General features: G+C 42.1%; 2 protein-coding genes across 2 annotated transcripts in view; both read left to right on the forward strand.

Moving 5' to 3' along the window:
• The first annotated feature begins 28,336 nt into the window (after window positions 1-28,336).
• Window positions 28,337-50,219, forward strand: COLEC10 (collectin subfamily member 10). Its single transcript, XM_074145267.1, has 6 exons — window positions 28,337-28,710; window positions 40,200-40,271; window positions 41,788-41,859; window positions 43,847-43,900; window positions 45,181-45,276; window positions 46,714-50,219. The coding sequence occupies exons 1-6, from the start codon at window positions 28,563-28,565 to the stop codon at window positions 47,103-47,105; spliced, it is 834 nt and encodes a 277-aa protein (XP_074001368.1). The 5' UTR covers window positions 28,337-28,562; the 3' UTR covers window positions 47,106-50,219.
• A 14,501-nt stretch (window positions 50,220-64,720) lies between these two features.
• The window catches only part of MAL2 (mal, T cell differentiation protein 2), a 9,661-nt gene continuing 2,292 nt past the window's right edge, over window positions 64,721-72,089 (forward strand). Inside the window, exons 1-3 of the mRNA XM_074145720.1 lie at window positions 64,721-64,855; window positions 67,036-67,206; window positions 71,700-71,858. Coding sequence (XP_074001821.1) covers window positions 64,721-64,855; window positions 67,036-67,206; window positions 71,700-71,858 — 465 coding nt within the window. The remainder of the gene's footprint in view (window positions 64,856-67,035; window positions 67,207-71,699; window positions 71,859-72,089) is intronic.

The raw sequence follows: 72,089 nt of genomic DNA on the forward strand, positions 1-72,089 counted from the left end.
CGCTGTGCCAAAACACTGTCTTATCCACCCCTCCTCTCCTGGGTGAACTCACTGTCCCCAAATCATTTAATCTTCCCACTTGGCTGTAGGATAGCAGCTGCCTCTTCCAATGAAACTAAAGCCACTGGCAACCAAACCTTCATTCCTGGGAGAAACACCAAGAACAGGCCATCGGTCTGTTTCTTGAGATTTTAAGGCTGTTTCTATGAAACAGTCAGAGACAGGAGATGGAAGGAAATGTGTTCTTCAGTCACAGGAAATTCAGGGGGCAGGCTTGAGGAGAGGGGAAGTAAATCAGGGAGGGAAACAATAAAACATAAAATCATGAAATGAAATGAAATGAAATGAAATGAAATGAATAAAATAAAATAAAATAAAATAAAATAAAATAAAATAAAATAAAATTTAAAAAAATCAGATGTTCAACACCAGAATCTGAGTGGTATTTATGAGTGTAAAGGAAAATACTAGTGTCCGTGTGGTCTCAATATTTTGTGAGCGCAATAAAGCTAAAATGAATTCAGTCCGATCTCTAAAATTCTGCCACAGCATGTTATTGCTAATTCTTAAAGATTAAAGCAGCCTCTGGCTCTCCCTCAGTGGCCCAGTATGTATTGCAGGCTGCCAGAAAATAAACAAGGAGTATTAATTGCCCTCTGTGGTGGTGTTTCTTCCAAGAATGGCTGGCACTATTGCTGTAGCCGTTGCAAGTTCTCGCCAATAGCCACAACTAAGAAGTGGACGGGTAATTGTGACCCCTTTTTTTCTGGTTTCCTACATTTACCACAGTTCTATCACACCACAGTGAATTTGGTATTAAAAATATTAAGACATAATTAACACATAAAATATTAACACATAAAATGTTTCTCTTCAGACATTCATTACCTACAAGAAAAGTATTGAACAAGGTATCCCACGGTTAAACTTCATCAGTAACTTCAGGGATTTAAATTCATGAAACAGTGGAATTCACACTGGAATCGCAACAGTCTTCTCCTTTCCTGCACAAAGTTTTGACTGATGACAGGGTTTTCCAGTAAAGAAACTTAATGGACCTTCAATCTTCCCAGTTGATGACTCTCTTAATTCTGAATCAACAGAGCTGCATTCCATGGAACTGGAGAGATAAATAAATACAAATGATGCATTCCACTGCATTTTAAGAGGGTGGTTTTTTCCTTTTTGTCAGTTTGGTTTGTTGTTTTTTTGTTGGTTTGTTGTTTGTTGTTGGTTTTTTTTTTTTTTCTTTAATTCAGTGCAGATATCAGCTCAGACACAAGTTCTCAACTTTCCCAGCATTCTCTGTAATAGATACCTTACAGGAAAACCCTAAGTGTGGTCTTGGATTCAGACTTTTTTATGCTTGTACTCTTTCCAATACTCAGGGGAAACAGCACATTTCCAGAGCTCCTTCAATATTTATATTTTAGAGGTAATAACTGCTGTGTGAGAACATTGCACACACCCAGCCTTTTCACTTTGAGGCTATTCGTGTAAGTTACAGTAAAGACAACATGTTTTGCAAACTGTGTTGTTTCCAGGCACAACAGTTGTAATTGTTCACACTTTGGTTGGTACTTTACATATGTTTTCTCTGATCTTTAGATAAAGTGTGGAGAGGATGCATCAGGTGGTGTGGAATATCGACATAATTTTCTGATGACAGAAGAAGGAAGGCTTGCGAATGAGATCTGACAGTTCTGAGAAGTTACGTGGGTAGAAGGGAGAATACAGATCAGGGTATTGAATTTCCATTGCATTTTAACTAAAATGTAAGGAAGAAAAAAGAAACTGCTGAGACATGTACGCTGTTAGTCATTGCCAACTACAGCGCATGCAAAAATATAAAAACATTGCTATGCATCAGATGATTAAAAAAAAAGGTGCAGCATTTCTCCAATATAACCAATAAAGTTGAGTAAATAACTTAGTGTGCAGTATCCTCAACAAGATAGTGTTCAGTAGGTTCTGTGAGAATGAACAGCACTACATTATTATATTCCACCTAGGAGATATCTGTATATTCTGGAAAAATGTTAATCAGGCCCTGTCCCTGGGAGTTTCAGCCTAACGATATTTAATAGCTGCCTGAGGGGGACAACGGGGGACGACAGACACTGCAGATCTGATCAGCTCGTTTCCTGGTCCTCAGGCTCTGGTTTTGGCTGTGCTAGTTTATTTCTTGTCATTATCACTGCAGCTAGGATTTGAGCCAAGGGAATTTCTGGAATTTAGTGTTCATGGGTTACCTACACAGCCTCTTTGCTTTTCAGTAGTATGTCCTTTTCCTGATTCATGGCTTGAGATCAGTGGTCTAAGTGGAGAGAGGAAAAAAAGGAGGGTGTCATTCCACTCCCAGCAGGAGCTGCTGCCTCGTACAAACACAGCAAGGCAATGTCTCCCAGCTCGGACTGTGTTCCTCTCACAGCTGAGCCTGTTCTGGCTTTGGAGAAGACAATGGAGATCCAGCCCACTGGCCATCACCGCCAGGACCCCAGAGGCACTGCTTTGCTCAGCCATACCCTGCTCCTGTGCAGATCAGCCCACCCAGCTGAGGCCAAGCAGGTGGTCACAGTGAAGCCTGAAAGCCTTTGATGGCCTTGACATTCCTTCAGACAGCGGCAGCGTGCCGTGCTCCTATGGACCTGGAGCACTGCTTGGGAAGATTATTCACTGCAGGAGGGGCATAAGGATAATTGCAGCAGCAACTTCTTTAAGTAGTTATTGATAAGGAGGGCAGCCATGGATTTCTTTGCAGCTGGAGTCTTCTCCAATAGGAGAAACGAATGTCCTAAGCCAGAGATAATGGTTTCTGGTGCCTACTAGTTCAATTCTCAAACGCCCTCGAGATTTTAAAGAGAGTTGCCTAAATGTTCTGCTGTGAACAGTCAGGTTCTCATACAGATATTCACCCTTTCCCTTTTCCCGCTATTTTCAGTGGGTAAACCTTTGCTTAGAAGAGCAGGCAACCAGAAGGTATGTTACAAGTCCTCTCTTGTCTACATTGTTTGTCATAATGTAGTCAATAGATATTGGTAGTTCCTCAGATGCCCCAAGGCTCTTCTTCTGTTACAAGAATTGTTAGTTTTTCCCCTTTTCCCTCCCAGTGATACAATGGTTAGATTATGGGACCAGGACTGAAAAGTTTGTTGCTGCCATATTGTCTCTATATGACCTTGGGGAATGTAAGGAAGAGTTGAGTCACCAAATAACTCTGGTTTTATTATTGGGGAAAAAAACCCAAAGACAAATCCAAACCTTCCTTCTCCCAGCTTTAATGAAATTAGGCAAAGGAGGACTTTATTCAGGTTCTTATCAGGTCAAGAAAGACTTTCGGTTGGCCTGGTTTGGGAATGGAGCTAAAGGGATTAAAGTAGAATGCTGCTGTGGGGAATTTTAAAAGGTTAAAATTTTAATATATTTATTTTAAAATCATAAAGGTATACACAGGCTCACATACACAGTGTCTAGCAAGAAATTTTTATGGTTTAAAAAGTAAAACCTTTGAACTAAACCCAAATGTCTTGCAGCAAAAGTGAGAAGAATTTTTGTGTTCAGCAAAGGAAATACCTTGTGCGTTTTTCCTTAGTGGAAGCAGCACAAAGAACAAATCGTACTGAACTGAAGCTTTGTGGTGTCTCAGCTCTGTTTAAAACACTTTGGAGAGTCCAACTTTACACTGTCTGGTAAAAAATCTATTTTTTCAGTCATTTAGCTGACACAGTGTGATCTCCTTTGAAGGATGCAGAGCAGTCAGAGCAGTCAAAGAGCAATTGCCTTTAAGACAAGAACAGGCTTGATTCTTTCTTGAAAGGCCTCATCCCTAGTTTATCAAAATACAGAACATTTCTTATTCACTTGGATGAACTCTGAGCCTCAGAAGTCCTGTAAAGTTTTGTGTTTTAGTACCAAAACAAGGTGAATGGGTACAACAATTCACAGAAACTTCCTTTGCAAGAAAAAAGACTCCTAAAATGCAATTAAATGCATGGTTTGAATCCAAGTGATGCAGGAAAGCTGCATTTAATCCATATATGCACCTGTGGCTGGATGAGCACCTCCAGTTAATACTTCTGCTCACAAGAACCACTGCCTTGGCTGAGCTCAGCATTCAGAAGCCATTCTCCTGCCTAGGGCTCTTTGGGATTCATACAAAATGAAACTGCAGCATAAACTGCTTCATTCATTGGGTGTGCTCACACCAAGACCTGCAGCCACAGCCATCTTCATTTAAAGATAGTGGGAAGAGGTGAGCTACACAGTAACCCCAAGGTTATGGTACTTGCCTACGCAGGAGAGTTGGCTTGTGGACCTTCTAGGATGATAGAGCCCAAGTCCACAGCTCTTGCTTCACAGGAGAGAGCCTAACCATCAAGCCATAGGATACCATGAGTAAGGAGTACACTATCACTTCCCATTTGAAATGGGGACACTCTGCAACCTGAATTTGAGATGCATGAGTCTAGAGAGACAGCAATGAGGAGACCTGCTAACTCAGCAGTGAGGGAGCTCTGCTTCTGAAGCAGGGCTTAGCTTTCAGGTGTTCAGTATCAAAACACTCAAACTTTTTTTGTCTTTTGACCTTTTTACCTCATGAAAGAGAGTGAATCTTCCAGTGGTGCTGCTTCTTTCTAACAGAGACCAAAGCGTGCTCTGAGTGGAACTGGGTTGAAATGAAGAGCCATTGCAAAGCTTTAAATGAAACATAGGCTCATAAAATTATCCTTTACCCCATAAAAGTTTCCTTTCCACCTGCCCCCAGAAAAAGTCTTACATTTCCCTCTACTTTTGTTAGGGGTACTTACAGAAGTCTTAGCGACAGCTGCAGACCACCCATGTGATTTTCCTGCACTAGGTAATTTAAAACTAGACCCATATCTAAGTCATCATGAAGTGTCTAAGAATATAAACATATAAAATTCATGGATGCATTGTTCACTTACCATACAACATAGCCAAGCGTTCCTTCCTGTTATTGCTATCTTATTATTGGGAAAATGCCCAATTCTGCTCATTCTTACAACTCAGCAGGTTCTTTTAAGCCAAAAGAGTGCTTCAATGAGAGATGATCTGGCAAATTCACTTTTAAGTTTTTGTTAACTAATTTTATGTGACCTTGGCAACAAAATACCTGTTAAATAATTTCATATGACTTTGATGATCAACACAAAATCAAGATTTGCAGACAGTGAGCTGGTAGAAATTGCTGGACCTCAAGTTGAAACAAAGATGCTCATTCTTCCAGGGGGAAAAAAAGGGATACTACTTTGCCATCCTTCTGGTTTTGCAATAAACTTTTCCATTTGTGCTGTGCTGTTTGCGTCTTCTGCACTGGTGATGAGTTAAATTCAACAGACAACAACAACAACATCCTGAACATTTCAAGCAATATTTTATTTTGGTTTAAGTCTATTGAAGTAGATTGTATTAAAGGTGAATGAATGGAAACGAGCATAATACGCTGAAGAATTAACTCCTTTGAGAGCAGGGAAGAAACCGAAATTGCCATTAGAAGTACTTTAGTAGCAGGCTGGAAGGAGCGTTACAGAGACACATAGAACAACTGGAGGGCTCATTAGAGCCTGACTGCAGTGAGCCAAGCAGATATGCTGGGTTGGGTATTTCCAGCTCCATCTCCTGAACTTTAGGTATTCAGGGTACCAGAAGAGTGACTTTTCTGAAGTTGTGTCTATTTTGCTAAAGGATCAGCAAACTGAGCCAAATTAGCCAATCTTAGTAGGAAGAAAAGTCCACAAGAAAATCCCCACTACTTCCGCTCAGCCAACAGACCCCTTGATATGAACTGCCTTCACAAAGAAGTGACACCACTTCTACTATACAGCTTCAACCAGAACAATTATGATTACTTAATTGGACTTTGCATCAGTAGTTTCTCATTGTGTCTATGTTCGCAGCCACCCACATATTGCTACTTCCGACAGTACGGACAGAGTTCTTTCTAGTCTTGGGGCTGCTTCAAAGACTGGAGTAGTGAGGAATGGATCCCTACTGTCTAGAAAGAATTTGGCTTGGGATCTTAGCAACGAGAAATATCATAAACCCCCAATACAGGTTTGGGTGATCTATAAGTAAAAAATTTGCATTTTGGCATCTAGTTTATTCACTTTCCTGATCATTCAGGAAAGGGTATAAATTAGAATCACTAACTCATTCCTCAGTTCATCTTAACAGAAGCTGTTGTTTCTCAGCTTATGTATAAAGTAAGTTTTCAGGCTAGAAGTGCTATGTCCTGTTTCAGTTTCACCCTGTTACATTTCTCAGGGCTAAGCTAGGGACTCCAGGGAGTCCAGCAATAGCTCTTCTTCAGCGGTGAGAACAAGAGAAGCCTTGGCACCGAACCATCCATCAAAACAATTCAGTGATGACAAACAAAAAGGAATCCATTATCTGCTTTCCTGTATGTATTACAGACCTTGGACCTCCCTGGTTTTCAAGATCAGAGAGACTAAAATATGTGGCAGGATATGAGGCCAAAAGCACTACTCAAATTCTCCATGTAGCACTGAAGTAGGGCTGAGGCAGTACCGAATTTTACGCCAGCTTCCTGGGCAGGTGTGCTTTTCACCCTGGCTAAAGGACATAACATTTGCTTAACTCCTGACAATTGTGGAATGCATTGCTAACCTCACCACAGCCTGCCACAAACGCGAACGGCAACCTACGGCAGCATGACAAACCTTCCTCCCTGTCTAGCTTCGAGCCTTCTTCTCCTTCCAGCCACACGCAGCCTGGCAATCATTCAGTCCCTTACTGTCCCTCACCTGCTTTTTGTGAAAACAATATAATTTCCATTACTGGCATCCAAAACCCAATGTTATAAATATAAAAATCAGACGGTTATTCCCTCTTTCTTTATGGGATTTTCCAAGATTGTCTTGGATATATTTAGTATTCATGTGTAATGAGTCAGAATGTCCACCTGTGGTCTCCATAAACCGATTTTGTAAATAGCATTGACTGATGTGACTCAAAAAAAAAAAAAAAAAAAGAAAAGAAAAAAAAAAAGGCCAGTTTCTGTTTTCCAGTTTTAGTCTGAATTCAAACACTGTTTGCAGTTCCAAGAACTCTGTGGGTTTCATGCTCTGGGTCAGTGGGTGGGGAATACTGGAAAAGGCACACTCCATCCTGTCCCCTCGTTCCGGTGGGCTGTAGGTCTGCAGAAAGATGACTTTATTTTATAGCACAGCAAACCACCTTTTCATTTATAAACTGTTTAATATGCAACCTGTAGCTGAGGCCCTGGCACACATACTTTCCTGTGTCCATTCCTCACTTGGAGGTTGCTATTGAAAAACATTGAATTTTGATCCAGCACAAATGAATGCACAAAATGAGCCGTGGTCTGGTTTTTATAGGAGCCAAAAAGTATGGAAGGATGTAAGTCTCACCAATTTTTCAGTAACACTTTGAAGAATATGGGAGAACAACTTGACTTCAGAGTTATGTTATCTAAGCTCAATTTAGCCTCATGCTAATGGAGGTGGCCACACTGTGAAGTGACACCTGAACTGCTTAGTTTGAACTGGAGTCACCTGTGTGTGGTGTGAAGCCCTTTGGGGCTCTGCTACCTGTCTTCAGTCTTCGGACAGCTGAACTGTGGGGCTGAAATGCTCCTGTGTGAATTGAGAGGGAACTTCCAGGCCTTTTTGGTGCAAAGGAGAAGTTTTGGGCAAACAGTAAAAGCCTAGCAGCAAAGAAGAGGAGGCAGCTTGTGTCCTGTTAATAACTGAAGAGTTGCGTTAGCTGAAGCTTAGATTAACCCCTCTGGCAGATCAATATCTCAAGTTAAAAGCACCATCATGCATAATGTAGGAATATAATATAGATTTGGGTTTAAAGTCAATTATAAAAGGATAACTGAAATCAGCTCTGCAATGCAAGCAAGCCCCATCTCCAGAGAAAATATACCTGAAATGGGAGTTCAGGTTCCATTTTAAAATTTGGCATCTCTTAAGACATTCTTAAGGCTTTTCTTAAATTCTTGCCTTAAGACCTGGTTTCGTCTGAATCCTTTGTTATCTTTAGGTATGTTATACCTACAAAATGAGCAACTAGACAGCTGTCCTATAGTTGCCAAAGGACAGCATAAAACCAGTTCAGATTAAGGTATTAAAAGGACACATATAAGTGCACAGGTACATGCAATAGAAGATTGTAAATGTTCAAAAATAACCAAGAAAATAAAGTAAGATGATATGTTTGCTGAGTGCTTAAATAGCCTGTTGACTTTAGTGGAAGTTTTGGCAAAAGCTAAAGGCAGGCTGGCCCCTTACTAAACAGAAGTGAATGAAATAATTGCTGATTATGGCAATATCACTGTATTTCTTTTAGGTTTTACATGAAGTGTGTTGTGTTTGGGGCTTAGGAAGAGAGCCCTAACTCACAGCACATATATCAAAAGGTCCATTAAGACTTACAGAGCTTTTGAACCCGCTCTGAGTTGCAACCTTAATAATGCTGCTTTGTTTTCCGTCACCAACATTTAATGAAATTTACAGTTAGCATGTTTTCATAATAAAAGTCAGGAAATGTGATACCTTGGAGGATTTTTACATTAATGCTTCAGAAACACTTGAATCTGGAGCTCAAAGCAAACTTCAAGGCTTGCAAAACCACTTAGGTTGGAATGTATAATACAATAAAAGGCAATAGTCTGCATGACTCCTTGCCAACTGAAACCACCAAGCACCACACAGATCGATTAGGACATGATGCTGCCAGGTGCCAACGTGTCTTGTGAGTCACTATGTACTCTCAGCAATTTGAAATCAACAGAACCAAGTCAAAAGACACTCAGTACTTACCGAGATCAGGTTTCTAACAAATCAGTTAAGAAGTGTTTTGTGCTATATGCTTTGAATAGAAGAACCTCAAAACACCCACTCTCAGACATAAAAATTAATAAAATTACCAAGGAACCAGCATTTCTCATATCGTAATGAATGCAAAAGCAAGCAGCTGAGCTAGCAGATAACGAGGCATGTTAATTTGGAATTACAGCAGCATTTGATAGCAAGGCGATGGATAAAGTCCTATCAGCTTTTCCACTATAAACCACCATAAAAATCTACTGAAAGCAGATATTTGGTGTATGGTTTCTGACCCTTAGAGTTATTCTAAAATTTGTATTCTAAAGTAGTTTCCACTGAAAAGAAATCAGATCAGTTATTATTATGGCATTCTAAATAAAAATTCAACTGAAGTTTAGGAGAATTAAGTTTATTTGTGCTTTTATTAGCTAGCAAACTTTGGTGCTTAACATTAATTGCAATGCTTATTATTCCATAATTGTAAGAGTGAGCCTCCTTATTTTAAAAATAACCTGCAAAGGAGTAGTTATTCTTTAGTACTCATTCTTTATGAGTATGTGCTAAGTACTTCTGATGTAGATACATGTGGCTGACAATTTGCTGGTCATGCTAAAATATGCACTAGAAATAAAATATAATAACTATTCAAGCCAAGTATGTCTTCTATATGGGAATGGTGTCTTCTGCCAATTGTACTTTGTGCTTTTTGGTGCCTGTGATGCTATGTAAAGATTATTTTTATTTACTGGCGTAGCACAAATTTCCAGTGCTTCTTAGGCTAGCAGTATTCTTATTTGGATATGAACCCCAGTAGGTTGGGCACTTTCCAAACAGGAAAGACAGTCCAACTTTTGTTTCAGCAGTGTCACAAGCTAAAAAGGTACAACACAGAAGCAGCAGCTCAGAAATCACTGAAGTCTTGCCAGGTTCCTCTTGGGCATCATGCAAAGACCATCACCCCTAGAAACACAGCAGCTGTTATAACAGTGCCAGCAACACGACACAGAGCAAGGGAAATGAAGTAGAGAAGAAAGAACCAAAGGCAATTAAAGCAACCAGAACTTTAGAGTAATTACTCAGCTTGTAATATAGCCAAAAGCCAGGATAGACGCTGCTATTCTTGTGACCAGTGTCATCCAATATTTTATGGCATGGAGTGGTCAGGAGTCAGAGCCTCAGGGCTGGGATTTACCTGCAGGAGGGCACCCCAGCAGGGCATGAGTGACTCAGGGTGAAGAATGCCATCTTCTGAATCACAATGCCACTTCCTGTGGCACTTTGTTTTTCCTTCCAGGATTCCCCTGGCTGCCTGATACTAGACAGATTCTAAGATTTTTAGAAAGCTGAATATCTCTAAGGTCTCGGACCAAGTTTGTGCCCTGTTCAATACACTCAGCATTGCTGGCTTTGCCTCCAGGTTGAAGCTGAACCATTTAATTTCCTCTAGTCCCTACAAAGGTAGGAATGGTAGGTCTAATTTTAAAACATGCCCTTGTTTTTGTTAAGTGTTGCCTAGCCTTCCGGATCCATAGTCTTTTAAGGAGCAGTCAGTATTTCCATTACAAACTCTTCTTTCAGGGATTTATCACAGAATCACAGAATCACAGAATCACCTAGGTTGGAAGGGACCTTTTAAGATCATCTAGTCCAACCGATGAAAAAAAAAAAAAAAAAAAAAAAACCACCACAAAAAAAACAAAAAACACACAACACCCACAAACAAACCACACACACCACCACACCACCCAACACTAATCCATATTCCCAAGCACCATGTCAACTCCTCTCTTGAATACCTCCAGGGATGGTGCCTCAACCACCTCCCTGGGCAGCCCATTCCAATGCCTGACAACCCTTTCAGTAAAGAAATATTTCCTAATATCTAACCTGAACTTCCCCTGGCGTAACTTGAGGCCATTGCCTCTTGTCCTATCATCTGTAACTTGGGAGAAGAGACCGACCCCCGCCTCTCTACAGCCTCCTTTCAGGTAGTTGTAGAGAGCGATAAGGTCTCCCCTCAGTCTCCTCTTCCCCAGACTGAACAACCCCAGCTCCCTCAGCCTCTCCTCGTAAGACTTGTGCTCCAGACCCCTCACCAGCTTCGTTGCCCTTCTCTGGACCTGCTCCAGCACCTCAATGTCTTTCCTGTGGTAGGGGGCCCAAAGCTGGACGCAGTACTCGAGGTGGGGTAAAAACATATTCTTGTGGCAGAAATATACTCTCTGCACAAATTCGCTGCTGAAGGAAGGTGAGTTTAAGTGTCAAAAATTGTTATACCAGAGCAGAACACAAGGAAAAGACTTGATTGATTCTGAGAAGAATGTCAAATGCTTGGTTTTAAGCACCTGAGGAATTTCATGGAGTTCCAGAGTTTTCTTTACATTTTTAATAAGCAAGCACAGGGACCAGAGTAATTAATAGTTGTTAAAAACAATTAATAAACAAAATAAATAAACAGACACCATACATATGCCTAGCAGTCATGCAAGAGCCACAGCTGCCCACAGAAGAAAGGATGAAGATCGCAATCCTAATACAGAAAACAGTGCCATCTCAGTTGTGTAATGAATTTCAGGTGTGCTTTGTACCCTCAGCTCTTGTTCAATTTAACTGTAAGAAACTCAAGCGATTAAGAAAGAGGATTGTTTCTTACCCTCTGAAGGAGATAGGTTTGATAATGCTGTCTCATGCATCTTCCTTCTACCTGCTCCCAATATCAATATCTTACATAGATACAATAGGAAAAATTAATATACATCACAGTTATTGGAAGAAGATTAATGTGTCACAGAGAGAAACTGAATTATGTTTCTGTAGATAACCAATTCTTCTGCTGAGGCTAGAACTCTCATCCAGCATTTCAGCAGTAGAAATTGTTCCTTCTCTCATTAGCACGCTCACAAAACGGTATCTCTTTTGTCGAAAGTATTTCCCTACACAAATCTAACAGAACCACATCTGTGTGATCCTGTGATGCAGGTAGAGGCAGACTTAAAGCCTGAAACATAGAGCTGATACATACAGCTACTTACACAAATTTTACTGTGTATATAGTATGTTAAAGGAAGAGCTGAAACTCTTACTTATTAAGAGGATGGTTGAAATCCTAATTATAATTATATGTCTGATGGATACAGTAGAATATTGATTTTCTCTACTATAGCTACAAAGTTGTATAAGACATACTACAAAAATTTAGGCATAACAAATGCACATCATAACTTAAAGATAAAACTAAGAGATGGGATACAGAACAGATAGTGAAAAAATATTTCCTGAATTTTAACATTAGAACTTGCAAGAAGTAGAGATCAAGAGCAATTGGTAGAAAAGCAAAGGGAAGCCAATGAAGGAAGAAAGATCCATAGACATCTTAAACCTATTTGTAAAGTTTATGCCTCTCTTAAACCTATTTGTAGAGTTTATGCCTCTTAACTAAATTCTCTACTGCAGCTACTACAAACCGACATCCTATATTCAAAGAAACTGCCATTTCCAACAGATCTAGTGAGCTGTAGGCCAGAGGCATATGCCTGCGGAAATCAAAGAAAAAGGTTTTTGACAAGCAAGCGTACCAGCATTTTACCATCTCCTCTCCTATTGAATTGAGCTGTACATACTGATAAACAGTAGCAGTCATATCTAAAACAAAAATCCCACTTTCAACAGGATCCATTAAAACACATTTTGCCAATTATTTTCTTTCTTTTAATGTGCGGTCCATTTTGTCTATGGAAATATCTGAATAAGAATACCCCGAGCATATTAAAACACTACAGCACACTTTAATTACCCATTCAGGTGGGTTTAATATTTACTTCCTGAGTGAAATGAGGAAGTGACTGCAGACAGAGCTGCTCCTCTCAGCCCTCCTCAGAACACTGCATCTACCAGATCTCATGCTTCAATCTCATTCCTTGAGTTATTTTTAAAAATGCCCAGTTTTACTGTAAAATCACTATATAGTGTGGTAAAACTGTTACATAATACTGCATGCTGAAACTTACCTTTCTTTTCTTTTTTCTTCCCAAGAGAGATGATCCATTTCTTCATATACTGGAATGGCAGCCTCCTGGGGAAAGGAGAGTTCTCTCCAACTCAGCTCCTGACCAAACTGCTCTTCAAGTTCAATTTTAGCAGGCTCTGATCAAGCTTGCAGAGACCTTACTAAAACAATCTTTTTCATATGTTTGGCCTGCAAGGTTTGAATTACCATAAAAGTTAGTTGTAGTAGTTACTGGCAAATAATTTTTAATAAACTAAGACACATAGTATTTAAAATTAAAAAAATAATAAAAAATAAAAGAGAATAATATGCTGCAAATAACAGAGGTAGCTCCCCCAGTGAAACTGTTGGGGATGGGATATGAAGAAGCTGGCTGGGCACCCAGACTATGATGCTGTGTTTTTGTGTTTTAACTATATCAGGATTGACTCATATTTCTTGTTTAACTTACAAGATTGAGAGGCTGAAGAGTATGAAATTTAAAACAAATTTATCTAAACCAGCTCTTGTTTCCTATTGGACTCCTAGTTCATTGGACAATCTACTAGAGGTGTTGAGGGAAGTGAGTCACCTGAGAAATTTTTATAGGAGCTCTCCAAGACAGAAAGAGACGCCTTAATAACTAATCAATTTTTTCAGCTAATCTTCTTTTTAGCTAAGGGAAAACTGAAAGTAAGAGCAAAACAGATAATAAAGCTGACAAGGAAGAGTTGTTCAAGGCTCAACACACCAACCCATCCTTGACAGTCTGTGAAATCAGCCAGCTGTGATACTGGAATGACAATTACAAGCTTTTATTTCCCTCAATTAGGCAGAATAAAGGTGTCGCAGGTTTTCCACCTGCACTTCCTAAGGGGATTTCACTTCAGCACCAACTTCACTTTAAATGCTGGCTTAGGAAAAAAGTCACGCAGAGATTTTATGCATGTGGTGCCTATTACATGCACTGGAAGCAGCGCTACCCCTCTTGCCATGGTATATGTTTCTCCAAGTAAGGGAACTGCCTACTTTCATCTTGTACTAAACATACCAACAAAACCCCTCCTAACAGTTTTCCCTTAGAGGTACTAAGCTCTTTCATTAATAATGAAATATATAAAAATGGTGCTTAGGCACATTTAGTCTGAAAATGTTGTCAAGTGCCATGCTGCTTCAGACAAAGAAATATTTTACAGTAATATCTTCTCAAAACTTAAGTCACTTTTAACCAGTAGTTTATAGTTACAAACAACAGGAACTCACATGCCTTTGGGCACTTGTGTCAAAAAGCTCTTACTGAGAAGGGGTCAACACACTCAGACCCAGAAAAGCACTGTTGATGCAGAAAACTGTGTCATATTTAGTTAGTGTGTTACAACGAAAAAGAGCCATTTGGGAAGGGCTCTGTCTAAACAATCCAACTACATCTTGGGGAAGAGCTCTGTCTTAGCAGTTCAACTGCATCTGCTCACTTCCACTGGCACCGCAATACACAAAATGTCAGGAAAAGATTCTTTGTGGAAAAGGAAAATAAATTTGGGCTGAAAACTTGTAATATATTGTTATTGTTAAATTAATCTTAGGGGTAGACATCCACTTGGAGGAAATGTCATAGGAAAGGGAAAATCTGCCATAAAAGCCAATTTGGTAACTAAGTGAAACACTGAACATCCGGGTCTGCTTGTGTTATGCAGCAGGTCAGTGATAAAACCAAAAACAAGGTGTAGGTTTGCCAAGCCTCAGCTCAGCAACCTGGTGCAAGAACCAAAATAAGAAAAAGCGTCTATAATATTTAGTCTTCTTTATGACTGAAGTTGTTTTTTAAAACTTCTTCATAATTTGTTTTGGGGGTTGGAGAGGTTATCTTCCTATTGATTTTTAAATATCTGCCAGTTTTCTTACAATTCCACTCTGCTGTTAAGTACAAAGACTGAATTTCTGCTTACAGCCCACACATTATTTGTTTTTCTCCTTCCTATGCCTTGGAGTTTATACTAGCCTTTAATTTAGGTACTTGAAAAGTGGCAGGTACATATGAATGGAAGAACTGATCCATTAAGTGCAGTAATGCTCTATTGGTAGCCCGCAGTCCATTCACATCACTGATCCTTTCAGATTACAGGATTCAATAGGCATTTTTCTACACTGTTTATTACTTACCAAAGAAAGAGCATTAAGAGATTGCAACACTGGCAAAATCAAACTTTCAGAAGTCAGGAAATAATACATCTGCATTTGCCCAGATAGCTTAACTTTTGACACTTTGTGTTCAGCCTAGGCATGAAATGGAGAAGGGCAGGCTGCAACGTTGCAGAATGAAGGATACTTGGGAAACCCCAGGTTTGGTACTTCCTAATTTCAAAGTGTTGATTTCGTAACCAGATCTAACTTCATATGAATCAGGGCCCTGGTGAAGAAAGAGTCCATGACGAAGGCAGTTGAAGATAGTACCAGGCTGCGTTCGGGTTGGCCAGACAGACAGCTATCTGGCATTTCCCAACTTCAGAGGACATGATTTTCCACGTAAAAAAAAAGAACCGTGAGTTTCAAGTGTGTGTTGCTAATTTAGTTTTTAAGGAAAGCCACGCGCAGCCATCTCTTCGTCATCGACGGGACATGAATGCTGACTGCGGTAGCCACACAGAAGGCAAAGGCTGGAGAAACCAGATGAAGAACCTTACCTGCCAGCCACAGACACCTTATTGCCAGTGGAGCCAACTGGTGGAAGAAGGGGTGGAGAGAGCTCCTAGAGTGGGGCAAATGAGGGAGCCCCTCCCAGCCTCTTTTCCCCAGAGAGCAGCTCCAGCGTCCCAGTAACTCCTCCTGCCGTGCTGGCTGCAGTGGAGCTACCAGCAGGCCGGCGTCAGCCCGTGGTGCTGGCAAGCGGCCACAGCTCCCTCTGGAAAAACAATTTTGCAAGACAAAATAAATGTATTAATCTTTTCTACACTAAGAGCTCCCTCTTTTTTGTCCTGCCACATACGTACGTGCACACTCCTCACACAGCCGTATTTCAAAGCCCTGTTGGAAGCACCAAAGATGTGAAAACTTCTCAGGATGAAATAACAAGATCCTTTTATGCTGAAATGGGCCAGGGCTCCCAGGCGTGCAGGTAGGCCAGCTGCCTCCCTGATGATTAAAGCAATATAAGATACAGCCTACCACAGTGCATGAGGTTGGAGAAAAATTTTCTCCTGCATTTCCTTCTTTCATCCAGTGCATACCCACCTATAGGGTGCCCGTTGCTGGTCCAGATTATCCCAATAAAAGTGCTACCACTGACTTCAGGATGAGAGGAACCCTCAGCAGGTTTCTTATCTGGTCTTCCTGAATGAATCAGAATTTTAAACACACAAAGCAAATGCTGAGTGTCTGCCACAGCTATTACAGGAAGAAAAAAAAAATAATGCCAAGTAATAGCACATTTCTCTCCCAAGAATCTTTGATGTCAGGAAACAAAATCCCCAAATACAACTATTTTTCTAACTTGTCCATCTTTGGGGGTTGCCAAGGAAGGTCTTTTTTGCCTCCCAGACCACCGCAAAGTTGAGAGACGGAGAACAAGTGATCATCCACATGACTCTTCTGTGAAAGTTCTGGATTTTCCAAATGGCCGTTTACAGTTACATGTTTATTCATTTTTCCAGTCAGTGAGCATTACAAAAATAAAGGACAGAAAAACAGAGGTTATGCTAATAGTTCCCAAGTGACTGTCAAGAGCATGCAGTTTCAGTCTCTGATGCAGATGACAGTACATTTTCTCATGAAGCTCAGGGAAGACACAGCCCAGCTTTGTGAAATTGCATAGAAGATAATAATTTGTAAAATTTGTATCTATAAAGCCGTATCAACAATTGACTCCTAGGTGATTCTTTGAGTTATTGGTAACATTCTTTGACAGACACCAACTGTAATAGTCGTAGTGAAGTAGTGAGGAATTTTCCATCAGAGCTGAAAAGCCCTTTGGTGAGCAAATGTATCTATGACCTAAAAAAAATTATTCCACTTGAAGGAACAGTACAAAATTTCTGATCTTCTCACACACAGACATATTCTGTCGTTGAGATCTGGCATTTAGACGTTTTTTCTTTTTTATTAGATTTTCTGTCTTAATTAAAAATTAGGTCAAATTAGTAAAATTCTGTGTACTTGACTAAATACTGAGAATGATGGCCCATTTTGCTGCTCTCCAGCATGATTCACTGAATAATCCAACATGTAGCTTTGCTCCAGCAGTGGTAGAATAAATTGCTTCCTTGCTTTCTTGTTGGGATGCTGATAATAGATAAGCTGTTCGTCAACATTAAATGTAACAACTCTTCTTTGTGATTTCTCCTTTTTGCAACCCTCAGAAACTTCTGAACCAAACTTAATACAGATTGATGAGCCATGCCAAAATGAAAGAACTCATGAACGCAAAATTGTATTCTTGGGCAAAAGCACAAAATTTTCTGCGATACAAACCTTTCTACATAAGTCTCACTATCCTTATGATTATTTGTCATATGAATTCACCCTATACTTTTTCTGCTTTCCAAAGTAAGTGAAAAACAGTCACTTGGAATGGAAGGACCTTTCATACTTCCATTCTTATGTTCTTCTACATATACCTGTTCTCATTGTGAGTTTATGTCATTCTATTGAAGTGAACCTGGCGAAGAGGTGGACTGGGTTCTTCATATTTAAACACTCGATTTTCCATGCTATATAATTCACAAAGGATTTGGTACCAAACTCAGGGAAGGTAATGTGAGTTTTTCTATTTCTCCATCACAGATCTTTAACTCTTCATTATCTTTCTGAACGTTCACCTGTAAAACTGCTTCCTCGGAGTCATGCTTTTTCATTCATTTGCATTCAAAGACCCAGTGGAGAAGCTCATTCCAGTTCTGTAGCTTCCCTATATGTTTCTCTTTACCCTATTTCCTCCTTTCCACAGAAAGGCAGCTTGAAATATTCTCTGTTGCTTCTATCTCTTTCCCAATTGCATCTCAAACTCTTGTCACATGCCTGTCCGGTATAACAAGGTGGGACTCAAATTTCTACCTGGCTTTCTTATTCTCATTCATGATGGAATTTGTTTCCCCCATATATAGGTACAAAGCCAAATGCTTTGTGGAAATCTATTAGAATCAACTCTCCATTCTCCAGAGTTATGAGATACAACAGCCAACGGAGAAATACAGGCACCACTCTTTCTGGACCTGAACTGTTCTTATGAACAATGGTATAAGCAATATTGTGGCATTGTGCCTAAACTCCTTAGTTTTGCCGGGCACAAACTGACTCACACAGGATCATCTTAGTGCTCTCCGTAACCACCACACTGGTTGATCTGCAAACCAAATCATCTTCCCATGCATAATGGAGAGATGACTCTTTGCTTTATCAAGCAAATTGGCTGTCTCATCTAAAAGGTTATTCAGGCAAAATGTTGAGGTTTTATTGCAAATATCTGAACTCAATTTTTTTCTCAAGAGAGACATTAAGGAGCATCAAATTAGAACAATTGAGGTCACTAAAGACAGCCAGGCAACATCTCAGCCACCTCCCTACATGAAAGACACTGGTAAGACTAAAGCCTCCTTCTTAAATAGCTGTAGAGTTTGTCAAGAGCACTATATGCTGCAACAAGCTAAAAACAGGGGACCTCAGGACTGTTATCTAATGGAAAGCAAACCAAGAAACATGTATTGCTGTGTGCCGAAAAATTTCACTGGTAAGAAGTGTAACACTTCAGGATGAAAGATACTCTATAACTAGGATACACTGTGCCATAAATCAGCTTTTAGGATATAGGATGTAGAACTATTTGGCATTTGGGCCTAAAAATGATCGAAAGTTTTAAGTATTTCAAATGCAGTTGTTTATTTAAACAGGTACACATATTAAATACACTTCACTAAATATGCATTGCAGAAGATCCAGCAGATTACAAGATGAGTGTAAGTAGTCACTGGAATGGGGTAGTTGTTGTGTTGTCACTCACTTGAAGTAGTTAAATAGAGATGATACATCTTCCCATCACCACCAGCAGCTGTGAGCAGGAATCGTTCAGTGACGTTCCAAAGCTTATGTTATGTAGGAGGCCAGCCGGGATCATCATAATGATCCCTTCTGTTTTTAAAAGCTCTGAATACTATATGTAATCCCTGTAATTAATCTAGCTCCATAGGCTTCTGTTTACGAGTCAGTTATTTTGGCTGTCTGTATCAGAAGAAATAACTAGCTGCAGCCAGTCAGGGTTTATTGAAAGTAGGGAATTACTATTTGGAGTGAAGTCTGTTTCTAAAAAGCCTGCTGTATAAGCCTTTGGAAACACCAAAGTTGATCTCTATGACACATCCTATTTGCCGAAAGTTTACGGGAGATTGACTCATGCAGTTTTATGTTGTGCTCTGTTTAAAATACTATTTTTTTTGGTTGAGTGGTAGCTGTGTCAGTGGTTACTTTTTGGTTTGATGGTTTGTTTTTATAGGGCAGAGAAAGTTTACCCAAATTACGAGCAGTTGCCAGTACTGCCTGAAGAAAAATGTCATCCTGACATTGATTTCTTTGGGGAATGAATCATGCAGCTATATGACTTTTAGCAGTGCTGTCTGTCTAGATTTGTGATCTTTTTTCTCTCTTTTAGTACAAAGTTTGTCACTTGAAACAATGCGCGATGTCTCGTCTTAAGCATATTTATAGTTTTCCCTCTGTTTACTAACAGTTCTGTTCTGTGTGTCATTCGTGTCTGGCATATGCATCATCAGTAGTTCCATTTCAGTATAGAAACCCATAATTTCACTTTATATTTTCTCCATATGCATCATTTTTGTGGCTGTGTTTTATCCATGATGGGGCATTACAAGGAGGCCTTCTTAATGATAGAAACCATAATGTGTCCCAAATATAGCACAGTATGGATAATTGCAGACAGAAGTTTAGGGGTATTTTTGGCTTTGACAATTAATGACTGCCTGCATGAAAGTTTTAATGCATTGCATCACATAAAAAACCACCAACAGAAAACCAATGGCACATTCCTTTGGAGAGTTCCCTTGAGCTCAGCTAATCCAAAGAAAATCAAAACGGCCAAATCTTTAAATCAGCACAAACAGAAAACCTAAGTAATGAATACAGCTTTATGGATTTCTTCAGGCCAGATCCTGCTCACTTGAAATGCTCCACTTAAGAAGAAAGGGCTGAGGAATCCCAGGAGCAGCAAAATCAAAGCAGCAGATGTTTCTAGTCTGGTTCTAATCCCATGTAATTAGAATAACAGCTAAATCATAACTTATCATTTTCTCATCCCTGCTTTCTTTTTAAGATAGCTCAATTCCTTTGTATCCTTGCTCTATTACTGTGTGTCCCTGTTACTTACTATTTATTAAGTGCTGGTTGATGCAAATCTTTGGAGTTATAAAGCCACCATGTTTGCCATGATGATTAGGTGCTCTAAATCTCAGCTTTTGCCCTTCACCTCCTAGAAAAAGTGCAGCTCAGCATTCAGTTTGTGCCTCCATCAACCTCCCCACCACAGCATGGAGAGACACTCACTGAACACGTGCCTGTCGGTATGGCACAGCATGACGGCGGGTATGGTCATCACAGCCGAGGCAGTCAGCACTGAGGACACACTGGCATCCGCACACAGGGAAAGACTCGCAGTTACTGACTCATTCCCGGCCACAGATCCTCCTTAAAGGAAAACACGTGCTGTCTGTGAATCTCTTCCTAGTGCTAACAGGCAGTAATTCACTTCCAGATCGATTAAGTCTAGAAATTAAAAAAAAACAAAAAAAAAAGTTGTCGTTGAAAAGAGGCCAGTTCCAGCTGGGGAACTGGCATAGGCAGCATTGAGCAGGATGTCAGTGTAAATCCACTTCCAGTGCTCATCCGTATCCTTGTGAAATTGGCTTCCCACCTCTGCAAGCGGGCACCGCGCCATCCTGCTGCATGGCAGCCAAGCAATCATGCGCACGCACTGACTGTGGGCAAGAAGGGCACGAATCCAAGCCCAGGAATGTGGATGCAACAGCATGGCTGGAGCCTCTGCACAGATTCAACAGTTAATGGACCGTGTCAACAGCACGGAGCTGGAATCACCTCAGAGATCAGCCGAAACAGCCTCCTCCACTGTGTGAAGTCATTTTTGTCGCCAAGGGATCAGGACATATATTACAGAAGAAAAGAAGAGGGAGGAGAGGAAGGACAAGAGCAATTAGAGATTTCTTAATGATGAGTTGTGCATACAGGCTCTGCCTGCACTTTGCATAGTCCTTCTTCTTTCCATCAGGTCATTGGTCTTTGGAAAGAAAACATCTGATCTGTGATGCAGCACTGAGGATGCTTTGTATGGCAAATCACTTCTGTGGTATAAAGCCAAGTTAGAGGTAATCTTTTACCATTAATCCAGTGGCTCACAAGTTCAGGTTTATTCCTAAGTGCTTCTGGCTGGTTATGACCCCTATGGTATAGGGGTAAGACCTCTCTACCACAACACGGGACACAAACCTGCCAAGATATACTGTTTCCTCCCAGCACATGCTGCTCTGACCAAACTGCAAGCACCTATCAGATTGTGGCAACCTCCGATCCCTTAGGCTGAAAGTGACTTTGAATCCCATAATAAAGCTGGAATTTCTAAAATACTTGGAGAAATGACAATGCTACATAATATTTTACTGACAGTGTTGGACATAGTCCGACACTGTCCTTGGAACCGATTTAATGTTACTTCTAAACTCATAAATTCTTTTGAACGCTGTCATAAAAGCCCACACATTAAACAAAACCATGCATCCATTTTTGGTGATGAGAAATACTGTGCTGATTTATGAGCCTTTCGTCTATATCTATGCTTATGTTGCTGCAGCCAACGAACAGGTAGATTAAAAAGCAAAGCACCCAAGCAGGTGTCACTTCCTATGTGGGGATGAGACAAACAAAAACTTGAAGTTTGGGGGAATCCTGCTTTGGGGAAAATGCTGAAAACTCATTGGTTCCCAAAAGTTCCCGTCAATGGCAAAATAATTACAATTCAGAAATCTTTTTTATAAGCCCTGAAGCTCAATTTTTCCCTTGCTAGGGATGGCTCAGCAGTAGTTCCCAGTGATATGAATTACTGCAAATGATAGAAGTCACAGCAGTCCTTTTATCCAGTCTGTGCTAGTGCTGTACATTATGTTAAGCTACTGTTAAACTAAAACCCAGTCGTAATGACACCATATTGTATACCTAAGCAAGTAGCCACAATTCAGACACATGCATATGAAGCGGAGTCTGGAATCCAGCCTTCCAGTTTCCAAATCACAGGTCAAAAGCTCCAGAGCTACTAGTAAAAATCAAAATAGAGCAGAAAAATACCTTCATTTTTTAAATCTCTGTTCACTACACAAAACTTGAAGTTGTAAAAAAAACCAAACCAAAAAGTTTTCTAAGCCTAGACTGAGTGAAGGGGTTTTTTTCCTTTGGTTTTGTTAGGCTGTCAAGCAGAAAATATGTCACCACCATCACCCTCTCTCCCTTTCACTAGCAAACGGTCTGGCAGACAATAACTAGGAAGGTAGGAGACTGAGGTTCAAAACTTTCTTCTTCTTGCCAGAAAGACACCCACACAGACATGAAACCAGCATTATGATACACATTACACAACACTGTGCATCCCCAAACACCAGGGAAGCAACTCAGGAGGTAAGACAGAGTTCACTGGGCAGGATAGATGTCTGGAGACACATTTGGTAGCAGGGTTCGGGCAGTGACCAGGGCCAGGAGCTCTAAGCAGCAAGTCAGCCCCTTCGAAGCAGTGAGCAGCCACTGTCACCGCTGATGGTGTTCAGCAGCACAGCAGAAAACAGAAACCTGGAATGCCTGTTTTAGACTATGCACATATTATCCCATACCTATGGGCTAAGAGAGACGTCTTCAAGCTTTCTCTGACTTCCTGTGGATCCTTCCCTTTTCATTGTGTTTCCCTCTCCAGCTTCCTCACATCCTTACTTTCCCATTTTCCTGATGAACTCATAAATGCTACAGGGCAGGTAGCTGCCTCCTGGTTTTTGGGGGTTTCTTTTGCAAAGTGCTGAAGAATATGCTAAAAGCTGTTTGGCTCTGGTTCTGTTTGGAAAGTGTGCAGCAGAGTTTGAACTAAAGAAGAAGAAACAAAGGAGAAACTAATTATAAATCTACATAATTTGTAAATATGTGTGTTGAATCATAAGCTCAAACGGGTAACGCAAGGCACAGCAGCTGAATGCTAGGACCAGGAGACTAAGATCCTGAAGGACTGATAGAGCTTGTACTTTGAAGTTTTGTCATTGCTCTGCACGATGAACAGGTTTCATATAAAATCCACAGGCCAGCGTACCACTTAGGTACCGCTTACTCATTTGCGTGTTTTATCCTGGGCACAAACTTGGCATCTGCCATCTCTTCTGACTACGTCTCCCACTCGTCACACGACTTTCTCTGGAGCACCCCACACAGGTCACTGCTTCATGGAAGGGTTGTGAGTGTGTTCGCAAACAAAGCTCAGCTCTGCACTACTACAAGGCTTCATACAAGGCAGTCTCCGCTTTTCTGTCAGTGATTTTTCTGGTCTCTTAAGAAATGATAAAGAGAGCAGGATCAACCTTTTTCAGTTTGTCGTGGTGGGGAGTATGCCTGTTCTCTTGGGGCAACTCGTGCACAACTTTGCTGCTAATCTCTACTATAAACTTAGAAAGCAAACTCAGAAGACTGCAGGCCAGTTCTATGTCAGTTCACAGTAGTGTATTTAGGTCTGTTTCTAAATATAAATACTTTCATTAGCCATGCAATCCTGTTTAATTGCTTACATGATTATTTTTTATTATTATTTTTTCTTTTATTTAGAGAGGAGCCTTAAACCAGAATGGGAAGGGTAAAACTGGGCAGGCCAGTAGTGTGATTCCAGGCAGAACATTACATTTCTTCCCTAGTTCTGCAGCCCAAAATAACAACTCCCCAAAGAGCATTGGGGATGTTAAAATTCCAGAGCCAGAACTATGATCCGTGGCTTAAGACATGATGTGATCTCTAGGAGGAGAGGGAAGGAGAAACCTGAAAGGCTGAAATGCCTGAGATAAGAATGTAAAAATCCCAGGCTGGGTACATGCCCATAATCTCTCATGTGTAAACAAACAGTTAAATTTGTGTTGGGGAGCAGCATGTTCAGTTTTCTGAAGAAGACATGTTTCCCAGAAGGAATTGCATAAATATTTATGAAAATGAAGCAGGAAATATTTTCCCAGGGTAGGACACTGTTCAGCACTGCATCAGGTCAGCAGAAGCAGGGGTTTATTTTGTCAGTCTTCCCCTGGAACTGAATCATTGCCCTCTTGTTTGCAAAAATCTGTTCTGACACAGGAAGAGGCTGCACTTAGATAAACACAGTTACAAACCACACTGAGTATTTCACTTTGTATCTCATCTCTGAATGCATTTGTGAATGCCTCACTTTTTTGGACAGCTTTTCCAAGTGGTTGCATGGAACACAATAGCAAAAGGTGTCTGTCTCAGGCCTCTCTGGAAGGCTGATGCCGTATGAGTAAAGTCAAAGCTGTCTTCAGCAGAACTGAAAGCCTGCAGGCTAACTGTCAGAGAAGTATTCTCAATGAAAGCGTTCACCTAAAAGGTGCTCGTAACACATTCACCATGAGCCAGTGAATTCTTGCAAAGTGCAAAAGACAGAAATGCAAAGTTTTAACGCAGTGCTACAAAAGTGAGCACAAGTTACACAGAATTGAGGCCTGTTTAAAAAGCAAGGTACAGGGCTCAGTGCTGCATCTCTTAAAGCGTCCAGCAGCTCTCTGAATCTGTGGTCTGCAACCCAAGCTTCCTCTGAGATTTCGGTGCTGACCAGTCATTCTATTCCCTGGGCACCAGCTGTCTCCAAATCCCTCCTGCCTCGCAGCAGACACTTCCAGCTGGAATCTGGGTCAGCTTTTCTGTTTAAGGCTAAAAGCTGAGGATGGTTGGAGTGGGAGAGTAGGAGTATCCCAAGAAGGGGTTGTAAGCCCTAAAGCAGACCTAAGGTTCTCCTAGAGCACCATCCCTGTGTCAGACCAGGGCACGCTCATGCCCATCCCTCAAGGTACCCAACTCAAGAGAGTCAAACTCACTAGCAGGACACCAAGGAGATCACAGTTGATAGGGAAACGTGTACTTCTACACTGCTGAGGCTGATGAAGGCCCTCAAATATCCAACAAGAAATAACTAAAATCATTACAGAATCCTACAAGCTGTTTACTGAACATAGAAACAAGAATATTTTGGAGAATTTTGCCCTTTGGCTTTTTTGTCAGCTATTTGCAGGCATATCAAGGTCTAGTCATTGTTTATATCTTACTCAGAGGAACAACAACTGGTGGAGACTGTTTACAGGCTCGAGTAGTCATTGCATGGTGTGAAAACCAAAAATGACAATTTACAAAATAGCCCTAGGATTACTTTCCTCCCTACACTAGGCAAACCACACATTACTGTTTTTCCTCTTCCATTCTCTCTAAGCTTTGCCACCATGATTGATGTATCCAGTACAACAAACTGAAATCGTCATGACCTCTGAAACCTGGAGAACTGAAACCATCTAGGATCCCAAGCAGAGAAATATTGGACTTCTTTTTTTTTTTTTTTTTTACTTCAGATGTCCCCAGATTTATTCAGTACAGTAATGCGCAGAAGAGAAAAGTTCTCCTTAATATTAAATTTGGATTAGAAAGGATGCCAGTGGACTCTCGCCACTTTTGGCTGAATCAGCCCATGGTTATAAGCAGGATGTATTAACCTGGAGACCAACCACAGGATCTAGGACTCTAAGAATTATTAAAGTTGGCTGTAGATCTGGACACGTTTTGATGAACACTATTTCAGGATGTTGCCTGTTCTCCTTATAGTCTACTGACATTTAACTACTAACGTCTGAAGAATAAGCAAGTGAAGGTAATACAAATTACCAAGGAAGTGCTTGGACTCCAAGGAGGCAATGCACTACACAAAGGTTACCTGGCTACTGCTTATCTCAAATGAATGGAATCTTTCAGGATTTTCTTTTGTGTCTTCTCAGGGTTTCCTTGTAAAACACTCATGCCCTAGGAAATGTTTGCTTTATGTCTTTTATGTCTGGACAACGCTGCCTGGTTTGTTTTTCTCTCTTGCCTGCAGACTTTTCTCTAAGCCTGATTCAATGAGAATTAACATGCACAATAGGCAACGTGCCTCATTAAATCTTCATCAGCAGTGAAGCTGCTTGAAGATTTTTCAATGAAACTGGTTTGATAAATACCGTTTACCAAAACCCAAGCTTTTTGTGCTAGTATATCAGGTTTGATGGATTGCCTGTTAAGGCAGGTTTCCTAGCTCCAGGACAGGATTCTGGTCCAACATACAAGAAGACATAACTGATTAGCAAACAGCCTTGTAATAAGGCAATATAACCTCAAGGCTCTAGTGCAAACACTGGTTAGAATTATGCAGAGAAAGAATTTGAATATGGATCTCCTACATTTTATGTAAGTGCCTTCATTACCAAGTTCTAGGATATATTAAACTTCATTTCTCACTGTCTTTGTGATTGTCATGACGGGGCGGGGGGGGGGGGGGGGGGGGGGGTAGATTATTTATTTATTTTCTAATGTGGAATGAGAACGTTTGTAAATGATCACAGCAGTAGTAGGATCAGAAAAATGTTCCCTGCTTAGTTCTGGTCAGTAACTGAAGTGGTTAAACAAATTATTTCCTCTCTCACTTACACTTACCCCTCTTTATCCCTGATAAATAACAAAGAAGTCATTGTAAGTCCCTCAGTACTGTGGACAGATAGCATCATTCACGTCAGTTCAGCAACATTTCCCAAAATGCCGCCTCCAAAGCTAAGTACACCAGCTTCCCACTCCTACGCTCTCTATTCTTGCTCTTACACTGACCTTCTGCTCGCAAAATGGAAAGTGAAGAAAAAAATAAATAAAACAGATTTACAGTGTACAAGTCAGAGGCACAGTGCCCAACGCAAATCACAGAGGAACAAGTTTATTCCTGGTACAACTCTATCCATCTATAACCCCCGCTTTCTCTTTCCTCCCCTTCTAGCTGTGGTGTATCCGTTATTAAGGCCACATTTGAGGGTGTTAGTCAGATGCCATTCTTTAGGACAGAGACCACTATTTATTTCTGAAAAGTACTGTATACAGTTTAACAAAAAAGAAAAGTGTTTTGAAAAGTGGGACAGTCTGTGACCAGGCTAGAAAGAAAAAGGGAGAGGAGTCTCCTGACCCCTCTTGGGACTTCGGCCAACATTTCATCCCAGATGAAAGGTTGAAATCAAAGCCTTCCTTCAGTCTTTAAGAAAAGGTATTCACTTTTGCATGAGCGCTGCTACTTTTTCTGTCTTCCAAAAGGCTGAAACTTTGTAGGGCTAAGGAACTGATGCTCTCTTGAATAATGAGGAAAGCATCTCAAAGCTATTATCATAGGAAATAAATTTTTTGCCTAGAATGGAAAGCAAACGTGCTCTCACACACTAGGCAGTTCAAAAGCATAGTTCAGCTTTTTAAGTAGCTGTCTCCTGTGTTGTGCCAGAAACCAGAAGTTAATGAAATCCCTGGAAATTCTTCCCTTTCTTTGCTGACAGGCTACCTCGAGCGGTCTGCTGTCCCTGGTTAATGTATTTTCCCTGAGAGAAAGTTAGAGTCTTTTCTAGGAAGGGATTGCACATGGATGGGTATCTGTCACAGCTCCTTCCAAAAGGATATATAGTGGTTCTTCCATCCAGGAGACTTCCTACATCTGATTTCAAAGTCCCAGCACCCAACCAAAAACCTGACAGCTGCCTCATGCAGATTTGAACCAGAAGAAGCTTCTGGATGACCCAAAGATGACATTGCACTGGGACCTATGCTATACCCCTGTCCTGATGTATGGTCTCTCCCAGTTAGCAAGGAGAGCAGAAAGGTGGTATGGGAGGAGGTATTGCAGTCATTGAAACTCATCCTACTCTGTGGCTTCAGTCCTGAAGTCTGCCCTTCTGTACTGTGTCTACCAACATAATCTGGACTTGGAGCAACTATTGTGGAGCAATCTGTAAGCACAAAACCATCATTTGTGGGTTTCTGGCTCAAACACCCATTGATGACATCTACTCTTCATTCCCTGCTCTGGGAGCTATGGGTACATGGCATCCAAAACGTGTGAAATAGCACCAGTGACTTCCAGCCACAGCAGACTGGCAGCTCATCTGTTGTCACTAACAGTCTCCTTGGAGGAAAGCTTTTGTGGAAAAGTCTCTCTACATGTTTTATGGAGTCTATGTTACTCTTCCAGCACAAAACCAGCCACAAGTATCCTATAGCTAATTAGGGCTCACTTGGATACAATACCAAAGTCTTTTGTCTTTTGACTAAGTGAAAAGCTGGGCATGAAGAGTCAGTGCGAAAGGAACGAAAAATGACAAAAGAGATATCCCCATATATTGAAGAAATTTTCCATGGCAAAAGCAGCTAAACATCTCACAGATAAGAGATAAATTGGAATAAACAGCTGTCAGCGTTAAATAAATATCCTGGATAATGTGCAGGACAGAAATAACTACAGCATCGTCAAACTCCTTTCTTCACTTTATTTAGCTGTTCTTGCATGTAGCTCCCAACTTTGCACTGCTTCAGTTAGCAGAGCATTTATTTTTGAATCAGCTGCATTTGTTAAGACTGTAACAACGAAAGGCATTTCCTGAGAGACTGCAAGGATGAGCAGCAAGAAAGAACAACAGCTAAGGAAATACGGGACCCTAGTAGTGCTTTTTATCTTCCAAATTCAGATTTTTGCTTTTGATGTTGACAATCGACCTACAACAGATGTCTGCTCAACACACACAATTTTACCTGGACCAAAAGGTGAGGAATATGAAGTTGCTAATTACTGAGACCATTACTGATAAAGGCTGATTTTTAAAAATAGAGACATGGAGGGCTTGTGGCATGGGCTGGGGATGAAAGATGTTAATTATTGCAGACTGTACAAACATCTAGAAAAGTGGGACTGTGATGGGGAAAAGTGATGAAGGAAGGCGATTTGATTTTGCTTTTGTTTAGTATCAGGAACAGTGTGACACATTCTCATTTAAGTTAGAGTTGTCCTTTTGCATCTTTCTCCAGCCACATACATCTTCTCTTACTTCTTGTATTCATCACACAACCAGTACAGCTAGCAGCCACAAATTGAGTGACTTTGTCTAAAAGTAAGCACTTATTGTGAAGTGTTAATGGTTCACTTTGCACCTATAGGTAGGGAGAGATATGCAATATTTAAAATGACTGAACTGTCATTATTTCCAAATGCTTACTTGTAAACACAGCTCTGCTGCATTCATCAGACCTGATCCAGTAGCTCCTGTCACTACAGATTTCAATGAGAACTCCATCAGCTCTGTCATGTGCAGTTCTTTTATCTTTGAAACACTTTGCAAATATCTGAAACCAAATTTTCTGCATTAACTTACTTTTTGTGTAACACAACTAACGTCAGTGGAACCGCCTGGAGGGTACCTCAGCTAAAAATTAGGTCCATGACGTACAAATCTATCTTGCAGTGACAGATCTAAAATTTATATTCCACACTATGGCTATTGCAGTTCGAACTATTGCTTTCTTTTTAGTAATTCGTTGTATTTTTCTATAGGCTACAGACTGTGAGAAAAAAACCGCAACTGATTTAAATTTTAAGCAGAAAAAAGATTATCAAGTCAAAAGCACTGCTACAGACTCATTTGTTTTTATGATGGATTATTCAAATGCATGTTGCTTAAAGGACCATTTTTAATCAGCAAGTTAATTTCTTTATGATTACAATCCAAGCTTAAACTTTTGCTGCCACAGCATAAATGCAGAGAGATGTAATGATCCCTAAGGGAGCTAGTGGGAGTTTGTTTAGTTAGTATCTGAATAATGGCAGGCTGGAGAACAAAGTTTGACAGAATTGTGTTTAATAAGTCAGAAGGCTAATGAGGTGGTCTGGTGACAACATGAGAGTAGCTGGGACTCCAGCTGGTTTCTGTGGTCTAGCTTGTATAGAACTAGACCAGGGAGTGTTTAAAGGTTAGATATTATGATTCTTTGCAAGCGAGATACTGAGAAAGACAGGATTTAGTCATTACCAGTCCTGCTGCCTCCTGGCTGACACCAAGACACAAGAGGAGCCAAACAATATATTGGCACGGTCCTCACTACTACTTTAAAATTAGATTACCATGCCCAGGACCCATGACTGGTAAAAGGAGTATCAAATAAATCACCTCCAAATTATTGGGTCACATCCATTGCAGGTTATCAAATACCTTTTGCAATCTATGTGATATGAACCTATAGATTAAATTCAGTTCCTACCAGAGTTTAGCTCATCCAAGACAGTTACAAGCAGCTCTCAATAGTACTGGTTGTTTTGACTGCCAGTCAGCTGGACAATGAAAGACTGAGCATGCTGGGGGTGTGAACTACCCTTCTACCCCTCAGGCATCCCTTGCAATCAAGGATGAAGCATGCTGACCTAATATGGCAGAAGAAAGTCTGTCCTGCTGCCAGTTTTCCTCTATCCATCTTGTGTCTAGGGACTCGGAGCACATGATCCCCAGCCTAGGGCCACACCACAGCCACAGACGACACTTTGCTGCTCAAACTTTAACCCTGATAATGGACAAGCCTCTGACTTTTGTTGCTGTAAGTTTTATTTTCTGTGCTACATTTGTTGTGCCTCTTTGTCCACCATTCTCCCCAAAATGGGTTTTGACTCACCCTGCACAAGTTTCATCCCTTACCCCCACCTGCTCAGCATCTTCTCTTATGGTCGAACACAAGACAGAGGTGCTGAGCTTGGACAGTACGTTGGCCAGCCTTTTTTACCACCACAGACCAGACTCCTGTTGTGGCAACTTCCTCCTTCCGTGTCAACATGGGAGCATCTAGTGGGCCAAAGCACCTAGAAGTGCAAGGAAGTAAAAGGTATTCAATAGCTGTAAGACTTCCTACACCGTCCCACCTCACCTATCCCAGTGCAAGACCCAAATTGTCCCACAGGCTAAATCCAGTCTGTGGGCTACAAGTGGGATGGTCGCCAGTGCTACGCAGCAGCAATACTGCTGTTCCCATCACACAGCCCAATAGAGAGGAGAAAGCTGAGGGAGAAGTGGGGTTGTTTGGAGAGGCTCAGAACTTAGAACCCTTCATTCCTTGCACTGTTGGAGGTTGCATTACTCACTTCATCATCTAGGCATTAATAATTGCAGCAGCAAGCACCCAACCTCTCTGCATGCTCAGCCTGAAAATCACCTGTTCAAAAAGGGCTCATCAGTGGTGTGAAAATTGGCCACTTCTTGTACAAACCACGTGTAACTTGTCCAAGTTAATTTGTGCAAGCCAAATTCCTCCCCCTCAAAAACATACTCTTTGTTATGCTCATACCTGAGATGTCACAAGAGAAGTATGATATGAGTGATGGGATGAAAAGAAAGGGTAATTCCAGGCTGATTATCAGGAAAGTCTTCAAACTGGTTGTGACAGTCCCACCAGCTCCCAAAAAGCACGAGGCAAACCCAGAGGCCTTTGTGTGTAACACAAAGAGCTAGAAAATACTCTGGAAGGATGTAGTCTCCCAGGAACAGAAGGAATGCAGTAAATGTCCTGTAAGCCTTTTGCACTGTCAGTCGCAATGACAGAAATCAGTCTGAATTAAACTGCTCGGCATTTAGAAATGAACAGGAGTTTAAGTCTGACCTCTGGTGGTTCTGCCTGATGTAAACCAGGTGCCTTGCCATCCCCTCCATCTATCTGCTGCTTTTCCATTGCTGGTGCAAGCAAATGAAAGTTGAAGTCTGTTTGTAAAGAATTATGCAAAGAAATTTTCTAAACAGACACTCCAGAAAATGGGAAAAAAAGTATAAGAGAAAAGCAAAAGCTGGCACTGCTCTCCCAGTTTCCTCTTCTGGGCAATGCTCAGGTCTCTTCTCAAAAAGAGGGGATAATTTTTAATGAACGTAGTCCTAATGCAATAGCTGTCTTGTTCTGCCTTCTGAAAAAGCTTTTGAGGTACACAGCAAGCTGGTTTATATAGCATTTAAAACTAGAAATGTGTGAGGCATTTTCTAGGACCGTGATTGAAATACACTAGGAAATCAAAAAAAGAAACAAATCTGTGCTTTGGACCAAAACAGATTTTCAGTACCCGTAACTAGTGATTTTTGGTGTTTGACCTGTAACAGCTTGGTCTTTGTTGGAGTGCTTTGGCACAGGACTTCTGAAAACTTACATTAAGTAACGCTGATCCACAGCTGAGTAACAAGGGCAAGCAATAAAGGCCAAGTCCTGTACTCCATCAACTTCTTGGGTCCAAAGAGAACCCAGTTCAAGAATAAACAAGACAACAAATTTCCAGGGCAGCCAAGTGCTTGGCCTAGCAAAATTAGTCATGGCCCTGTTGCTTCCTTTCCACCCTTCCAAGCCTGGAAGCTGGCTGGCTGTTGCTGCTGCTGAGAGAGGACCTGGGTCTGTGGGGAGGCAGCAGCTACTGTGGTGTGAGCAAAAGCACCAGTTGTTGGTCCATGCTCTGGCAGCATCAGGAGCACCAGGTTCTGCTCCCCCGGTGTCCCTGCTCTGTCCTTTCTTCCGGCCTGCTCTCACTCGGAGACTACAAGCTCTGTTTTGTCTAACCTGCACAGGAAATTCTAAGTGGGCTATTGTCATAGATGAGATGGGATTTGACCTGGTCTGAGTAAATCAATAAGCAACAACTTGAGGGTAGAAATAAGCAGAGGGCCCAGAACTTTGACTCCTAAACTCCCATTGAAAGCATGAGCAGCGGGAGAAGACGACTGGGGTGGGGGCTGGCTCTGTGGAAGCGTGGAGCAAGGGTACAGCTGATTTCACGTGGATTCCTGGGAGCTCATTGCTTCAGGAGACTGGCTCTAGATCTTGCTATCTCTCCCAGGCCGCAGCTCAGTTCCTTTGAAATCCAGACACAGAAATTTCAAAGGTCTTGAATCAGATCCAGGTAGATAAATTGGTATGAGATGAAATCTGAAGAATACCAGGAGTTTTCCATAGCAATTTAGATGTGAAGTGTTTCCTTATTATTATTTCTGACAAATGATGCTTATAAACTCCATGACATTGGCTGGTGCCTCAAAATAGCATTTACTGTGGTCTCCAGTACAGCTGTCCATCTCTCAGCTTTAATTTCGCTTATGCAATTACACTCCTGGAAAATCTCAAACTCGCTCAGAAACCAGATATGCTACTATCCGCATTTCCTTCTGAAAATATAAAATGCCTTACCACATCCTAGAGGCTGTTCAAACCTATAACTAAACTTCCCTCTTAGCACCTCATATTTGATCTGAAGAGCCCTTTAATTTCAACACATAGTTCTATTTTTCATGTCTTTCAGACTTCCTTATTTTAGCATATGATAAGGCTCAAAGTTTATCAGCCTGAGTTACAAAGCATGCATGTGGGGACATCCTGGAATCCTGGGCTTCAAAGGGAAGAGTGTGGCTAGTAGGTCGAGGGAAGTCATTCTCCCCCTCTACTCTGCACTGGTGAGGCCACAACCAGAATACTGCATCCAGTTCTGGGCTCCCCAATTCAAGAGGGATAGGGAACTACTGGAAAGAGTCCAGTGAAGGGCAACGAGGATGATTCAAGGATTGGAGCATCTCCCTTATGAAGAAAGGCTGAGAGAGCTGGGACTCTTTAGCCTGGAGAAGAGAAGGCTGAGGGGAGACCTTATCAATGCTTATAAGTATCTGAAGGGTGGGCTGAAGGAGGAGGGAGCCAGACTCTTTTCAGTGGTTGCCAGTGAGGGGATGAGGGGCAACGGGCACAAGTGGGAACATAGGAGGTTCCACTCAAATATGAGAAGAAACTTCTTTACGGTGAGGGTGACAGAGCCCTGGAACAGGCTGCCCAGGGAGGTTGTGGAGTCCCCTTCTTTGGAGATTTTCAAGACCCGCCTGGATGCAGTCCTGAGTAACATGCTCTGACATGCTCTGGGCAATCCTGCTTCGGCAGGGGAGTTGGACTAGATGATCTTTATGGTCCCTTCCAACTCTAAAAATTCAGTGAAATTCAGTGAAATTCTACTGAAGTCAATGAATGACATGTCCAAGAACGTGTGAGCAAAATGCTTTATTTCTCATGGTGGAATCTGTGGAGACCTGCGTGTTCCCGCAAGACACCTGGAGCATGGCATGTGTAACTGGGTGCAGTTACACACTACAGCTGCACCCATCTGAGAGGGGCTTTGGCCATCTGACCATTGGTCCTGCCTTCACCGTGTGCTGGCTTGGCTGTTTACTCACCAGACTTTTCACTGAGCTGATTCAGCTCACTCACTAAAAATGTGTTTGCCTTATGGATAGTCCTCTGTTCAGTGAGTTTAATTCCTTCAACACAGGGTGAGAAGAGTGCTCAACATCAGGCAGAGGGGAGGGAGGCGTGCAGGCTAGTGTTGGCGGCTGAAGGGAGGAGGAAGGATGGGGAAGAGGACATCGTGTCAGATAGGCAGATGTCAAGAAATCCTGTTCTCACTAGCCATATATAGCTTGAAAGCAAGAATCCCCACTGCTACAGGAAATTGCAAAGGATCTAAAGGACGCTGAAAGTGAAATTAGAGGAAATTTTGAGGCTTTCCATTGACGTAGCTGTGACGTGCTCGTACACTGGAAAGACAAACTGGGCTCTATTTGCTTATTTCTCGGGAGTCTGCGACTCCCTCTGGTGACAAAACCTCTCAATAGAGATTGTACATGTGCAAGTGCTGCAAAGTTTCACAGTGTTCGGGGTCACTCAGTGTCCGTAGGCTGCAGAGATAATCCTGTGGCTCTCCGCAGGACTCTTCCAGGAGGGCAAGGCATTCAGTTGCTCCTGGAGGACTCTCAAAGCTTCAGAATCATGCACATATCCTTATCCCTTTAGTTTAAAACCCAGCACAGGCAGAATCACCTGCACTTGTCAGCCTTTATCTGTGGAGATGGGTAGGGTCCCTATGGCACCTGAGGTAGAACTACAAGCATGAAACATGGAGCTCAGCAGAACTGTCATCCATGATCAGAAGGTAAAAAACACGTAACAGATTTCATAGAAAGCCTCTGTAGTGGGACGCTGACAATGCCTAGGAGTGTTAAATGCATCCAAGGCAAGCAGTGCAAATTAGTGCATACTAATCAAGATTAACCATCCTTCCCTCCATCACAGCAGATCAGTCATGCTCCCAGGGCTTCTCAAGGACTTTTTGGCTGGTGGTGGGCTTTTTTCAATTCAGAGTATCTGGTGTAGGAGGACAACTGTGCTGTAGCCCAGCATAAGTGGGGTTTCTATCATTTGAAAGGGTGGGTATGCCCTGGAGTGTGGAGGAAGGTATACGGGCAGAAGGTATACCTGACAGAGCATTAACATTTCTGAGGTATTTTTGTTCAGGAGACAGAAACTCGAGCTGACCTCAGTCTATGACTTGCCATCAGACCTGGCCAAGTGTCTCAGTAAAACCCAGTGTGGACCCAGGGCGTCCCTCAGCAGAACACCAAGTGAAAAGGCTGCATGATCACAGAGAAACACAGGCATAAGTCCAGCTAGGAATCACCTCCCAGCTTTAGCCTTTAGGCAGCCTGCAGACTTGCTCTCACCCTGATGCAGGGCTGCCTCTGTAGGTAAGTGTGGACTCCATAATCCTCCAAAATTGCACCCTGATTCTCCAAGAACCAGGGTCAGCCCTTCATAAGACTTGGAGAGTCACTAAACATATGCGAACAATTTAACCTGAAAACTTTCTCTATTCATGAATACAAACTAGATAAATTACCTACAAAAGATTCAGCAGGGAAATCGAAGTCACTTGAGGGTCAGTAAATTCTTACTAATTAAATTCTTACCAAATGTAACCTCTCAACTTTTTGTTATTTAGTGAAACTACTAAAAAGGCAGAGCCCCTTTCAACTGCCTAAAAATCCTGCTGATTATTAGACCTTCAGCATTTTCCTCAGCTTGTTTATAAGAGAAAGAAGGAGTAGGGTTCCCTCTCAATTACAATTAAAATTTTCTAATGGCTGCAAAAGTCATTTACTGCGTATGGCTTCTGCTTTCCTTCTGTCTCACACAGTCCCAAGCTGGAAGAGTCTAGTAATTTATCGTTCCATGTGTTAATTTTAATAGTCTAGTATTTTAAATCTGTGACACAGAAGAAGTGAATCAGCTTGAGGGAACGCTAACAAGGTTGAGAAATGGTCTTGCTTCAGCTACTGGCTCCAAGTGCTTCACCCATGCTTTAAATGCCAGTGACATTATCTGACATCCTTGCGATCACAGTTTTAAGGTGACAATCTGCTACTTAGGTTAAAACTTAGCCTGACACTGCCCCAAGTGTAAAGCAGCACAAAGGAGAGGTTAACCTCTAGGTATAGACTACAAGCACATGACGTCAGGGATCAGAGGTGGGGTTTTTTTCTGTAAGAAAACTCACGTTGCACAAAGCACAGTAGTACAAAATTAAAAAACCCAGTCCAGAGTACTGGCAGGATTTAGACTATTATTATTTTTAGCAGATTAAAAAAAAACAAGTGGCTAATACAGTAGGATGGCCTGTCCACATGAAGTCCCAGAGGAAAGGGAGAGATACTTATTACGAATGAGAGACGAAGCCAACTCAACCCCTGCCCAAAACAAAGTCAACGAAGCTCTTAACAATTGCTCCTACTTCATTGCAAATCATAACGAGACCACAAGGGGGGAGCATAACCCAAGAGTTCACGTTTCTTGACCAAAATGAGACCACCACACACAACAGCTAAGTGCGAACACAATTCTTTTATAATTACACCACCATATTATCAAGCACTGGGCTTAATCCAGTCTTAAATTAACAATGAGATGGTACTGCTAATTAATACCATTTGCTTCTACCCTTGCTTTGTAATGGCCTACCCATTCTCAGCTGCAATATGGGGAAAAAAGCAGGATTTCCCTCCCTTACAGATAGGCAAATTATTATTCTTCCCATTTTCCTAAGTAAGGAAACTAAGGTAGAGTGTGGTAGGTTGCTTTACGCCAAGATGAAACAGGTGATAGATCTTACTTCCCTCTCCCGTAGGCTTTTAGAGGGCTTGAGCAAAAATTGGGACTACATGAGGTGTTAGCAATAAAAGTTGAAGCACTCCCTAATCTCTCAAAATCTCCAGAACAAATTTTCCCATACCTTCTACCCCTTTCATCTGTCACCTCTTAGTCTGATGGCCCATATAGCACAACCCCTAGCTTCATCTCCAGCAGCCCTTGTGTGAAAAGCTTGCTCCAAAGTCTCAGAAAAAAGTCACTGCAGCTTTCAGTGGCTTAAAATGTTGAAACTAAGACTGGGAGAAAACACCTCTGGAAAGTAATCACAGCTTCTCCACTTATATATTGACTTTCTTACCTTGGCTCTATATCTAAGATTAACTGTCTAAGCAATGTTTCTTACCCCCCAAAAAAGCATCTTTTCTTGCACAGAGGTCTTCCTTCTGCAGCAAGCAGTCTCGCCAGAGCCTTTAACCCAACAGAGCAGCCTGCATGCCACAGAGAATGTAATTAGCTGGCCTGAGAGAGGTGATGAGAGCTGCCGGGGTGACAAGCCCTGGTTTGGAAGGTCAGCAGGAATCTGGTTTGCTCTCCTGCATGACACATGCCAAAGAAATTCCCTCAGCAATTTCTGCACCAGGCCCAGAGTTACAGCGTTACCTTACACAAAGGAATACATTGCACTGGCAAAGGCTGCACATTAAAAGCCTCCTACATCTCCCTTCCCTGCTGGAGAGCACAGTACCTTTGTTAAACATCCCCATGCTGCATTTCTAGTCAGAACTCATCCAGCTCTTCCAGCTTTTGAATCACACCCTGCTTCCTTTCTATTATCACACATTTCTCCCCCTGTATGGGTTTTCAGAGCGTGATCAGATCAGCTCTTAACCTTCTCCTGGAATTTCATTTCACAAGCCCTTTGTCAGCCTCTGGGAATATTTTCTGAATTTCTGAAGTACTAAGAAGTGACTTTTACACTTTTCTCAAGGGTTTCATAGATAGGTTTGGAAAGGGCAATTTCTTGGTTACTCAGTTTTAAACGTTGTTAGCACTGAGGTCAACAGCAAAATTAAACCCTAGGTTCTCTGGCTCTGCTCTTTGATGATCTGTAGACAAGAACTCAGTGCAAGCAGGCATCCTTCCATCAGCTCCAGGCTCAGACCCACAGCTTCAGCTGCATAGTTAAGGAGCTTGGCTTTTGGAAATATATACTGACTTTTCCAGTACTTTCAAGAATGAGTGAAAATAGAGATGTTTAAAACTTCTATTGCTGACTGCTTATAACCTTTTCTTTCCTCCTTTGTCCTGTAGCAGCCAGTGTTAAAAACAAACAAAGCACCTGAAACAGCACACACATCACGTGTTGTTTCCTCCTTGTCCATCCCTCCAGCAAATGCTTCCTTCCTCTAACGTGGACTGAAGTTCAGCCCTTTATCTCCTCAGCGTGGACCACTGACCATCCCCCCAAAAGGGCATTCTGACTGATGCCCTAAGTCTGTCCTCCACCAGAGAGTCCCAACACTGAAGTTTGTTTTGGCACACAGGGACAGTCTCAGCTCAGTCCCCATAACTGACATGGAAAGGAGACAAACAGCTAATGCTACATTTTATATGATGCTAGCAATATGCACCACTTCTCATCGGTCACCACCCCACAGAACAGCCCATGCTACCTGAGGCTACAGAAGTGGGAGAAGGTAAATCAGGAATGAGTGGGCAGTATTTTTCAGAAAATAAGAATGAGATACAATGAAACGATCAGTCTGAAAGCAACCAGGATGTGGTGGTTTGGGCCCTCAAACCAGGATACATGGGAAGCTACTTTCCCCCTCAACACATCATTGACCTCTTTGCCAGACAATACCATAGGGGGCAAAAATATAAAGGCATTTAAAAGGCACAAGAATCACTAGTGGCTGTTCACAAGTGGTCTGGATGCAGTGCTAGGCTCAGACAAGCCCATAAACGACCACCTGTGAGAGGCTGGAAGTGGCTGCATGGGTCATAGTCACCCTCAGCACCTCTTCCCTGAACACCTTCTGCCAGCACTGGAGGCACCATCCTCAGGGAGATGGGCCTTGTCATGTAATGCTGTTCTTCTGTCCTCACTTCTCTTTTGCTGACATCCAGGCAGACTTCCCTCCCTTGGGTCTCCATATACTGAACTGCAGGCTCTTCTGCCTTTCTGGGCTGCAGGCACAAACACAACTGGCTGCCTCTCACATGTGAGATCCTGGCTTGGCCAAGAGATTGCGGAGCTGCTTCCCACCACATGGCAAGGCTTATTGCAAACAAGGGTAGGGAGCAGGGGGAGAGGCTTTGGAAGGCTGCCTGTATTCAGTGCTGGTTGTTTCGTGCAGGAGTTGTCATCCCCCCAGCATTTGTCTAAAAAAAAAAAAAGGAGGAAAGATGTTCTTGGGATTTGGCTCAAAACTAAGAATTAGAAGACCAGAAAATCAAGTCTAGTTGTGTCTCCAATTTCCTGCATAATGTCAAGGGAAATGATATGTTACCTAAGGAACGAGTTAACATTTCTTTCCCATTAACTGCTGTCTTGTTCCTTTACTCAATGGCTGTCTCTTACCGTCTCTTATAAGTAAGAGTACTTATACAGTACCATACAGGAATCCGTGTAATAGGGTCTTGCTCTCATTTGGAGAAATCTCTGCACTGCTGTAACAAATGCAATGAATTTACCTCTTACTCTGTTTGACATCTTCAAAATAAAGCATTAGAGTAATTGCAAAATGCTTTTGTTATATCAACATATAAATGTCACCTGTCAAAACCTGAAGGCAAGACTTCTCCCATACTACGTGCTAAGATCTACGTTAAGACCTATTTCAACATATTTACATTCCTGCCATTCCAAAAGCATCTGCATACCTTGAACACAGAGTCACTACGAACAGAGTAATTAGGAACAATTAATAAATTCCTATTGCCTCCCCTGGCAGTTCTCCCATGTGTGTTCAGGTTTCCCAACAGAGGAAGACTGGCTTATTTATCTGCTTTATGGCTAATAGGGCTTAAAGGGCAGGGATAGAATTTGGTGTTGTATAACTCTTATGTCCCTCTCTGAAAGGGAAAGTTTTTAGCTTTTCCTAATGATGGTCAGATTATTCAGCTCTTCTCTAGAAATTTATCCCACGGTTACTGTGTCTTCAATGTGAAATGAAAAGAAATGAGTAGAAAAAAGACCTGAGAACTTTATTTTCTGGGGATGTATAGTTGTACTTACTGCACTGAGAGAAATGTGCCATGATGCTTTATTTTCTGTTTTTTGGAAGGGGATGAAGGTGAAAAAGGAGATAGAGGAGAAGTGGGCAAACAAGGGAAGGTTGGACCAAAAGGACCAAAAGGTATTTATGACCGTTTGTTGGCTATTACTGGTATATGAATATCATTATACACCACCGTACTGGTGCATGTGATCATTGATGTTTAATGCTTTTCATTCCTGTTGCATCAGTAGATTTCACAATCCTGTCAAACATTAATCAGTGAACCTAACGATACTCAGAGAGCTTGGTGCAATTCCTACTGATACTTAAGACAGCTATATATAGCAATAAATTTAGAGTCATATAATAAACTAGTACATTTACTGCTGCTCTCCTAAGCGGCTGTCGTAAGTGAGATCCAAAAGGCTCAGATCATATGTACAATCATTACCCAGATCATATGTATAATCAGAAAGATTACTGTTCTCTTACTGAAATGAACCTTTACTTGAAACTGAATTTTGCGAGTTACTTCCTAGTAATACATCAGGATGCTCAACAAAATTCTTTCTCAGTTGTCCCTATTTTGCAGAAAAGCAAATGAAGGCATACACTGAGAAACAAAGTTCCTCTGATCAAACAGCATCTGAGCTGAGAACAAGGAGTCGCAGATGTCTGAGGACTCAGCCCTATTAAACATATCCCATATCCACACAGTGAGCTGGGCAGAGCATTCGGAGGCACCAGATGTGATGGTGTCAGCCTTGTTTGCATACTCTCACTCAAAAGCTTGATTTGTCATTAGAGTTTAATGATAATGCATATCCATGGTCTTTCTTCCTTGACAGTAAGATGGATCAGGAAAGTTTTTACTTCTATAGAAACTTTAAAATCACCCTGTTATTATTGTTATAATAAAAAAAAAATCTTTTCCATATTCAAGTGCATTCATATGACTTTGCTTCTTTACCTTAAAAAGATCAGATAAGATAAAAGGGAATCTGGTAACCAACCATTTACGAAGCATCTTAATGATGTTAAATTTAGTGTGCACACTGAGACTCCCTAAATTGGGCTGTCATCATTAGCCAGCTATTTCAGAACACAAACTATTAATCAATTTAAAAGGCATCCGTTATTTTGGTGCTCATAGGACTGGGAAAGCACATACAGCAAAACTAGAAGCTCTCTATTTGCAGTCCTGCTTTGAGAAGGATTCCCAGCAAAGCCACAAGGACTTTACCTCAAGGAAGAAGGAAAGGCTTTTGTTTGGGGTGAATTAAAAAAAAAAAAAAAAACAAAAAAAACCAAATAAAACCTGCTGTCAGCCTAGTTTGGCTGTGAAGTAAAATCAATATTTGAATACTCACTAGCAGTTTTAGTTTGCGTTTTCTGTAAAAAACCCATGATGTCTCTGGGCATTTGAACAAGAAGTTCTACTAAGGTGCCTTGCAACGTCCCACTGTTGTATCATACAGTAGCAGAGATCTGTGCTGTTCTCCAGCCATCCTCAGGGCTCCACTCATTTTGGCTTTGCCACACGTATGGACTGGCCACGCTCGGGAAAAATAGCAGCAGTAGAGACCTAAATAGTGCCTTGGGAGAGAAATGACAGAAACCATCCACACTTTTTTCCTTTTATTTCTTCTCTCAGGAAACAAAGGACCTGTGGGGGATATTGGTGAGCAGGGAATGCTTGGGAAAATTGGTCCTATTGGTGGAAAAGGTAAGCTCTGGTCTGGGAATTTTCTTGGTTTTTTTCCCTCAAGGTAAATATGTGTTTTGTGAGAGTTCCAGGTATGGAGTAATATCAAATAATAGCTGTGACCAATGCTCCCCAAGTAAAGTTATGCATAAAGATAGGTAATGAGAGTTAACTGCGATATTCTTGTTTTATTTCCCACGTGCAATATACTTATTTGGCTGAAATAATTTGCTTTATGAGTTAATAAATCAATCATATTTGATGGTAAAAGAGCTAGGGAGAAATCTGGCCCTTGTGAAGTAAATTCTCTGAATGCTCTAACAGAGAAAGCCAAATTTGTGCCTCTGCTTTGGACACTGAAGGCCTAAGTCAATATTCTGCTGCTGCTCAGGATGTCACACCTTGTCACCTGCACTGCTGTGGGAGACATGAGCAAGCAACACACAGGAGGACAGCTAGGTAAGGAAAGGATTTTAGGAGTTTTAAGAAAGCACTTGCATAACGAGGGACAAATACTCCTTGCAAATCAAGCCAGACTCCAAATCTACCTGGACAATAATTTCGTGAAATTATGCTCTGGTTGCCTGAGAAGAGGCTCAGACATTCCTTTCCGGTATTCCTAGAGAGCCACTTAAGAAGGAGTATCACTTCTGCCACAAGGAGACCTGCCTTAAAAGCCGAGCAGGGACTCCACCATCCTCAGGGGAACTCTGTGGTCTCTAACAAGCACATCAACCCAAGCATCTGGGTGAGTCTCCTGGGAGCTTCTCAAGCCAATGTTTTTAATAAAGCTTTGATGGCCTCTAGCCAGCCTCAGTATCAGGGAAGAACAAAAGAATTTGGCCTGAGGGACTAATTTTCAGAAGTACCTAGACAACTGCAAACACAGATAGTTATCTTCTAAGATGTCTTCAACCACCAAAGGAGACTAGAATTTAAAAATCCCACAAATTGCTTATGTCTATCTGTAGTAAACCAATGCTCTGAGCCCTTAAATCAAGCTCTCTCTCAACCTGAATGTACAGTTTATTGTCCCCTTCTAGTTTTTGTTATTTTCTTTCTATATTTGCAGAAGCAAAGGTCACTAAGTCACTGTTAAAATCTACCATTAAACATTCCAGTTCTTAATGAAGCAACACTGAAATTTCAGCTTGTAAGTGTACAGAGTGTCAAACAGAGCAAATTAAAATGATAGCCAACTCCTATTTTCTTTTAAAAACCCACATCCATATAAAGGAAAAAGCACATCAAAACATAGCCATCAAAAAAGGCAAAGCAAGCATTAGCAGTTTTTGACCTCTGAAGGTTTTAATGCATAAAGAAAGAACTGATATGAATTTCAGATAAAGTCCAGCTGCTCCTGATCTCCTGATCCAAATTACAGCTGAGATTTTTTAAAAAGCTGGTCATCTCCACTTACATAGTAGCACATTTGGAGAAGTATTTCTATCATTTTTGATGATTTATAGAAGAAGGGGAAGCAGTTGGATGACAATAAGTCACATTTCCGTGAACGGTATCTGAAATGAAATGCTGCTGACCTCATTTTGTGCAGGTGCTAACTGCTGCCCGCCCACAGAACCTGTTGCACACGTGAATTCAGTGCCTTAGTGCACATCAGCCTCATCCGGTGCCTAATCCCATCATGGAGCTACTGAACCCAGGGAAGGGCTCTGATCTGCAAGGCGATGAGAAAACCCAGGTCTCACCTCCCGCAGATTTCTTGAGTGCTTTCAACCTCTCAGGATCATTGTGCAGTTTATATTTAAAGCAAGCGGTACCAGGAACCAGCAGCACATGAGATGCCTGTGTTATCAGTGAGTTAGCTATTAAAGGGTTCTCCTTATTTTCATACACCAGAATTAATCACAGTTTGTTTGACTTGGCACATCTGCCATTACAATACATCAGAAGCACACCGTTAATATATTATTAAACAGGTTTTTCAAATATGCTCCCCTGACGTGCACTGTCTGAGATCTGAGCTTATATTTTCCTCTTTATTCAGGTGACAAAGGAGCCAAAGGCTTATCAGGAGTTTCTGGAAAAAAAGGAAAAGCAGGTATGCTATGCATCCTTCTCTGCAGAATGGTCAAGTCTGCTGGGTCTTTGATTTCAGGATTGGTTTGTCTCGAGTTCCATAACATTTTGAGGTCTGTGGACAAATGTGAGAATAGATGAAACAAACAAGAAGAGACTGAAAAAATTTTGTTTAGCAAAATGAAGGCTTGGGTAGGGACAGAACCGATTCCTATGAATATACCAACAGACACAAAATATGGACAAGAGTTACCCAAATTTATTGGCAATGTTTGATATAATAAAAACTAACACATAGACAGGACAGCAGCACATTTACACTGGAAACTAGAAGAAAGTTTCTCAATACCAAAGCAATGAAGTCCTCTAAAAGTTTCCTAATAGGAGCATGGGGACAAAAAATAAGTGACTGTAGACAGAGCATAATTTGTTGTCAAATGAATGCAATGCATTTGCTTACAGAAGGAGAATTGAATCTGATGACCCAGAAAGTTCTTCTCAGTCCTAATAACCTTGAATGTTTTCCCATTTTGAATGTACAGTTGTGTTCATTTTTAAGAAATTTCATATGCAATGCCAGTTTAGTTCTTAATGGGAAACCATCAGCAACATATTTTCTTCCTAACAGAGGAACAACAAAACCCCATACCAAGCCAAATTTCAGTTTACCAACAAAACTGACACTTCAGCGCTTGAAATCTACTGATTATTTGAGTTGGTATCAACTTCTGCTGTACCACAGCTGCATGCAGCTGTGCATGCAGTTCACTAATATGGTCCTTCTACCAAAGTTTTGCCAATCCCATCTCTGTGCATACTCACAAAACGCCTTCACTGAGAAAAGAGCTGTTCCCCATTTCATGGAGGCTCTTGTTCCTATGAAAAGGCCGGGGAACCAGTGCTGTTTACAGATACAAAGGTAGACCTTTGGCATTCAGATGTAACACTGTAGGGAACACTGTGACAAGCCACATCTCAGCAGCTAGATGGAATCAATGATGAGAGGGGCAGATGATGGGCAAATCCTACACTGATATGGTGGAAGGAAGATGGCAAACTCTTCCATTCACATTTTTTAAAGTAGGGACCTTTAAGCCAGTTATCAAGGGAGTGTACAGAGCCAAAATATTAAGGGCTTTGATCAACAGAAGTATGACCAGCAGGGCAGGGTAAGATTGCCTCTCCACAAGTGGAGGCCAACTTTTCAGAATGTTTGGAAGTGGGCTACAGCTGACCCTATAGACACACACATGCACAAATGCTTCTAAACAGATAAATTCTCTGTCATTTGCATTGCATCAGGCACGGTCTGTGACTGTGGAAGATACCGCAGAGTTGTTGGACAAATGACTATCAATGTTGCTCGACTTAACACATCCATCAAGTTTCTAAAGAACGGTAAGAATCATTATGCATTTGGTGTGATCTATTTTGCTCCTATAACACTTATCATTGCTATTCTTCTACCATTGCTGCTCTATGGCAGCATCCACAGATGACCCAAAGAGAGGGTCACACACAGAAAAGTCTTACACCTGTAAGGATATAAAAAGCAGATAAATAAAAGCAAAAATAATACAGAAATGATCAACAGCACAACATAAAGAATCGTGAAAAGCACAAGACAGCTTGCTAACCACCTCTGTGCTGTCAGTCTGCTCAGGCACAGCACCCACTCTGGCAATGAAAGGAAAACATTTGTGCTAATCTGCTCCAGAGAGAGGGCAAAAAGCAAGAGGAAGCCCATGATCTTTCTGCTGCACGAGAGGGCTGCAGACATGGCACTCCTAGTGCTGTCCTCAGTGGGAGCGCCATTGTCCAGTAACAAAGGACCAACACATGGGTTAAAAGAAGCCAGGAAACCAGGTTCGCAGACAGCGCTGGCAGGTGGAATGTGCAAACTGCCCCTACTGCAAGGAAGCATTATTTTGAGAAGGCTCCACCACTAGGACTAGCCTTCTAGGACTAAGTCTGTATCAATAAATTAAATGTGTTTGAGACTGTCCTCTGGTACTGTGGGCAACTAGCACAGAATATCCCTCATCTACAATACGAAATCCTACAAAACTGAATGCCATATTATCAGGAGTGTCCCTCTACTAACTCCTAAACTGTACCTGGGGTAACTCCTGAATTGTTTGGGAGAGTGTCAGTTGCCCTAGGCCAAAGCTCTGCTCAGGACTATTCCAGCAATCCATCAGCAGGGACAATCAGTTTCCAGCTGCCCTTGGCACTGATTAATTCTCTAGGATATATGCTGGTTGAGAAGTTTGCCTTTTAAAGCTGCTGAGCAGCCACAGTTTTGTTCCTAGTCAATGCCACTTAGTGGCTACAGCAGCTCTAAATACAAGGTTGTATTTAAAATGTCTTATTTTAGCAGTCACATTGATCTTTCTCTACATGGAAAGGGCCTGAAAAGCTACCTATACCCCTGTGTTTCTATCCCAGGGCATTCTTTCACAATCTGTATTCAAAAACATGGAAAGCAACGGGGGTGATTCGGAGTCAGACATTGCTATTTGTCCATTTAGCATGCCTTAATTTGATTAATACTAGATATCTGTGAAGTAAAACTTAGGTGTCACAGGAGACACATGCCAATCAGGGCTGAATAGTTCTTGTCCTAATGTGTGCAAGATGCTTGTCAGTCCCATTAGTATCATCAGTCTCTGATAACGTTCTCACCATTCATCACAAACTCAGTGATGGGAATACTTTTCCTCTCTCCCTTTCATTAATTCTAATGTAAAAATCATCTCATTGTCATACTGGAACAGAAGCACCTTCAAAATCTGTTGACATGTCATTGAGCAATTTCCCCCCCTCCCTTTATAGTTATAGCAGGTATCAGGGAGACAGACGAGAAATTCTATTACATCGTGAAAGAAGAGAAGAATTACAGAGAAGCCTTGATCCACTGCAGGGACAGAGGAGGAACACTGGCCATGCCTAAGGATGAGGCAACCAACACCCTGATTGCTGACTACATCTCCAACAGCGGCCTCTTCCGAGCCTTCATCGGGCTAAATGACATGGAAAAAGAAGGACAGTTTGTGTATGCAGACAGCAGCCCACTGCAGAACTACAGTAACTGGAAGGAAGGAGAGCCTCATGACCCAGCTGGCCGCGAGGACTGTGTGGAAATGCTCAGCACGGGAGAGTGGAATGACTCTGAGTGCCAAGTCACCATCTACTTTGTCTGTGAATTCCTCAAGAAGAGGAAATAAGTGCCGCAAAACGTGCCTGGCACCTGCTGTACATACAACAACGCCTCCTCGTTCACCCACTGTAGGGAGAGCAGACAATCAAGCACAGGGCTCACTCCAGCCTTCACCTCACTGAGAGCAAGAGTAATTACTTTTAAGATGGCAGTGACGATAAAGCCAGCACAGGTCTGCAGGGAACATCCAGCCAGTTGTGAATTTTTATTTCATTTCTGTGTGTAATTTTGGGTGGGCATGTCTGTGTAATTTAGGGGCAAATTCAGAGCACACAGAAGTGAATGTGATTTCACTAATGCCAGAAATAGTAAACTCACTGGTATATTACTTACTGATGTGCTTCACAAAGTCCACAGATGGAAAGAGTATGATCTTTACTCATCTTTTACCTATAAAGGAAGTCCCAGAAATTTCCCTGGTGAATTCAGAGCTTGAAGAACAAATTTGTAGTTTCTCTTGAAAATACCCTACTTTGGTTTGAATGATAGAATATTTTAAGTTGGAAGGGATCACTGGAAGTCATCTGGTGGAATCTTCTGTGCAAAGCAGGGACAACTTCAAACTTAGAAGTTATACCCTCTTAATTTGGCTGTGCAATTACGTTGCCTGTTGTGCAGGGAAGGAATCACCTCTGCTCCCCCTCCATCGTCCATCAGGCTGGTCTGAGGTGTGAGAAATTAACTTAGTGATTGTACTTATGGATGCAAGTCTGTGCAGATTTTAGGCAACCTGAGAATAGATGGTGCAGTTCCAGCCTCTGATGTCCCAAAAAATCTATGGAAAATGTAGAAAACTCTAGCACAAAGAGAAGAGTGCAAGGGAAGCAACACCATTGGTGTCGGCTGTACAGGCACATGTAGCCTCAGTTGCAACAACGTGCATTGCTTATTTAAGAAGTGATTCTAGGAACGTGTTAACTCCCTAACTCAGTAGCCAGTGAAGTCTGATGTCTAATGCTAAAATCACCTGCACCTTTGTGACACAGGAAGCAGCTACAGAATAGGCTTTATCCCCCAAGAACCCAAATTCAGGTGTGGTTGAGCAACTTAGTCATGCACATCAGCAGGACTCTCCACAAATGATGAGCAGTTAAGCATGAAGGCTTCGCTGTCACTGCCCAGCTACTCGGATCTCCGTGTCAGTATGCCCATAATGGATCACATTTTCCTATCTTTGATAATACTGAAGGAGCTCTTTTCTTAAGACACAGCAACTATTTTGCCTTCAGATGTAAGCCTGTTCTTAGTCATGGTTCATCCTTCCTCACAGCAGGAGATGTCAGGAGAAACCCTTAAGGCTTCTGCAATGAAGGTCTATAGATTTTATTTTCTGCTTGACACTAAAAATGAAGGAATGATATCTGGAGGTTAAGGAGAATGCTAGACACTAGGCACAGTGCAGAAATGTACCCTGCAGGTCACTCTGAGCACCAGTTGCACATAGTCTTCCTCTGGGTATGTGAAGGGCTGGAGATGCCATCAGTTAGTAATGCAGAGGGTCAGCTCCAAGTCTCCCTTCTACTGCTGTGGAAAGCACTGCAATGGCAACTAGACAACAGTCATACTGCCTCAACCTCACCCTCAACAGGAAAATCCTCCAAACCATTTAGCTCATTGTTAGTTTGACTCCAAGCTCATCTCTGAGCAATGACCAACACAGCAGCATCCCAGGAGACTCTGTGATTCAGAACCACTCTTGTAATCCAGTTTCTCTGCTACTTGTTCCTCCAGAAAACCACTTGTTGCTACCAGCAGTAAATTATCCGTGTTGCTACACACCCTCCAGGGAACTATTCAGACCAGTGAATGAAGGGGTGGGACCACATTTCTTTTCATTACTCCCCTACTATTCTATGAGAGTATTTGGGCAAACAGGTTCACTTAGCACAACATAACTCCTCCTGAATTGTTCCCTTCCTGGGAAATGATATTGCCCAAAATTAAGCAGAATTACACTTTTTTAGGATCTATAGTAATAAACTCATTAAGTTAAAAACTTTGGTTTTAGAATAATTAATGGGTAATGATAAAAAACTGATGACTAATTCAAGGCAAAGTTTCTTGAGGAAAAGCAATGCCTTTTAGAAGTTCGAGCTCAGGGCTGCTAGCCTCACTCACACTGGGTCAGCTCTTACTAGTCCTACAGAAGTGGCATAACAACATCCCTGTGGATAGGCACAATCACACCGATACCCTCTCCATCCCTTATCTTTACTTCTGACCCAAAAAGTCACCAACATATGCTTGCCAGACTGGGGGTCCAAGTTCTGGAACGCTCTGGCCATACTGAGACCACTGGCTGACAAAATCCAGAGGTGTCCTTAATGCTACAATCATCATGAACAGGCCATTTTCCTGTTCTTTAGGAGGAAACTTGGAGCTGGGAGAAAGTGGAAGAAGAGCAGTACTTTGCTGCAGGACCAAGCTCTGCTTGAGATTGGACCAGGCACTTTCTTTCATGTACAAAATCAGGGAATACATGTCTAAATTGAAACTCTGGTCTCTTTTAGGAAGGAATGACTGTCACAGTCTCTGGCTGCGTGGCTGAGGGAAGTGAGTAACCTGTGTTAGGTTTCTGCAATGGAAAGGCGGGAACGGCCCGTTTCCTCCATCCTCCATCTCTCCTACCACACCAGCTTCAACCTTTCTTATACAGAAAAAATAAACAAAACCAAACCTTTTACCCACTATGTATTCGTGTAACTTTGGGCAAGGCTATACCAGTTGGAAGATGCAGACCTGGGGTAGCTGTTCCTTCGCTAACTACAGAAGAGGGGCAGGAGAGGAGCACAGCACAGATGTTTGACCTGGCCAGGCGTAAGTGAGATCAGGTGTTCATGCAACCCCTTCCTGAAGCACTGGGTCCTAGTTAATAAATTCTGCCAAGAAGCCTAACTCACAGGCCAAGCCAAATAAAAGAGGCTATCCCACACAGGAAACCTGGCAGGTAGGTCCATACAACTCTGCACCATGCCATGCAGACACAAGCTTGAGCCTGCACTAACTCAAATATTATAGCTGTGTTTTGCAGAAAAAAAAATATTCATGTTATAATTAAGAATTGGGGCTATATCACAGGTTTCACTGCTAGCCAATAAAAATTCACTGTGGTGGGTAAAGTACCTTTGGTTTCTACATGAAATGGATGGAGCCAGGAGCACAGGAAACGGTGTCTGACTATTCAGGATTTATGGTCTGTTACAGCTTGGCACCTAAAACATTTTACCCAATCCCAATAGTATGTTTTTCCCATGTTTTTCTTTTCAGCATTTCCAGTTTGAACCCTGCTTGTTTCAATTTATGCCTGCTGTTTCTTGTCCACCCATCTATTACCACTGTGAAGAGACTGGCTTTGTCTTCTCGAAGACCCCCTCATAGGTCCTGGAAGACTGCTATGAGGTCCACCTGAAGCCACCACTTTTCCAGGCTGAACAAATCAGGTTCCCTTAGCTCCTCCTCACAGGGCTCTGGCTCCAACCATCTTGCAGGCCCTCGGCTGGACTTGGTTCCAATTTTTCAATGCCTTTCCTGTACTGGGGGGCTCAAAAGCACACAGTGTCTAGACGTGGTCTAGCATGTGCTGAGCAGGAGGATAATCCCTTCCCTCAAGCTCCTGGCTGTGCTTCCTCTGGCACAGCCCAGGATGCTGTTAGCCACCTTCGCTGCCAGGGCACACTGCTGATGCACGGGCAGCGTGCTGTCTGCCAGGACAGAGCCTTCTCAGTAAAGCCAGTCAGCCCCAGACTGTACTGGTGCAAGGGCTCAGCATTCCCAAAGGAAACTTTGTGTGTGTCCTTACTGAATTTCGTAAGGTTCCTGTTCGTCCATTCCTCCAGCCTGCATAGGTCCTTCTGAACGGCAGTCCTGCCCACCAGCGTACTCACTGCTCCCTCCAATTTGGTGCCATCTGCAAACCTGATGAAAGCAGATTTCATCACCTCCTTCAGGTGATTGGTAAAGATGTTAAACAGGACAGTCCCAGTATACAGACCCCTGCAGCACACTGCTTGTCCACTGGGTAGAGAACAGCTCATTAACCACCCTCATCTAAGCCCAACCATCCAACCAATTTTTCCCCATCCCGCCTATAAAATCCTAACTCAGGTGCAAGAATGTTGTTGGAGACAGTGTCAAAACCCTTGCTAAAGTTGAGGCAAATGACATCCATTGCTCTTCTCTCATCCACAAACCCAGTCATTTTATCATAGAACACAATCAGGCTGGTCAAGCATGATTTACCCTTGGTAGATCCATGCTGATTGTTTCCAGTCACCTTCTTCTCCTTCATATGCCCAGAAATGTGCTCCAAGAGGACTCGTTCCATTAAGTTCCATGAGAACCAAAGTGATGCTGATAAGCTTATAGTTCCCTAGATTGCCTTTTTGGCCTTTTTGAAGTCTGCAACATTTACCTATTTCTAGTCCTTAGGAACCGTCCATGATCGCCATAAACTTTCAAAGGTGATAGAGTGGCTTTGCAGAAACATCAAACAGTTCTCTCAGCACTTCAGATGCAGTCTGTCTGATCCCATAGAGCTTTCCAGTCAGACTGTCTCAGGTAACCACTGACTCAAACCTCAGCTACTGCTGGTAGTTCTCTTTGAACCCTTTCCCCAAGCACAGGGGAATGGGATAGCCTGTTGGTAAAGAAGGCAAAGAAATCATTGAATACCTAAGCTTTATCTGTGTCTGCTGTCACTATATCACCTCCTCCATTCAGCAGTGGTCATGCGTTTTCCTTGCTCCGCCTTTTTATACTAACATAGCAGTGGAAGTTCTTCTTGTTCATAGAATCATATAATAATTTGGGTTGGAACGGACAGCCATCTAGTCCAACACCCCCGCAACGAGCAGGGACATCTTGAACTAGACCAGGTTGCTCAGAGCACTGTCCAACCTGACCTTGAATGTTTCCAGGGATGTGGCATCTACCACCTCTCTGGGCAACCTGTTCCAGTGTTTCACCACCCTCATGGTAAAAAAATTTCCTTCTTATATCTAGTCTAAATCTGCCCTCTTTTAGTTTAAAGCCGTTACCCCTTGTCCTATCGCTACAGGCACTGCAAAAATATTTTCATCTTTCTTATAAGCGCCCATTAAGTACTGAAAAGCTGCAATAAGGTCTCCCCAGAGACTTCTCTTCTCCAGGCTGAACAACCCCAACTCTCAGCCTGTCCTCATAGCAGAGGTGCTCCATCCCTCTGATCATTTTTGTGGCCCTCCTCTGGACCCCCTCCAACAGGTCCATGTCTTTCCTGTGCTGAGGACTCCAGAGCTGGATGCAGTACTCCAGGCATGATCACACCAGAGTGGAGTAGAGGGGCAGAATCACCTCCCTTGACACACTGGCCACACTTCTTTTGATGCAGCCCAGGATACAGTTGGCTTTCTGGGCTGCCAGCACACATTGTCAGCTCATGTCCAGGTTTTCATCCACCAGTATCCCCAAGTCCTTCTTGGCAGGGCTGCTCTCAATGATTGTCCTGCTTCCCATGCAAGTCTCAACTGCATTTAAGCTTTGGATTTCCTGAGGCTACCTCTACATACTCAAGCAATATTTCTAAATTCTTCCAGTGGAGCCTGTCCCTGCTCCCACCTCCTCTATACTACTCTATACTCTATGCCTTCTTGCATTAGAGCTCCACCAAGCTCCCTGTTCAGCCATGCCAGTATACAGATAAATCTGCTTGTAGATGTACAGTGAACACAAGACAACTGCATAAGATCTTGCTTTGCCACAGCAGGAATACTTCAGTGTTCTTCCTGCTCTTCAGTGTTCTTTCCGCTCTTGGAGAGCCAGGTTTTTATGACCTCCTATGTTCTGAATATTGTCACTTCACTCAGTGCAAGTATTAACTCTTGCTCTCCCCAATCCAGAATGCACATAAGATACAGATACTCACGGTAAATACAATGTTTTTAAAACTAATTCTAATAAAAATGATCACAGAATCAATATATCCCATTAAGAATATATTTTCTCCAAACAATCATACAGGCATTAAGCAGATCCACTTATTTCATTACATTTCATCTGTTCAATAACTTTAAAAAAATAAAATTAGCACCTAGAGAGCAATGGAGTGCCACACTCTTGACCACAGTCACAAGAATATATTTAGTTTCACATAAAGTCTTAAATTGTAGTTGTAGTTCAGCTGGCTGAAATGGTTATTAAGAGATGTGATTTGACACTGTGTATGATGATAAAAATAGTAAATATGTCACAGAGACAGGTTGCTTATGGTTATAATTTATGGCTATTTGGAAAGCATTGCTCTAGATTGTCTTGCTTTAATATGTTTGCACAGGTACAAAAGCCGTGAATTGCCATTTCTTTATTCCTCTCTCTTTTCTTATTTATTAAAGTCATACGTAACCTACTCAACATGTGTAAGAAAGAATGAGCAAGATCAAAGCAATAGCTTAATCTGGGCTGCTTTTATGCTTGTGTGGTAAGGGAGAACAGCAAATGGTAGAAGAATTCTCTGCCTACCTGCTGCAAGCAGCACGCCCGGGGCTCCACCCGCTCCTGGCCTGGAAAGGTTTCTCCATGCAGAGATTTCAACACAAGGAGGAAAAGTTTCACTTGATTTTCATTAAGTGGGTGGGACCAGGAACTTGCGTCGCCCTGTTTTGCAGACAGCAATAGCAGCCTACCAAAGCACACTCGTGCTACGCAAAAATTGCCGTAGCTGGGAAGTGTGTGTGATCACGTGCATTTCTGAGTTCTGAATCCCTAAGACCCTTAGCATCCTCAGTGCTATACCTATGCTTAAATCCCATGGAATTCGTGTGCCTAATAACGTGCACATCTACAGATGTTGGGGCAGTAAAGGGGCTGTAGCTCCTTGTTGGTATGATGCAGTACAGCATGAGCATATCTGTGGAGCCATGACCTTCTCATGCAGTGCAATTTCAGTATATATCTTCCCTCTCCACCCAGATACAAGCTGCATTTGTCTTTGCTTATGTGTTTTGTTTTTTTTTAAAGTAGCCAGACGCCAATTACTACTTTGGTCTTACTGTATCAGACATAGTTCAGTTCTTAAGCATACAACAAATACAAGTAACATCTTTTTGAAAATAGTTTGTCATGAATCCCCTGTTTATTTTTTCTCCTGACTAGATGTTTCAAGGCTTTGCTATCTTATAAACCTCTCGGCAGTGAATTGTCTAGCAAGAGATGCTAATTTTCCCAACTTCATACAATACAAGTCTTTATATCAGTCGCCCCACAACATTCCCTAAGCACGTGGGGCACACTACCATGTGGAGGGTGGAAGGAGCAACAATGATGATCAGTCAGTCAGCAGAAGATTAAGGAAAACTGTGCAGAAAAATATGAATAGAGTTGGCGGATGCTTAGCATGTGAACTGAGGAATTTATGTCCCACTGTGAGACAGTTTCTAGGTCTTGAAAATGCTTTAAAGCCTGTCAGAGGAAATCTAAAAGGTTGTCAGTAGATCCAAAAAGAAATCTTAATTCAATAGCTCAGGAACCTCAGAGCTTTCTGCAAGTTCATATATGCAAGAGAGAGCGCTTTCTCAGGACCTGAAGAAGTAAAAATACATTTTCTGCAAAACAAGGACAATTACAAGCCTTACCTTGTGAAAGGCACGCTTTTTCCATTCTTGCTTTCTCAGATATGAACATTTTCCAGTGTAAGCACATACCAGTAGACCCATTAAAGTTTAAGCAAAGAATGTATACCACTGCACTGCACTGTCTTCTCCTTGGACAGGACAGTGTGTGACATGGTAGAGACCGTGCATGCCATACCACTACAAGACTCTCATAAAAGAGAAAATAAGGTAATAATAACAATAATAGCAAAACTCTACATCAAAACTATCCAAGTAGCCATGAGAGTTTGGGAAGGTTATGGAATAAAGATAAGCATCCTTGCTTATCATCCCCAGTTGTTCTAATTATATATAACTCATTAACTTCTGAGGATTCAGGCCATGGTTCCTCCCAACACACAAGGATGTGATTCGCAACAGAGATGTCACAATGCATATTCTGTCATCAGTCCCTATATTCATCCCCTTTTAGTCGTTTGAGATGGGTAATTTTCTCTGTGCATGGAAAAGGGTATTAGCCAGTTCCTGTTCCAGTGCAGCTGAGGCTTACTAGAAAAGCTGGAAATGAGAGCCAGCTGCTTGTACTAGTCAGCAAAAAATGGAAAGTAGAGGAGAGATTGGAAAAAGGTTGAAGAGAGACCCTCAGAAGCTCAGCCCTTCATTGGTCCATCTGGAACACCAATTCTGGGGGAAGGAGCTGTAGAAACCCTTGCAGGAACACAACACAATCCTACACTGAGAAAGATATTTTCATTTTTTTGCTAATGGTTAGAACAGACCTGAAAATAAAGATTTTCTAGAGAACAGCCAGACTGGGACATGCAAAGATGTCCCTGGAAGGAAAAAAGTTGTTTAGGTTTGGGGTAAAGTGTGCCATTCAGTATTGGGCACCCCAAATGCAGGTAGATATGGATGCCACTGATACTGAACAACTGCTGCTGTGGGGCTGGAAGGCTCTTGGCAGAAGACAATCAGTTTCGTGTGGGGGAGGCTGGAGAGAGTTTTGTGTCTACCATAGATCCAAGAAGGAAGGAAGGTCTTATATTTGCTTTGTGTTTGCCTTACCGTGATCACGTGGGACTGTGACTCAGCTTTAGAGATCCCAGCCGCACTCCTGACCGGCACAAGAGGCTGAGGAGCTTGGAAGTCTCTGGAAGCACGCTAGGGCAGACTGATAGAGCTTCAAGCCTGGATAGGTTTGCTCTAGGAAGTTACCCTGCTAGGCTTTGAAAGAAAGAAAAACACAGACTCAAGAGCAAAGAAAAAAATATATTTTTTTCATGTTGTTTTTCACATCAAAACATGTTGACATGTTTTTCATGTCAAACATGCTTGGAACCAAGTACATGTGTATATGGCATACACAATCTCTTCAACTTACATTGAGTCAGTCCCTTCAATCAACCATCCCGGACTGTTATTTGACTCATTTTAAGCTGCCCTTATATTTGCTTCCAAATCACTGCAGAAAACACTGAACTAGTTTGGTCCAGGGATTTCTGTTGCCTAACTTTAGTTATCTGCAAAGTAGATGTCAGGCCCAGCCACCATAACTTCCTTTGCAGTCAAGAAGCAGACACAAGTGATTCATGTGATCTATTTTCAGATACCCACTTTAGTATGAAACAAATTGTTCCTCAAAGGTGGCTATTTCTTTCTTGTTTGTAGTGGGGGCTTTAGGCAGGTAGCTCAGAGGTACCACATAGGCACTTGGTCAGCCAAATCCCACCCTAGTTTCTTTCACCGTGCACCAGAAACCCAAAAGGACTTCAAGCAAGGTTAATTATTTCTTTCCAAGTATGGCTAGATGTATAAGTGTATGAAGACAACATTAGTCCTGTACAACAAATTACATCTTCAAAGTGCCACCTAAACACTAACTACACAGCAATTAGACTATACTATAGGTAAAATAATGCACAGAATACTGACCTATTTATTCTTTTCCTATTATGTAAAATTAATGAGCTGTGGTTTTTGACCACTGATTCATCCTTCTTCCAAATACCTGTGGATTAAAATTTAAGCTAGTTAAATAGCTCCACAAAATTACTGGTAGGCAGAAAATAGTGAGGCAAGTCTTTGAAATGCACTGGTACATACTGTAAACACTCGGAAGGATATGTGAACATAAGGTCCCATGCCGAATCTGATTCCAGAGTAGAAGAATAAGTTTGTTTAAAAGTGCAGAGAGGCTGCTGGTTTAAGTTTGTTTGGTTTTATTTTTTAATTACTGCTCTGCAAATGAAATACAAAATTTTCCTGGTAGCTAATTCATCATCCCTTTCCCTCCCCTCATCCAGCATCTCTGAGAACAATATGCAAGTCCACTGCAAGGAGTTATTTACAGTAAAAAATGAAAACACGCACTACGTAAGAGGGGCATGAAGAAGTGGAAGTCAGGAAACAAAGTCAGACACTAATGCACACAAGGAACAATTAGCAGCTGTGACTGAATTAAAATATTCATTAACATTATCTATGTGAGCAAATTCTGTGGCTGAAAATCGTAAAGGAAAAGTGAGATAGTTGGTCTTTAACTTATTTTTCACAGTCTAAACCACAGTTTAGCAGAGTGTGCCTCAGTGTGAGGAGAGCACAAACCGCTTCACCTTCCTTAATGATTCATAAGTCGAAGGATGCTAGTAGAACCACAGATTGTTTTCTGTCCAGAAATTAAATACATACTGTGTGTAATATTTCTTCATGAATGACACCAGGCTAAAGGAATGCAGTTTAACTGGTTTAGGATTTATGAAAGAAAAAAAACCACCACCAAGCCTGTTTGCTTTCCTATGAATCAAAACCTACTTGATCAAATGCTTAAACTTACCAAATCATTGTGAAAGAACCTGAGGCTGGGTTCAGTAGGAATTGATTAGTTGAGATAGGCCTGGAGAAATATAATCACAGTAATTCTCTGTTTAGAAATACTTGTCAGTTCATTGCATTTGCAGCTAAGATTCCTTCAGCCTCTTCCCCAGATTGGGAATCTCTTATGCAGGTGGGAATAACCACAGATTCTCTCAAGCTTGTGGTCTTTTGAAATAAAAATATTGTTCTCACATATTATACTAACTTCTGATGTTGCTTCAGCACTTGGTGAATCAGTAACAGTTACGATTTGGAACTTGCCATCAGTAGCAGGACTGGTTTTCAGAGGATGTAAGCACATCAGCAGGTGACATTTCTCAATCTGACATCAGAAAATTGCGCATTAGAAATAGGGTTTGTGTTCTGTATGGGGCATCCAGCTCCTGCAAACATCTGAGTGCCCTATGGGGATTTATCATTGCAGAGGACAGGCAAGTTCATGATCTAAAGTTCAAGGTTACAGAACATGTATTTGTGCTTACTCTAAGTAACAAAAAAATGAGATAAATGCTGATATATTGGGACCCATTCATCTCTGTTGAGACCCTTGGATTTTGCCAGGATGTAAAGCACTGTGAACTTGACTCAATAAAATACATTCCGGATACTAATTTCCCTAAAATCACCTGTACGTGAGAACATTCAAACATCTCTTTATGAACAATTCTAATTTCATGAAGAAATCAATATTCTTTCAGTATAAACGGACCACTGTGATGATCTAATTTTTCCCTTTAGTTAATATGGGCACAGCAGCACATGGTGTCTACAGGTGCAGAAGCACAGCTCAGACCATGTGAAGGCTTCTACAGGCTACATCAGCATTTCTATCTAAAAGAAAAACCAGAATAATTGTTTTCCATATATGATCTTAAAAGAGAAACAAAGTCCATGTAGTGTACATTCCATAAAGAAGATAGAACATGGCAGTGTATCTGGCTCCCGTTTTGTGTTTATTTTTAAACTGTTCTGTTAGTACTGAAAATTAATTAATTTCAGCACAAGCCTAATCAGTCAAAGAGAAAAAAGGAACAGTTATGCCTTGGTCTGACCCACTCTCACTTGCACTAGCCCTGAGGCAAAGGAAGCGGGGGGGGGAACCACGGCTGGGGGAACAGGATCACTTCATTTGGCAGCAGCTCAGTTACACCAGCTTATGTGCAGCTTGAACTACCAGGAGAAAGCTCATAAACACCAGAGGCACAGGACTCTTGGAGGCTGGGGTCAAAGACAGTTCTGGGATGAAACATAGTCAGTAAAAGGATTACAGGTCTGCCCTGCCAGCGTTGCAGTTGTTGAAGAGCTCCCTCTCAGCCTTGCAACTCCAGTAGTTACTGTAAGTAGCAAGAGATGCCAGTAAAATAACACCCTGCTATTGTAAGCAAACTGAAACTAACTACAAATATACAGGGGCTACTTATGATTTCACTTAATGATGCCTGTACTTAAATTCAAATAGCTCTTTACCATCCTACTAACAGCCATCAGATAAGGACTAATTATGTTTATACACTCTATCACTAAGATAAATCCTTTTCTGTTTACAACTGAATTTACAACTCAGAGTGCTTTGAAATCTATAGGCTCGCTCCTTTTGCAACAGTCGTTTTATGCTACTTCAAAACACAACAGAGTATTTGTATACAAGCATATTTTAATTTTTCTCCCTGCTTCTCCTTCCTGAATTCATTCATCACAAAATGAAGCCATCACTGTCTTTTGCCTAATCATCCTTTGCCTTCTATTGAATTTTCAGCCAGGAATTCGCTCAATAAAGCAAACAGTCCCCAAAAAGCAAACAAACTGCGAAGGAGGAAAAAAAGTGACTCCCTGTCAGCACTGGTAGTTCATCAAAACACTAGATACATACTCCCGACCAGCAAGAGATAAAATTGGAGGCCAATGTGTTATGATTAAAGATTAGTACGTCGAGCCCTGACTGATGACAAAGTGAGAAGAGCTCCCTGCTACCAGCAGTACTCAAGGCAGGGTGCTGTGCTGCATCCTGCCTTGGCAGCACTTAGAGAGCAGGTCCTCCCGCCTGCACTGCTGAATTCGGGTTCCTCTGCAACCAGCTGAACTGTTCCCCTCCTACACCATGGAGCAGGAGGGGGACAGGGCAGAAAAAACAGTAAGTATTGCTGCTGTGCAAGTCTACCGCCTTCCCTGTGCAATTTTGTCTTAAAAAAGCAGTGCCACTTACTCATCCCTCACCTGCAAGAATGTTACACTCCAGTCTGTACTTCCAAGACTTTCACGTTCCCCGATGGGGAGGATCCATGCAACCCATTTTTCCTGCTGGCTCAGCTATGCCAAGAGCAGCACAGTTACTTCTTGCAACATTTTCCCACGTGGTGACTTTGCTCTGCTCTGTCCCGTCCCTCCCTACCCACCCGGCTTCCTGCACCATGTGAGTTCAGAATCCCCCTCTCTGCTATGATGAGTTTTTGCATTTTTACCTTTGCTGCACTTTCACGCGTGTAAGAGGAAGTTCTTGGTGTAAATGAAAGGCAATTTGACCCATTGACTGCACGTTACACAGACTGGTACCCTGTTAGAGAACTGCAGTGCCACCACGTCAAACAAATGAAGTGTTGGCATCCTTAGGAACGTGGAAATGACATTATCGGGACAGGTCAGAGACCTTGTTCTGTTCTCAGTAACACCAGCCTGCTCTGCCAAGGAGGACCTCTGGCTCGATGCCAGCCTCTTGGCTGCATGGTGCCTGCGTGAAAGGACCCTCAAACTCCCTTAACCAGCCAGCTAAGGACACCTGGCTTTAAAAGGCACCATGGGACCATGGGGACCCAAAGTGGCCAGGTCAATGCCTTTCCTTTCACACCTCTAGGCACAGAAGATACTTCTGTGGGAAGAGGCCACATCCAGAGTACCACCGCAGGGTAACGCCAGCCAGAAATCACTCCTCAGAGCAGCTCTGAGACGGCTTCAAGCTGCTCTGGGGACCGATTTGGTAACCAGCCATCCCTGGGACTGGTGGATCAAACAGGTGGCACATTTATCTGCGTCTCCTTTCTGGCAGGCATCCCAAGCTCGGTTTAACTGGATCAAGCGAGCGATTTCAACAGTTATTTTTCCCTTAGTTTGATGATGCAAAAAGGGGCAGTACGCAATCAAAAGCCTGGCCCTGCCTGTTAAATAAAAACTGTCACACTGCCTCCCAGGAAACCTCAACAGTGTGGTGGTATTTGCACACTAATTAGTAACATGCACTGGTCCAACCATGACATTAGAATTCTGTTACCACTGAGTAAATACACTATACAAATGACACTAAAGGGTTTCCTTATCATTGATCTTATGCAAACTAGTTTATGCCTATTTAATTTCACTGGCTAAAGGGGAATGACTCTTGAGTTTGAACCAGTACGAGATCAGAATCCTGCATGCAATTTCCAGGAGCATGTTGAATTAATTCATCCATAAACAACAGTCTGCATTTTATATAATCAACTTCGGGCTTTCTATTTTTGGTATATAAACTAACTATAGGATTAAGGGAATCTGTGTTCTTTCTTAAGAAAGAGCAGCTTTGCAAATCTAAAAGAAACACATAAGGCTTTTTGGGGTAAATTTTTCTGTATCAAGAAAGTAACTGGAAGAAAGAAGGAGATCCTGATACCATCAGAAAAGCCTTGCTGAGCTCTGCTCTGTCTTAGGGAGATCTGTTTGTGCAGACCTGACTGTGAGTAAACAGAGACACATGGGTAGAGAATAGGGCTACTGTCATTTGTTGTTTTTAAACTTTCCACCCCTTTGGCCATTTTGACAGACCACCCTTGGGCACACTGCAACACCAGACATGAGATGAGCAGAGTTACATCTGCTTCCAGAGGTGCTTCTGGTAACACACTCAGAAAAGGTATTAGGGACCATGAATTCTTATATTGATGCTACTTTCACCTGTTACTCTAGTATCCAAAGAATATTCAGCTCTTCCAGAAGTGTCATGCCATACATCACAAAAGGTAGTCTGAATCTTCCTCCATAGGACTGCTGTATAAGTCGTTTTCATATTCAGCATGATGTATGTCTATGTTTTTTCAAAATATTAATTTATCTCTTCTAATCCCTAGAGTTTATAGGTAATGGCTAATGGATAACTATAGATTTTCATGATTTAATGCATTTTCTAATGATTGGTCTCTTGGGGGAAGGGGAAGATTACAACATATAGAACAACATATTTTAATTTCTAATATATATTAAAGATGTGCACATATTACATCACTATACTTGGAATTTAAATAATCAGTAATTTTTATCATCTAAAAATGGTATCAACTGTTTTTGAGTTCTGTGACAATGCCAACTTTATGTTAGGTTGCCATAGTATAAGAACATGAAGAGGAAAAAGTTTGAACTTTATGTAATAGTCATTTAAGAGAGGTTTTTAGTCCTTTTGGTTATATAGACAGACCTTCCTATGTACAGTGAATCACTATACTTCTGTCTACTTGTTGACTCTGGTGGACTTGAAGCAGCATCATTAGTTTACCCTGTAACATGCCAAGATGCAATTATTTACATTAAAATGTTATTAAAAAGCAGTCCAACACAAACATGTGCTTTTGCCATGGAAAATTAAAACCGCAATCCTGATACCAATCTCTGAAAGAATCCAGATTTTTAAAAATTCAAACAGTATATGAAGAATCCCACAATAAAAATAATTTTAAAAGCTACTTTCATTTAAGCAATTTTTAGGAAAAGGTATTGCCATAAACCTGCCTTAAGGCTATTTGTATATACATACATCTAACAGCGAAACTTAGATTTTACTGTGAAAACCTCCTAAAATTCAAGAGAACCAGTGTTAAAAGGAATGTACAGGTTAAAAGGAATGGTATTTACAAGCAAGAAAAAATAACTGCACATGGTATGTAATCATCAGTAAAATCCACTGCTGCTGAAGTTCACACAGATTAATTGCATGGCTGGATAATAAAATGGAAATGTTTATGACCAAGTGTTATTTGTACTTCCTCTGTATAAGATAAGGATAATCACATTTCTTGTTCCGAATCATAAACTGATCAACCCAGTTTTCCACCCACTCAGATTTCTCTCTCTACAGGGCAGTCACAACAGATTTAGGGCCAGACTGTGAAGATAATTGGACATATGGTCTCCAGAATACAACCCCAAGAACGAACCGCCTACACTTAATCACTTAGGCACAAGCCTGAATCCCATTCTCTTCCAGAGCCTGGAGCCCTTCCCTGAAGATAAATGGATGGGGCACAAGGTTCACTTTTAAAATAGGTCTAGAGGAGGAATAAGAGGTATCCATCTTCTTATTTGATAACTAATGGGGTAAAGCACTCAGAAAAGAGGGGAGGCTGGGCTCAGAGCCTTCCTTAGACTAACGGGGATTCAATCCCACATCTCCCACTTCTTAAGAGTGCATTCAGCTTCAAGGGGCGTGGGGATGAGGAGAGAGCACAAGACAGAATACGAACTGTTGCTCCTTCCTCCTTTGTTGTGGTTTGGGCAAACCAGGTAACCCTTGAGCAGCCATGACTTGAAAGCTAAGCGTCTATTATTTCATTTTAGAAGTGTCCCAAACCTATGCATGTATGAGGCGTGCTGGAAACACGGATGTATTGTGTTTAGAGGAGCCAGCTGCTCCCCACTTAGAGCTCGGATTGGGGCAGGGATGACGGACATCTCAGCCTGGGATGTTTCTTGTCATCATAAAAACGAAACTGAGAGACAACACAACTAAAAATAAAGGAATACAGTGTTAACGCCATAGCTGGTTCAGCCTCCAGAGCAGCTGCATACACTTGCATGAAACCTTCTTTAAATGTAATCTTTAAAATCATTGAGGATAAACACTCAGAAAGAGTGCATGGGATCACACGGGCTGGAACAGTGCTTAGTCACCACAGTGATAGGACACCCCATCCTAAGTCACACAAGGAGAAATAACAAAAATGCTGGATGATGGCACATCCTTCATCCAGAGAAGGTATTTACACTAAGAAGCATGAGAAAATGTATTGTAATTGGTCTGATGAACACGTATCTTTCTAGACCCTCACCTACCCAAAACGTTTACATCAAACAAACATTTTCTATTACTTTTAAGTAGTTATGCATGGTTGAGTCAGATTGAATGAAAAGAAGATACACATTAAATGTTTTTGGTATTTTGAATGGGCAACCTAGTAGGTTCCTTTAAAAAAAAAAAAAAAAGTGCAACCTCATAATTTTGAAGCCTCAAATATCTGTAACCAGAATCATAGAACTGTCTAGGTTGGAATGGACCCTTCAGGTCATCAAGTCCAACCATCAACCTAACACTGACAAAACCACCACTAAACCACACCCCTAAGTACCACATCTACACATCTTTTAAATATCTCCAAGGATGGTGATTCCACTTCCCTGGGTAGCCTGTTCCAATGCTTGAGAATGCTTTTGGTGAAGATTTTTTTCCTAATATCCAAAGTAAACCTCCCTTGGCACTACTTGAGGCCATTTCCTCTTGTTCTATTGCTTTTTACTTGGGAGAAGAGACTCCCAACTCCCACCTGGCTACAATCTCCTTTCATGTAGTTGTAGAGAGCGATAAGGTCTCCCCTCAGCCTCCTTTTCTCCAGGCTGAACAACCCAAGCTCCCTCGGCCTCTCCTCATAAGACTTGTGCTCTAGAACCTTCACCAGCTTCGTTGCCCTTCTCTGGACTCACTCCAGAATCTCAGTAAGAAGGTAAATCACAACTTTTCGCAAACTGACATTAAGAAACGACTCCCTAAGTCTGGCTGGAGCTTGTGAAGGATGAGCGCTGCACCCCGTTGCCGACACAGCGCTCCGGAGGATGCCGAAAGCCACCGGCCGACCACGGCCCGGCTCCTCGGGGGAGCTCCCGCCGCCGCCTCCCACCGGGCGCGGTGAGGAGGGGCCGGGACGGTCCCCGGCACCCCGGGGCCGCCCGCCCAGGCCTGGGCGAGGCGAGGCGAGGCGAGGCGGGCCCGGCGCTGGGGCGGGGAGGAGGGAGGCGGCTGGGGCGGCGCGCACAGGCCCGCCCGCACCTGCTCCCTCCTCCTCCTCCTCCTCCGCCGCCGCCGCCGCCTCCGCGCCCACCTGGCCGCCGCTCGGCCGTCCCCGCCGCGCTCGGCAGCCGCCGCCACAGCAACATGTTGCCCAGGGGAGCCTCGTCTATGCCGCCGCCTCCCAACCCCGCCGCCTACTTCCCTCAGCCCCGGGTCACTTTGCCCTCCGGCCTGGAGATCCTGCGCACCTACTCGGGAGCCGTCATCTTCCTGGAGATCGTGAGTGCGGGGAGAGGGGGGAGAGCGGCCACCGGCCTTCCCGCGCTTTTCCCTCCCCTCAGCGCCCCGCCGCGGCTCCGCGCCCTGCTGCCCGGCGCCCGTCTCCCTCCCGCGGTGCCGGGAGCCCGGGGAGGGGGGACACGACGACGTGCCGCTGCCCGGGGATGGCCGGGCAGCAGCCCCTCGTCGCCCGCACTCCTCGCCTGCCATTTTGTGAGAGGGAAAGGTGCGGGCGGCCGAGGCAGCGGCAGCGGGGAGCTCCCGGGCCGCCCCGCTCCGGCGCCGGTGCCTGGGACGCGGGGCTGTGCCGGGAAGGGCAGAGGGGACCCGTCTCCGCTCCCTCCGGTCTGTTTGCTCCCCTCGGCCCGGGCGGTGGCACCGAGAGGCCTGTGGAGTTGGGTCTCACCGGGGGTTGTTTCACCTGTTGAGGACTCTGAGCTGCAGAGTCCCAGATCCAAAAACCCATCATGGAGAGTTAGGCTGTTTTTTTTGCCTGTGTGAGTGTGTTATAAGTCTGTTTTTATTAATATTGGTTGGTTTTGGTGTCAGAGCTGACTGCTGCCCGGGTCCCAGTCTGTGAAGTGGATCCCACACCGCCATCTGGAAAACTGCACCCGAGCAAAGAGCCCAGAGGACAAGTCCAGGCCCTAAATCAGGCCTGCAGTCAGGAGGGACAAAAGGTTAATTAGGTTGGCCAGCCTATTATACATCTGACATCCGAGCTGAAGTGGACAGGTGTAGTGTGAGGCAATGGCACGACAGTGGGTGCAGAGATTAGCAGTCTCTACGCTGGATTTCTAAATCTATTTTTAAAGAAGCCTGCAAGATTGCACATTCAAAATACTGAAGACATTTGATGTGTCTCTGCTTTTTGTTTAACAGACACTTTCTGCTGTCCCTTCTGCTATCTCACTGCCCATCACTATGGTCTCTGGGTAACAGACTTGCACCTGCAGTCTTGTGAGACCAGAGAAAGCTTGGTTCTTCACAGCAACTAAAAAAGGAAATCTAGAGAACAACTTGAAGGCTAATACATAAACCCTTGGGAGCTTTGAACTGAGACTAGCAATGCATCTTTACATACATGCTGCCGCAATGTAGCACGAGAGGAACCAACTAGTTTTACAACAGGCACCTTTTAAAGGTATCTTTGATCCAACCTTTACTCAAAAGAAAGTTCTCTGAAGCTGAAAATGTAACCTCTTTACAACTTTGTAGTTGTAAATCTGTAGGATTTAAACAGGAAAGTAGTAACTTGCTTGGAAATTGATTGTAGCTGTCACTACACAGCAGGTTGGATTATTAAATTAACCCTTTTTTTTATAAATGAGCATACTTCAGATGGCAGTTAGGATTTTCTCCAGTTATCCTTTTTTATAAAGAGGCAGGATATGCAGGGAGAAATAGTACCCTTTGTTAGACCAAGAGCTGATTAAACCAGGCAAGCCTTAGAGTATGTAAATTCTCCATCAGCCTGTCATAGCAGAGCATCCCCACCACTCGCGCTGCAGTCAGCATGCTGAAAAGAAAATTGGTGGTGCTGAATTCTTACCCAGGTTATGATAATTCTGGAAAGCTGTTTGTTTTTCTAGGCGTTACAACACAATTTACAGTTCACCTTATTCTGTATTCCAGTTTTCTCTTTCACTTTATTGCTTAGCGTGTTCTCTTTCAGCTTTTTATTAAAAATGCATTGAAAAAGAGGATGCAGTTTCTTCTCTTTTCTGTATCTCATCTGATTAGGACTACAAAACTGAACAGTATGAGATTGAATCCAAATCTTATGTACACCCTTCTCATGCTAACTTTAGTATATGTAGAGAGATTACATATATAAATGTGTGGTTGTGAACCATGTTATCACATTTCTGACATTTCCCTCAAAATGAGAGTAAGGGTAAAATTTTGAGCAGCAGCACGCAAGTCACCTGGGTTTGTAAATCCCATTTTCAAGACTATTTTAAGAGCTTTTAAGAATTTCAGAGTGGCTTCTTTTACTGCCACTTAGTGCCTGTTGTTTCTGAGAACTGCACTTAGGCTCCCTGGGTACTTTTGAAGTGTTTCCTCTTGATTCCTAAAAGTAATCTGAGGACATGTTGATGTGTGATATTAGTTCTTAAGCAAAAAGGACAGAATAAAAGTTACCTTTCAGTTTATCATCTGTATTCCTTTCCTTGCAGCTGTTTGGAACGATAGTCTGGATTTTGGTAGCTTCTACCCGAGTTCCACTGCCTCTGCTGCAGGGATGGGTGATGTTTGTAGCGGTGACTGCGTGGTTCCTGTCCATTGTGTTCCTCTGTGTGTTCCTCTTCGGTTATGCAAATAGAATTGCTGTCAACTGGAACCAGACGGTACGATTTTTTTTCTTTATTTAAGGATTCCATTTGTTTTATAAACTGAAAATCATGTCAGGAGATCCTAAATCTTAGTGCCCAGCCTTCTGTTTTAGCAAAAAGTTTCTCAAAACAGAGGAATTCAAAGCTGTAAAAAGAAAGAGTAGGGCTACAAGGGTGACGGAGGAACTACAGGACCTGGTTGATGATGGAGGCTGAAAGAGCCCAGCTTTTGAAACTGATGGAAGGACAATACTTGTCCTCTATGAGCACATAAAATGCATGAGTGGCAGGAAGAGGACTAGTTTAACAAGGCATGACAACAAATTGGTTTAAATGGCTAGAAATAATTGTGGACTGGAAATTGGAAAATGTTTTCTGACTATTAGAGAAGTGGTAGTAACACCCTGTGAATAATGCGAGATAGAAAGATACATCTAATGTTGCAAAGGAAGTGATACGTTTGCAAACACATTGTGTGATGGTGGTTGTCTGAGACTGTAGGGGATGGATTAAAGCACCCAGGAAGTCTCCAGTTCCTAAGAAAGTCTTCTGCTGACTTCTGGGTCAATTCCTTAAAGCTAGGGCAACATTGGTGAGTGGCTGTTAGACCTTAGGCAGTCAAAGACAGCATAGCCTTTAGTCCCTTAAAACAAAAGATCTTCATAGCAAATCAAGGAGTTCATGAGTTTGGGGATCTGATAGCTTCAAAGCCCATCAGTGGTAACAGACTAGAGTCTATTGAAACAAACGTGAGCACTTCTATAGTGAATACACATACATACAGCGTCAGCTTTCCAGCACAAGACAGGCAGTAATAAGGCTGATAATGAGTTACAATTACAGAGACCTTTACAGGGATTTATGCTGCGACAACCTCGCAAGTTGTGATGCAACCAAACCCTTGAGCATGTACATAACATAAGTAAATTAATGGTGTCCTGGGTTTCATTGAAACTGTTTGCCAATTTACAATCATGCATCAATTTAAGAGTTGCTGGGTGAGGGCATAGCCTTTTATAGATTGAAAATGCTATACAAACGTTCATCCTATAACAACTGTGTAAACATGTCTTACATATTGGCTACTTGATGCTGGCAGTGATTTGTTGTACTGTTAATTTTGACCCCTTGTATATGATAAATTACTGGAAAACTTTCTCATGTCAGGAAATTGCTACATGACTTGTATAAAAGCTGCATCTGTGGGACTCCGTAACTTAATCTAAAAAGCTGTCGTAACTAAGTTAACATCTTAAATAAATGCAGAGTGAATTGTTTTCTCTCTAACATGGTAGGTGAAATACAGCCCCTTCCAGCTGTCAACAAAAATGACACTAGGTAGATTGTTTGACCACTATTTTCAGGTACCCAAATGTTCTTTAACTTCTTGGCAGTAAACTCTAGGAGCACTTCACAATGATTTTTTTACCTTCTGTTGCAAATAAATAATTACTAGGAACACTAAAACTATTTTTATTACTATAAAATAAGAATGTGTACCTGTTTGTTTTAGGTTGGCATGCATTTAGATAAATATGTGGGTTTTGCTATTTTATAAATTAAATTTACAATATAACTCAGAAGCTACAGGTCATTAGATTATGTCAAAAATGGGAAGAGTCATGACTTAGTTATATTGGAGCATTATAGCTTCATTTAGAGATTTATGAACAAATGTGGTTTAAGATTCCAAGAGTTTAAATGAAATTTTGAAAAATAGCATAGGATTCTGACAGCCCTGCAGTTAGTAATACCTAATGTCATAAGTAGCTCCCTTGACTCCAGTGCAGGTACTTAAAAAATAAGATGGTACAGAGTGAAAAGATGGGGGAAAATATGGACCTTATGGAGATACATCACTCACTACATCACTGTATTAAGCCAGATGGTATGACAAATACTGTCCTTTACAGCCTGACTCACAACACACTCATTTACAAAATTAGATGTGAACTAACATATCATGCAGATCTGGTAATGTTTTACATACACTTTGTATGAGGTTTCAATGATTATACAAGTGTGGAGGCAAGGGAGAAGTAGATACCATGCTAACAATCACTAAAAACCAAAAAATCCTCCCTCATAAGATCTGGGGGTTTTTGGTCACAGAAACCATCACCACATGAACGTGAAACCCCACTGATGCTACATAGCTTCACTGTAATTGCTGCCAGGAGAAGGAAATTAGAGGCTTTGGCAGGAGAATGAAGGAAATGAAAGAGTTTGTCTTCTGGAAATACCTCTCCTGTGTGCAGTCAGCACTGTCTTCCTCATGGAGTTATTTGTGCTCCTTCATGAGCCGTGGTGGCAAAGTGTACAGCTGGTGACACTGACATAGTTGCATACTAGGTATTTGGCAGCCCAAGAGTAATTGATGTCCTTGATCACCCATGGGTTTGTGCAGACCTTCCAGGCTGCTGGAATGCTGCGCTATGAAATGGGTATGTCAGGCCATGGTAGGAAGCCCAGTGTTTGTCACACAGGGACCACACACCTGCGTGCAGTCTGACATGCGTAGGTGGTGGCATGAAGGATGTCCGTGTCTGTCTGCCAGCTCCAGTGAGCGGGGGGAAGCCACGACAGTAAGCATCTGGTGGGGAGAAGTGCCTCCCCCAGCTGCAGCAGAGCACTGCAGCTTCTCCCATGCTTCAGCGCTGTCAGGCTGGAGTAGGTCTCTACTGGTTTTTGCTATGAGGTACAGACGTTGCAGCAGAGATGGATACTGAGGGAATGTGTCTTATGGCCAAAGCTTGAGATCTGGCAAGCCTAGCACATGAAGGCTCTCTACCTCTTTCCACTATGTCTGGAAGCCATCCTCTACCCCCGTCTCAGTTCTGTTGATTTCCATGGGGCCTCCTGGTGGTAGTCCTGGAGGAAGTAGTTGTTTTTAAAAAATGGAAGAATAACCCCAACAACCCAGCCAGGATGGAAAACCAGAAGTTGGGAATTACTGCAGCTGGTTTTCCAAAATTTAGACTCCCAGTAATTGGCAGTTATTAAGAAAAGCAGTACATGCTATGAGCTAACCTCAAATGATAAAATGATTCTCAATTAAGAGAAAATTATTTCCTGATCTAAGTGGAATGGGAAACAGTACTAGCAGCTTATATCACAACTTATCAAAACTGACTAGGATGTGATTTAAGTAGCGTTAGCTGATGTCAAATATGGAACAACTGATGAGTTTGAAAAGAAAATTCTTTCAGTAAAAAGAAAATCTCATATCTATGAAGAAACAGTTCTCTAAACGGAAATGCAGCACATTGTCACTTTGCTGTGAGGTGAGGGTGTTGCACAGTAATCTCTGGTGGGTATGAATGCTGTCTGCTGTCATGATGGGCTCGCACATGGTGCACCCGGGGTTCTCACTCTTGGCATACTGGTAGTCCATTGCACTCAAGGGAATTAAAAGTGCACAAAGAATTAGTTACTGCTGGAGATAGACTATATAATGTGGATATCATCAAAACCCACACATATAGTTGTGTATGAGTTTAAAAATTGTGCCTCTGGCTTTTGCAGGCCTGCAAAGGTATAAGCACCTAGTGTATGTTGTATGGAATTGGGAACTGAGTGCAGTGCAAATGTCAGCTTTGCAGACTCAGCAGCAGATGTTGAAAGAATATTTTAGACATTTTAAAACTGTACTGGAACATATCTTGGATCTTACTGTGTGAAACACTGGACTTTGAAATACAACCTGCAAAGAGATTTGGGTACCAGAGTTGCTTTTTCATGTGCTCCAGTAATAGAATCCAGAAATTGTGTTCATCTAGGATTTGCCACAGAGGAGGGAATCGCCTAGAGAAGGCCAAGAGACAAGCATATTTAAAGTAAATCTTAACTGTTGTCCTCTCAAGTCTCAGGCATTTTATTGCACAGTATCATGAAGTACTTCCAAATTACTGTATTTTGGGTGTAGCCAAGTCAGAGACAGTTGAGGAAATGCCTCAGTTCTTGGATTCTGATTGTATCAGGAAGTAAATTTCAGCTGTGTCAAGGCTGAGGTGTTCCTGGGTATTTACAGAAGCAAAATTCAAGTGTGGAGGTGGTACTTCTGGAGCTTAGGTTATAGTCAAGGAGGGATTTGGGGGACTGCAAGCTTATATTGTACTCCTTAAATTATGATAAAGTTGGTCTGTATGTCCCTTAGATAAAAAATAAGCTGTATGAAGGGAGAGTTCTGTAAGCTCTAATAGCTTTAAAGTGATCTAAAAGGACAGCATATATACATATAGATGAGCATGTGCCTCTTAATTTGAAAGAATATAGGGTTTGGGGAGAGTTGGCCTTTGTCACCAATTATGTTAGTGAGTTGCTTATAATGGCAAGCAGCTGTGAAAACATGTCCAGGTTAAGCTCTGGGATGGATTTAACACTGCTTATCTGAAGTTATTGTTATCAGTGCTCATTTCATGTTTCAGTGTTGGGTTTCATTTGTACTGAGACCAGAACAATTAAATATGTATTGCAGCCCAGACTGATTCTGTTTATTTGCTTTTCAGGATTTTCTTTTCCACGGGACTACTTTTGTCTTTTATTTTGGAGCTTTTCTACTGCAAGCAGCAACTACATCTCTGCATCACTTTCCCCGCAAATTCAATTCCACCACACAAGAGAAGATTCTAGCTGATCATGAATATAACATAAGCATAGCAGCCTCGGTATGTATTTCATATATTTGTGTCTGGGGAACGGAAGTCCGTTGTAAGCCCTGATAGCCAATCATTCAGCTTGGGAGCTTAACAGCAAGCTGGAATAGAAAGCGGAGCTGTGAGAGAAAGGATTATCTTTGAGAGCAGCAAATAGTGTCTAACAGTGACATGCAAAAAATATTGGAACAAGCTAATGCTAATGTGATAGGTGTTCAGTTGCTACTCTTCGCTACTCTTAAA

The sequence above is a fragment of the Numenius arquata genome, chromosome 3, assembly GCF_964106895.1.
Source record: "Numenius arquata chromosome 3, bNumArq3.hap1.1, whole genome shotgun sequence".
In the NCBI taxonomy this organism is placed as follows: domain Eukaryota; kingdom Metazoa; phylum Chordata; class Aves; order Charadriiformes; family Scolopacidae; genus Numenius; species Numenius arquata.

Coding starts and splice junctions, on each gene's coding strand:
- COLEC10 (XM_074145267.1), top strand. CDS start 28,563: ATGAGCAGCAAGAAAGAACAACAGCTAAGGAAATACGGGACCCTAGTA. Junction 41,860..43,846: donor TGGTCCTATTGGTGGAAAAG/GTAAGCTCTGGT, acceptor CTCTTTATTCAG/GTGACAAAGGAGCCAAAGGC. Junction 43,901..45,180: donor TGGAAAAAAAGGAAAAGCAG/GTATGCTATGCA, acceptor GCATTGCATCAG/GCACGGTCTGTGACTGTGGA.